Here is a 58,257-nt window from a genome sequence, read left to right as displayed (position 1 = left end):
TAAATATTAAACAAAACAAAAAGACATAGAGAAGTTTTATTAATATCACACAAAATAGAATTTTAATACAAAAAGCATTATTAGGATCACTACATAATGATTAAAGGTTCAACTGACAGGGACCGGCCCATGCAGCTGAGGTGTGAGCGCAGCCATTTCTCACTAGGCACTCTGATCTGAAGTGCCGGGTGAGAGGCCTCTAACATGAAGCACCCTGTGAACAAGTGAAACTAGACGAAGCACAATGGAAAAGGAAAAAAAAAAAAGCAAGCTGCAAACCCTCTGAAAAAAATTGCCACTATACCTCTAGTTCTTGCAGAGGTTGGTGTCTTCAGTGGAGTCTCCTATTGCAGGGGGACCTTCAAGATGTTGGAGGAGTAAGATGTAAATATCACCTTCCTCCCCACAAATACATCAAAAATACATCTACATGTGGAACAACTCCTACAGAACACTTACTGAATGATGGCAGAAGAATTCAGTCTTCCAAAAGGCAAGGAACTCCCCATGTACCTGGCCATGTGGCTGACAGAGTCCTGGTGCTCCAGCCGGGTGTCAGGCCTGAGCCTCTGAGGTGGGAGAGCTGAGTTCAGGACACCAGGTGGTGGACCACCAGAGACCTCCTGGCCCCACGTAATATCAATCGGCAAGAGCTCTCCCAGAGATCTCTGTCTCGACACTAAGACTCAGCTCCACCCAAGGGCCAGCAAGCTCCAGTGCTGGACGCCCCATGTCAAACAACTAACAAGACAGGAATACCACCCACCCATTAGCAGAGAGGCTGCCTAAAATCATACTAAGTTCCCAGACACCCAAAAAGACACCGCTGGATGCGGCCCGGCCCATCATAAGGACAAGACCCAGCCCCACCCACCAGAACACAGGCACCAGTCCCCTCCACCAGGAAACCTACACAAGCCACTGAACCAATCTCACCCACCGGGGGCAGACACCTAAAACAATGGGAACTACGAACCTGCAGCCTGCAAAATGGAGACCCCCAAAGAAAGTAAGTTAAACAAAATGAGAAGACAGAGAAATATGCAGCAGATAAAGGAGCAAGGTAAAAAAAGCCCACCAAACCAAACAATTGAACAGGAAATAGGCAGTTTACCTGAAAAAGAATTCAGAGCAATGATAGTAAAGATGATCCAAACTCTTGGAAATAGAATGGAGAAAATACAAGAAAAATTTAACAAGGGCCTAGAAGAATGAAAGAGCAAACAAACAATGATGAACAACACAATAAATGAAATTAAAAATTCTCTAGAAGGAATCAATAGCAGAATAACTGAGGCAGAAAAACAGATAAGTGACCTGGAAGATAAAATAGTGGAAATAACTACTGCAGAGCAGAATAAAGAAAAAAAGAATGAAAAGAATTGAGGACAGTCTCAGAGACCTCTGGGACAACATTAAATGCACCAACATTCGAATTATAGGGGTCCCAAAAGAAGAAGAGGAAAGAAAGGGCCTAAGAAAATATATGAAGATATTATAGTTGAAAGCTTCCCTAAAATGGGAAAGGAATTAGTCAATCAAGTTCAAGAAGTGCAGAGAGTCCCATACAGGACAAATACAAGGAGAAACACACCAAGACACATAGTAATCAAACTATCAAAAATTAAATACGAAGAAAAAATATTAAAAGCAGCAAGGGAAAGGTAACAAATAACATACAAGGGAATCCTCATAAGGTTAACAGCTGATCTTTCAGCAGAAACTCTGCAAGCCAGAAGGGACTGACAGGACATATTTAAAGTGATGAAGGAGAAAAACCTGCAACCAAGATTACTCTACCCAGCAAGGATCTCATTCAGATTCGACAGAGAAATAAAAACCTTTACACACAAGCAAAAGTTAAGAGAGTTCAGCACCACCAAACCAGCTTTTCAACAAATGCTAAAGGACCTTCTCTAGGCAGGAAACACAAGAGAAGGAAAAGACCTACAATAACAAACCCAAAACAATTAAGAAAATGCTAAAGGGACATGCATATTGATAACTACCTTAAACGTAAATGGATTAAATGCACCAACCAAAAGACACAGACTGGCTGAATGGATACAAAAACAAGACCCATATATATGCTGTCTACAAGAGACCCACTTCAGACCTACGGACACATACAGACTGCAAGTGAGGGGATGGAAAAAGATATTCCATGCAAATGGAAATCAAACGAAAGCTGGAGTAGCAGTACTAATACCAAATAAAATAATTTTAAAATAAAGAATGTTAAAAGAGACAAGGAAGGACACTACATAATGATCAAGGGATCAATCCGAGAAGAAGACATTACAATTAGAAATATATATGCACCCAACATAGGAGCACCTCCATATATAAGGCAAATGCTAACATCCATAAAAGGGGAAATCAACAGTAACACAATCATATCAGGGGACTTTAACACCCAACTTTCACCAATATAATCCAAAATGAAAATAAATAAGGAAACACAAGCTTTAAAGACAGAATAGACCAGATAGATTTAATTGATATTTACAGGACATTCCATCCCAAAACAGCAGAATATACTTCCTTCTCAAGTGCTCATGGAACGTTCCACAGGATAGATAATATCTTGGGTCACAAATCAAGCCTTGGTAAATTTAAGAAAATTGAAATCATCTCAAGTATCTTTTCCAACCACAATGCTATGAGACTAGATATCAATTACAGGAAAAAAACTGTAAAAAATACAAACACAGGGAGGCTAAACAATACGCTACTAAATAACCAAGAGATCACTGAAGAAATCAAAGAGGAAATCAAAAAATGCCTAGAAACAAATTACAATGAAAATACGACGACCCAAAACCTATGTGATGCAGCAAAAGCAGTTCTAAGAGGGAAGTTTATAGCAATACAATCCTACCTCAGGAAACAAGAAAAATCTCAAATAAACAACCTAACATTAAACTTAAAGCAATAAGAGAAAGAAGAACAACAAAAAAAAAACCCCAAAGTTAGCAAAAGGAAAGAAATAATAAAGATCAGATCAGAAATAAATGAAAAAGAAATGAAGGAAACAATAGCAAAGATCAAAAAAACTAAAAGCTGGTTCTTTGAGAAGATAAACAAAATTGATAAACCATTACCCAGAGTCATCAAGAAAAAAAGGGAGAAGATTCAAATCAACAGAATTAGAAATGAAAAAGGAGAAGTAACAACTGACACTGCAGAAATACAAAAGATCATGAGAGATTACTACAAGCAATTATGTGTCAATAAAATGGACAACCGGGAAGAAATGGACAAATTCTAGAAAAGCACAACCTTCCAAAGACTGAACCAGGAAGAAATAGAAAATATAAACAGAACAATCACAAGCACTGAAATTGAAACTGTGATTAAAAATCTTCCAACAAACTGAAGTCCAGGACCACATGGCTTCACATGAGAATTCAATCAAACATTTAGAGACGAGCTAACCCCTATCCTTTTCAAACTCTTCCAAAATATAGTAGAGGGAGGAACACTCCCAAACTCATTCTACGAGGCCACCATCACCCTGATTCCCAAACCAGACAAGGTTGTCACTAAGAAAGAAAACTATAGGCCAAAATCACGGATGAACATAGATGCAAAAATCCTCAACAAAATACTAGCAAACAGAATCCAACAGCATATTAAAAGGATCATACACCATGACCAAGTGGGGTTTAACCCAGGAATGCAAGAATTCTTCAATATACGCCAATCAATCAATGTGATACACCATATTAACAAATTGAGGGATAAAAACCATATCATCATCTCAATAGATGCAGAAAAAGCTTTTGACAAAATTCAACACCCATTTATGATAAAAACCCTCCAGAAAGTAGGCATAGAGGGAACTTATCTCAACATAATAAAGGCCATATATGACAAACCCACAGCCAACATTGTCCTCAATGGTGAAAAACTGAAACCATTTCCACTAAGATCAGGAACAAGACAATGTTGCCCACTCTCACCACTATTATTCAACATTGTTTTGGAAGTTTTAGCCACAGCAACCAGAGAAGAAAAAGAAATAAAAGGAATCCAAAGTGGAAAAGAAGAAGTAAAGCTGTCACTGTTTGCAGATGACATAATACTATACATAGAGAATCCTAAAGATGCTACCAGAAAACTACTAGGGCTAATCAATGATTTTGGTAAAGTAGCAGGATACAAAATTAATGCACAGAAATCTCTTGCATTCCTATACACTAACGATGAAAAATCTGAAAGAGAAATTAACGAAACACTCCCATTTACACTGCAACAAAAAGAATAAAATACCTAGGAATAAACCTACCTAAGGAGACAAAAGACCTGTATGCAGAAAACTGTAAGTCACTGATGAAAGAAATTAAAGATGATACAAATAGATGGAGAGATAAACCATGTTCTTGGATTGGAAGAATCAACATTGTGAAAATGACTTTACTACCTAAAGCAATCTACAGATTCAATGATATCCCTATCAAACTACCACTGGCATTTTTCACAGCACTACAACAAAAAATTTCACTATTTGTATGGAAACACAAAGACCTCAAATAGCCAAAGCAATCTTCAGAAAAAAAAACGGAGTTAGAGGAATCAGGCTCCCTGACTTCGGACTGTACTACAAAGCTACAGTAAGCAAGACAGTATGGTACTGGCACAAAAAAAGAAATATAGATCAATGGAACAGGATAGAAAGCCCAGAGATAAACCCATGCACGTATGGTCACCTTATATTTGATAAAGGAGGTAAGAATATACAATGGAGAAAAGACAGCCTCTTCAATAAGTGGTGCTGGGAATACTGGACAGCTACATGCAAAAGAATGAAATTAGAACACTCCCTCACACCATACACAAAAATAAGCTCAAAATGGATTAAAGACCTAAATCTAAGGCCAGACACTATAAAACTCTTAGAGGAAAACATAAGCAGAACACTCTACGACATAAACCACAGCAAGATCCTTTTTGACCCACCTCGTAGAGAAATGGAAATAAAAACAAAAATAAACAAATGGGACCTAATGAAACTTAAAATCTTTTGCACAGCAAAGGAAACCATAAACAAGACCAAAACACAACCCTCAGAATGGGAGAAAATATTTGCTAATGAAGCAACTGACAAAGCATTAATCTCCAAAATGTACAAGCAGCTCATGCCGCTCAATATCAAAAAAACAAACAACCCTATGCAAAAATGGGCGGAAGACCTAAATGGACATCTCTCCAAAGAAGATAAACAGATTACCAACAAACACATGAAAGGATGCTCAACATCACTAATCATTAAAGAAATGCAAAGCAAAACTACAATGAGGTATCACCTCCACCAGTCAGAATGGCCATCATCAAAAAATCTACAAACAGTAAATGCTCGAGAAGGTGTGGAGAAAAGGGAACCCTCTGGCACTGTTGTTGGGAATATAAATTGATACAGCCACTATGGAGAACAGTATGGAGGTTCCTTAAAAAACTAAAAATAGAGCTACCATATGACCCAGCAATTGCACTGCTGGGCATATATCCTGAGAAAACCATAATTCAAAAAGAGTCATGTACCACAATGTTCATTGCAGCTCTATTTACAATAGCCAGGACATGGAAGCAACCTAAGTGTCCATAGATGGATGAATGGATAAAGAAGATGTGGCACATATATACCATAGAATATTACTCAGCCATAAAAAGAAACAAAATTGAACTATTTGTAGTGAGGTGGATGGGCCTAGAGTCTGTCATATGGAGTGAAGTAAGTCAGAAACAGGAAAAAAAATACTGTATGCTAACACATATATGGAATCTAAAAAAAAAAAATTGTTCTAATGAACCTAGGGGTAGGTCAGGAATAAAGATGCAGACGTAGAGAATGTATTTCAGGACACAGGGAGGGGGAAGGGTAAGCTGGGACGAAGTGAGAGTGTAGCACTGACATATATACACTATCAAATGTAAAATAGATAGCTAGTGGGAAGCAGCTGCATAGCACAGGGAGATCAGCTTGGTGCTTTGTGACCACCTAGAAGGGTGGGATAGGGAGGGTGGGAGGGAGACGCAAGAGGGAGGGATATGGGCATATATGTATACATATAGCTGATTCACTTTGTTATACAGCAGAAAATAACACAACATTGTAAAGCAATTAAACTCCAATAAAGATGTTTTTAAAAAAAAGGTTTAACTGACAGAAGATGTATGCATTCTAAACTTGTATGCACCTAATTAAATAGGTTCAAAATACAAAAATCAAGTTGATAGAACTATAAGGAAAAATTTATAAATCCAGACTTCCCTGGTGGTGCAGTGGTTAAGAATCCGCCTGCCAATGCAGGGGACACGGGTTTGAGCCCTGGTCAGGGAAGATTACACATGCCGCAGAGCAACTAAGCCCGTGTGCCACAGCTACTGAGCCTGCGTGCCTAGAGCCCATGCTCCACAACTACTGAGCCCGCATGTCACAACTACTGAAGCCCGTGCGCCTAGAGCCCATGCTCCACAACTAAGAGAAGCCGCCGCAATAAGAATCCCACGCACTGCAACAAAGAGTAGCTCCTGCTCTCCACAACTAGAGAAAAGCCCACATGCAGCAATGAAGACCCAATGCAGCGGAAAATAAATAAATATTTTTTAAAAATTTATAATTCCACTATCAGAGTGTATTATAACACATATTCAGTCATTCCTCAATTATTCCTAGACCAAGGAGACAAAGATATCAGCAAAGACATAAAAGATCTGAATGACACAATTAAAAAGTTTGATATATCTTGGATATATCTAGAACCCAGCACCTCCAAATTAGAGCATACCCATCCTTATCAAGCGTGGATAAAATATATTTTTAAGATGGACCTTGTGTTAACACATTTCAAATCATAGGTATGATTCAGATTACAGGGGTATCCAGTTAGAATAGCCCAACAATAAATTTTAAGAACCAAATGTGTTTGAAAGCCTAAAAACACGTATTAAGCAACTCATGAATCAAGGAAGAACTTATAGTGGAAACTTAAAAATACTTAGAACTGGATGGGAATGAAAATATTGCCTATCACAACTTGTGGGGTTCAGCTAAATGATACATAGAAGGAAATTTATCATCTTAAATGAGCATCTTGGAAAAGGAGGCCGGAAATGAACAACCTAATGGTCTAACATAAAAAGTTAGAAAAAGAACAATAAAAGACAGTAGGGAGGTAACAAAGGTAAGAGCAGAAATTAATGAAATAGAAAAGTAAGACTTCACACATAACTCACGCCTTCCAGGAGACAGAGAATACAATGAACTTCTCCTAGTAGAGAAATAGAAAACAAATTCTAACAGAGCTCTTGCTGTCAGCCTGTGGGAACAGTATGAGCCTGTAGGAGGGGAAGCTTAAGAGACTATATGCAAAAGAGTGCTGGGGAGCGGAAGACCTAGATGAAGTAAAGATAAAATAACTCCTAGAACGACACAATGTAATACTACTAAGAATCAAAACAAGGAAGACAGGCCAGGGACTTGGTAGTTTACAGTACTGGCTGGGTTTTGAAAGAAAGCAGGACCAATAGTGGTGGCAGCCTTAAAGAAAGATTGCTTCTGGAGAAGAATCAGGTAAGAGGTGGCGCCTGGGACTTTCCTGGTGGTTCAGTGGGTAAGACTCCGTGCTCCCAATGCAGGGGGCCGGGGTTCGATCCCTGGTTGGAGAGCTAGATCCCACATGCATGCCGCAACTAAGATGCCCTCATGCCGCAACTAAGAAGCCTGCATGCTGCAAGGAAGATCCTTCATGCCACAACTAACACCTGGGGCAGCCAAAATAAACACATAAATATAAATAAATAATATAAATATTAGGGGAAAAAAGAAGTGGTGCCTTTTGGAGCTATGAGAAAGAAAGACGAGAGGAAAAATTAAAGATCCTGCAAAAACAAAAGTGAAACAAGACACATCAACTTATCCTCCTCACCCCAACTCCACTACTGCTCAAAAAAAACTGCACTTCATTATACTGACAGAAGAAGGTGCTCTTGAACTAGAAACCCTGTCCACAAAATGCTTAGAAATTGGGGGTCGAGGGGGAGAATCAATCCAACTCCGAGGGAAGGAAGGAAGGAAAGAAGAGACAGGCATAGGGGAAATACCTATTAATGCAGAAGAATTTAAAAAATCAAAGGAGACTACTGTATACATCTCTATGCAGGTAAGTTTATAAAACTAAATGAAATGGAGGATTCCTTAGAAAAAACAGTTTACTATAGTTGACCCCAATAGAGACAAATGCTTAAAAAGACCAATTTCTACAGAAGAAAGTTAAAAATCAAGAAAACTATCAAGAGAACTACCATACGACCCAGCAATCCCACTACTGGGCATATACCCTGAGAAAACCACAATTCAAAAAGAGTCATGTACCACAATGTTCACTGCAGCACTATTTACAATAGCCAGGACATGGAAGCAACCTACGTGTCCATCGACAGATGAATGGATAAAGAAGATGTGGTACATATATACAATGGAATATTACTCAGCCATAGAAAGAAACGAAACTGAGTTATTCGTGTTATGCTAACACATATATATGGAATATGAAAAAAAAAGGTTCTGAAGAACCTAGGGGCAGGACAGGAATAAAGACGCAGACATAGACAATGGACTTGAAGACACGGGGAGGGGGAAGGGTAAACTGGGACAAAGTGAGAGAGTGGCATGGACATATATACACTACCAAATGTAAAATAGATAGCTAGTGGGAAACAGCCACATAGCACAGGGAGATCAGCTCAGTGCTTTGTGACCACCTAGAGGGGTGGGATAGGGAGGGTGGGAGGGAGACGCAAGAGGGAGGGGATATGGGGATATAAGTATAGGTACAGCTGATTCACTTTGTTATACAGCAGAAACTAACACACCATTGTAAAGCAATTATACTCCAATAAAGATATTAAAAAAATAAAGATAAAAAAGAAACCTTTCAAAGAAGTACTCCAATGATGTCACTAGGTTCAGATAGTTTCACAAAAGAATTTCAAACATTTGGGGTTAAGTAAATGATCAAATTACATACAACAGAAAGCAGTAAGTGGTAGGAAAAAGGTAGCTGGGGAAGGAGACTAGGGAAAGAAGAGAAATAAAGGTCCAGAGTTTACAATATCTAAAAATGGAGGCACAGAAGGCCTCATTGAGATGAACAGTGACATTTGAGCAAAGACTTGAAGAGGGAGCAAGCCATGTGCACAGCCTTGATTACAAACCAGATAAGGACAGTAGGCTAAGGGAAAATTACAAGCCAATCTCAGTCATGAAAATGGACACAAAAAGCTGAACAACCCAAACACAGCAATGTGCTTAAGAAGTTAGTACATCATGATCAACTTGGGTTTGTCACAGGAATGTAGATTTGGTTTAACATTAGGAGATGATATACATTTTCTTCACTACATTAACAAATTGAAGAGAAAAGATCGTTTCAATAGATACAGAAAAGAATTTAATAAAATGCAACACTTAGTCATGATTTTAAAAAACAAAATAAAACAAACAGGGCTTCCCTGGTGGCGCAGTGGTTGAGAGTCCGCCTGCCGATGCAGGGGACGCGGGTTTGTGCCCCGGTCCGGGAGGATCCCACATGCCGCGGAGCGGCTGGGCCCGTGAGCCATGGCCGCTGAGCCTGCGTGTCCGGAGCCTGTGCTCCACAACGGGAGAGGCCACAGCAGTGAGAGGCCCGCGTACCGCAAAAACAAACAAGCAAACAAAAAACTCTTAGCAAACTAAAAATAGAAGCTAAGCTTTCAAAAAGGGCAACTACAAAAATCATACACATGGTATATGTTACCGAACCAGGTTTGTCTCGCCTGACGCCCAGCAAGATGAAACACTGAGATGCCGAGGTTTGCAGCAAAGAGGGTATTTATTCAGAAGACAGCCAAGCGAGGAGACAGGAGAACCAATCTGAGCTCTGCCTCCCAAGGCAAGGGGCTCGGGGTATTTATGGGATAAAGAATAAAGAAGCAGGGCGGTCCAAGGCATGGGGAGTGTGGGGAAAGGTGATTGGAAAAAGGTGTGGTAACTGACACCCTGAGCAGGTGTAACTAGGCTCCAGGCCTCTGCATGTTCTGAGGGTAGAGTTCTTAGCCCTTTGATGTCAAAAGGTCACCAAGCACTCTGGAATGCCCAGCTGAAGGGTGGGTGGTCCTATCTAGACTTACCCAGCTCAGCTCAAACTATAGCAGCTGACTCCAAGTTCCTGGAAAACAGCTTGGGCAAACACCTTATTGTCTAGGCTAAGTGCAGCTTGGAGGTCAGGCAAATCTTAAAACGACCTTGATTAGTGACGGCAGGTGAAATGGATTTAACCCACGGTTTCAGTATCATCACTGTTAATAGAAACTTGAGAAACATGTCCTTTAAAATTAGGAAGAATGTCTACTATCCATGCTTTTATTCATCTTCGTACTAAAAATCCTAATCAGTGCAGGCAGAAAATGAAGAAAAGCCTACGAACTACAAAGACACGAGAATGTCATTATTCACAGATGATCTTATTATAAGATCCCAGACTCTACAGACAAATTCTTGGAAGTAATAAAAGTGTTTAGCAAGTGGCTGGAGAGAAGAAGACGACCCTGTTTCCGGGTCCATCCTCACAACACACTTTACCGGGAAGGTCCTCCTCACTGCTGACCCACCGTGAGCCCCCCATCCAGCAGAGTTCTTCCACCGAGGTGGAGGCCGCCGTCACTCCCCTAATCAACCTGAACCTCGGGCCTCGTCCACTTACCTCTCTCTGAGTTTCTACTTCGAAGGCGTGGGGCGTGGGCCGCTTCTTCCGGGAGTTGGCTGTGGAGAAGCGCAAGGGCGCCCAGCTTCTCTCTTGAGGATGCGGAAGCAGTGGGGCGGCCGCGCCCCGCTCCAGGACGGGCTGGAGCTGCCCCCGGAGGAGTGAGGCGCCAGCATGGGCGCCACGGAGGCCGCCACGGCCCTGGTGAGGAGCCTGGACCTGGCGCTCTTGGACCTGTAGGCCCCGGGTTCTGTGAGCGCATGCGCCCAGCTCTGCGAGTTCCCGGAGAGACGCTTCCGGCAGGAGGAGCTCCTCAAGAAGCTCGTTAAGAAGATGGGCGTGCACCTGACAGACCTGCGCAGTCCGGCCGGGCCCTCGGGCCGAACTGGGCGAGTATCTCTTCGAAAGGCTCTCCTGTCAGCGCAACTAGGAGCCTCCAGAGCCCGGCGGCCTCTGCGAGACCCCCCTGCCTTCCCCCGCCTCGAGATCTCTGCCCGAGCCCCTTCCTGCAGCCAGGAGGCAACTTTTTAACCACCCTGAAACCTTCACCCAAGCCGTGGCACCACGTGGAAATAAAAAAGGTTCTTTTTGCAGAGGAAAAATAAGCTAGGCTGTAAGAAGAAAACATAAGTATCTGAATAGCATGAATGATTTGTAGTCTAATTCTCTAGATTGTCTAAAGAAATGGTTCCTAATTTATGTGTATCACCTGGGTACGCTGAGTACAGTGTATCTGATAAACTATGTTTTCTCTGGCAAGAAGAATAAAAGCACCTATTCAGAAAATGTTGTGTAGAATTTTAAGGGTTTCACGACTTCTCCGGAGTCATTCTGGGTACTGGATTCAACTCTGTTGTTCCAAAATGTATCTTTGGTTTTGTTGAGCAGAGCAAAGAGCTGAGCACCTTGGCCATATGGTATTGTGTTCCCCCATCAACCCCCAAACTCATGATAAAATTGCTTTTCCTGATTTTCAAGTTGATGTGATGCCATCTGCCTGTATTGAAGAAAAAGCCCTGTGAAATTCATCTTTGTGTCTCCCATTAGGTTGCTACTGAGAACACTGATTATTAATTACATCATACACTGACCTCTTTATGAAGCCTCTCAAGAGAAATTTCTTTCTGGTCTTAATATTAGGAATAACAGTGCTTCGCTTGGGTAACTGGTTTCTTTTTGCTTTATGAACACTGTAAATGATGTAACTAAGTTTCCTTTTCTGACTGCCTGCTGAAAACTTAGAGCCAAATTTGTGGTCCAGCCAGAGTAAACGAGTAGGATTATATAAGCATTTTGCATACGCTTCATTCCTGGTTCTTCTATTACTAATTCCTTGGTGTATTTTATGGAGTCTTTTAAGCCACCTTAAACCCTTTCTGGGGCAATGCTGTGTATAAGCAGATAAATAAACTTTTAAAATGTGGATTTAAAAAGAAATAAGACCCATATCAGAAATCAATTGGATATTTATATACCAAGTAGAACAAAATTATATAACAATTTGAACAAAATAGAGACAAAATATAAGTTGTTTATAAATAAATCTAATAAAAGTGCAAACTCTACTCAGAGAAAAAAAATTTAACTTTATTGAATTATGTTAAAGAAGTTCTAAATAAATGGAAAATATGCTACGTTCAAGAATCGAAAGACTCAGTTCTCTCCAAATTGATGTATAGATTTATTGCCATTCCAATTAAAATCCAGTAGGTTGTTTTGTTTTGTTTTTTTCCTGGAACTTGGAAAATTGATTCTAAAATTTACTAGAAAAGCAAAAGTTCAAGAATACAATGTAAAAGTATGAGATTAGATCATTCCCTAACACCATACACAAAAATAAGCTCAAAATGGATTAAAGACCTAAATGTAAGGCCAGAAACTATCAAACTCCTAGAGGAAAACATAGGTAGAACATTCTATGACATAAATCACAGCAAGATCCTTTTGGACCCACCTCCTAGAGAAATGGAAATAAAAACAAAGATAAACAAATGGGACCTAATGAAACTTCAAAGCTTTTGCACAGCAAAGGAAACCATAAACAAGACCAAAAGACAACCCTCAGAATGGGAGAAAATATTTGCAAATGAAGCAACTGACAAAGGATTAATCTCCAAAATTTATAAACAGCTCATGCAGCTCAATAGCAAAAAAACAAACAACCCAATCCAAAAATGGGCAGAAGACTTAAATAGGCATTTCTCCAAAGAAGATATACAGACTGCCAACAAACACATGAAAGAATGCTCAACATCATTAATCATTAGAGAAATGCAAATCAAAACTACAATGAGATATCATCTCACACCAGTCAGAATGGCCATCATCAAGAAATCTAGAAACAATAAATGCTGGAGAGGGTGTGGAGAAAAGGGAACACTCTTGCACTGCTGGTGGGAATGTGAATTGGTACAGCCACTATGGAGAACAGTATGGAGGTTCCTTAAAAAACTAAAAATAGAACTACCATATGACCCAGCAATCCCACTACTAGGCATATACCCTGAGAAAACCATAATTCAAAAAGAGACATGTACCAAAATGTTCATTGCAGCTCTATTCACAATAGCCCGGAGCTGGAAACAACCTAAGTGTCCATCATCGGATGAATGGATAAAGAAGATGTGGCACATGTATACAATGGAATATTACTCAGCCATAAAAAGAAACGAAACTGAGCTATTTGTAATGAGGTGGATAGACCTAGAGTCTGTCATACAGAGTGAAGTAAGTCAGAAAGAGAAAGACAAATACCGTATGCTAACACATATATATGGAATTTAAAAAAAAAAAATGTCATGAAGAACCTAGGGGTAAAACGGGAATAAAGACACAGACCTACTTGAGAATGGACTTGAGGATATGGGGAAGGGGAAGGGTAAGCTGTGACAAAGGGAAAGAGAGGCATGGACATATATACACTACCAAACGTAAGGTAGATAGATAGTGGGAAGCAGCCGCAGAGCACAGGGAGATCAGCTCGGTGCTTTGTGACCGCCTGGAGGGGTGGGATGGGGAGGGTGGGAGGGAGGGAGATGCATGAGGGAAGGGATGTGGGAACAGATGTATATGTATGACTGATTCACTTTGTTATAAAGCAGAAACTAATAAAAAAAAAAAAAAAAAAAAAAAAAAAAAAGAATACACAGGATACTCCTGAAGAAAAAATAAGGTGTGACTTGCCCTCTTAGATGCCAAACCTTTAATAAAGCTGGAATGATGAAAACTGACTTTGGCACAGGAATAGGCAAACTGACCAGTGGAACAGGCTAGGGAAGCAGACTCAAGAACATACAGAAACATGACAGATGACGTAGGTGTTAAAGGGAAAGCATGCACTAGTCAATAAACTGGTTTCCACAGTGAGGGGCGGGGAGGGGGGAGAAGTAATTGGACCCTACCTGTCACCAGGCACAAAAATAAATTCTAGATGAACAAAGGCTTAAAAATGAAAAATAAAACCTTAAAACTTTTGTATTTTTATGACTTCAGGATAAAAATAAATTCCTTTAAAAAGATACAGAAAGCAGTCATAAATATTAACACCACCCCCATATATAAAGAGCTACAAGTCAATAAGAAACACATAACCCAATTGAAAAATGAGCAAGAAACCCAAATAGATTTTTTTTTTTTTTTTTTTTTTTTTGCGGTACACGGGCCTCTCACTGCTGTGGCCTCTCCTGTTGCGGAGCACAGGCTCCAGACGTGCAGGCTCAGCGGCCATGGTTCATGGGCCCAGCCGCTCCGCGGCATGTGGGATCTTCCCGGACCGGGGCACGAACCCGCATCCCCTGCAAAGGCAGGAGGACTCTCAACCACGGCGCCACCAGGGAAGCCCCCAAATAGATATTTTAAGGAAAAGGAAATGCAAATGGCCAATAAGCATAACAAGAGCTTAATCTTATGAGTGATTGGAGAAATACAAAAGCAGACCCTAAAGAAATATCATTTTACACCCACTAGAATGGCAAAATTAAGAAATCTGACTATACCAAGTGATAATGAGTGCATTGAACAATGGGAACTCACTGTTGGTGGGAATATAAATTTGAAACCAATTTGGCTTTTACATCATCTAGCCTATGACTGAGAAACTTCACACCCAGATACTCTGTAAAAACTTTAGCATATATGCAGGAGATTAGAATATTCATAGTATCATTGTTTATACAGACTGTAATCTGAAAATAACCCACATGTCCACAGACAAGAAAATAAATGAATAAATGGTGGAATAGAGGCACAATAGGATATTTTGCAGCAGTGAAAATAAAAGAACTATGGCTACATGTAATCATCTAGATTCTCTTAGTGACATAATGTTAAGTTTAAAAAGCGAATGACAGAATACTACATAGAATATGGTACAACTTTCTATACTACCCGAACACAAACAGAACTAAGCAGAGTTGTTTCAGGGCACATACATGCGGTAACAAAACTTAGAAAATGGGAGGGTCCAATGATTAACACAAAATTCAAGATAATTAAAAAAAATTCTCTGAGTAGGGAATGGGGGGATGGGAGGGAAAGGACTCCCTGAGGAGATGCAACAGGCTCTGGTAAAACTGTACTTCACAAATTAAGTTGTGTGTTCTTTATATTCTTTTGCAACTTTATTATTAAAATATTGTGAAAAAAAATTTTTTTTTTTTTTGCGGTACGCGGGCCTCTCACTGTTGTGGCCTCTCCCGTTGCGGAGCACAGGCTCCGGACGCGCAGGCTCAGCGGCCATGGCTCACAGGCCCAGCCGCTCCGCGGCATGTGGGATTTACCCGGACCGCGGCACGAACACCGTGTCCCCTGCATCGGCAAGCGGACTCGCAACCACTGCGCCACCAGGGAAGCCCAAAATAGTATGAAATTTTTTTAACTTAAATTACAAAAAGAAACTGGAAAACGCCTCACTTCAGGTGTACTAGCCATAGATGCCGCCCGCAAGGTGCTCTGGGCCAGCACTCTCGTTGGTCGTGGTGTCTGAGGGAGCGGAGCCCCGGGGCCGCTGCACGCATGCGCCCTCCTGCCAGCCAATCAGAGACGCTCCCGGACGAGGCGAGGCCGGCTTTTCTTCCCTGAGAATTCTGACTTGCTTCGGAGAAGCGTCGAGGCTGTGAAGAGGTGAAGTCTGAGGCGTTGGGGTAGGGGAGGCGGAAGCGGCGGGGACGCCTGTACTGAGATGTATAACTGTGGTCGTCGGCCATTGGGGTGTTTTTCAGGTGTGAGGAGGGGGAGCGTTTGTCCCGCGCGGGGAATCTGAGCCAGGGGTTATTCTTGACCTGTGAGGTAAATCTTACCCGCTGGCTCTCCCTGAGGCCCCTGACAGGAATTTGAAGGCAGTACAGCTCCCTGCGGGCAGGGCCGTGAGTGGGCGGAAAGGCGCCGGCTGCGCTGCCTCGGGACTGGACGCGACGCCGGGCGGGTGGACAGGTTGACAGCAGGCGAGGAGGGTGGGCCCTCGTCAGCGCGCCCACACCCCGCAGAAACCATTTAGATGAAGCCAGGGCTCCCCTTCACTGGTCTTCGAGGCCTGGGTCGTGGAAATCTTACTGGACGTTATTTTCTGCGGCCCAGGACGCAGAACGTTTTATGTTGTATTTCTGTTGCTGGCAACTTCTTTGGGGCGGGCTCGTGATCGATCCTGTCAGATTTTCACATTGTGACTGAAATCAGCTGGATCTAGATTTGCCCCGATTTAGCCAGAACCTGGCCGGGCTAGGATTCACATCGCCCTCCCCGTCCTCAGAGGCGAACCACGGCCGGCGTCAGGGGCGGCGCAGTCATTATCTTCTTCTGTTAACTTTTGGTCCAACAGAATAAATGAAGAGACTCCTAAAGTGGTATTCAACTAAAATCATCTTTATTTGATATCTCTTATTTTGAAATTTGCCAGTTTATTTAAATGGTGTCTTTGGATTGAGCAGGTTTGATTTTTTTTTTTTTAATCAGAAAACATCGAAAAATGGTGCCCCCTGAAAGAAAACATACCAGGAAATCTGGGAAGACATCCATGGAGGATCAGGTTATAAGAGCCTGTGGCTTTGAGAAAGCAGATAAACATCTGAGTGGTTCAGAGGAGGATGTCATCCAAGGTACCGTATAGCTAATGTTGTTGGGCAGCGACCATGTCCTGCATTTATTTTCATGTACTTCATGTTGCTTATTCGGACTTAGTGAAGCTTCTGTAGCATCTTTCGCCTGATGTCTGATAAACAGTACCTAGATTATTATGACATTAACACAGGAAGACTTGCAAAATTGTTCCCATACAATGGTCTTGGATCCTGATTTAATTCCGTCTAACCTGCAGAGAAAGTAGTGCATTTATATGTCTGCTTTAAAAACTTGTCTTGGCACAAAGCCTCAAAAAACCTCGAAATGAAGATACTACTCCATTTAAAATTTACCAAAATAGCATACTTAATTTCAACTCTTTTTCTTTTTTTATTGTCAATTCAGGGAAGACTCCAGTACTTGATAAACATGGGAAGAAAAGGACTTCTCCAGGAATCGTTGAAGACGTGGGGTAATATGCTCAAACAATTTTCACCTCTTAGACTTTAAGAAAAGTCTGTTTGGTTGTCCAACGAGTATTGCATGTAAAATACTGGGCATGTGATATTTCTTCCAAAACAAGAATGATATTTTATGGATCCTTAATTAAAAGATTTTTGATGTATTTTTTTTCACAGGGGTGAAGTACAGAATATGCTGGAAAGATTTGGAGGTATGTTTTAGGAGATATTTGTATTCAAAATTGTTTTAAACCATACAATTTGTATAATAGTAAATAATAATCAGTGGACTATAAGACTTATTTAATGCTTTGTTCTCATATGTAAGATTTTGCACAAGTATACGTGGTTCTGCTTCATAGATTTCCTTACTAACCTTTTCCAGTTGTTGATGTGAAAAGAGATGGTGCTAACGATGGTGAGTTAAGAATGGTCCTGTTACTTCATGGGTGTGTGAGTTTAATGGACTGTGAAATTTTAGAGCAAAAATGGATGGGAAAAGTGTCTATCCCTCTTTGGTTGGACTTTCACGGACTAAGTGATACAAACACACACATCTGTATATGTGTCAGTTTTTCATTTTCTCAATTTAGTTATTTTCTATGGCATTCCTGTGTTCTTTTCTTTAGGAAGGGCAGTGTAAATTGAAGCCTTTAAAATAACTTTATTTTTATTTTTACATTATTAAACTATGTAGTTGAGAATTAAAGACCACCTTGCTAGTAAGCAAGAGATCAGATAAAAAGTTCATAAACTTTAAATTGTATGTCAAATATCAGTTACGTTAACTGTGTTAGGGGATAGTATTCTTATAAAAGAGTCAATATTTGGCTCCTCTCTAGTATTATTCATATAATCAAGTCTTTTGTGAAAGCTTTGCCCTATTTGGTAGTAACAAAATGCTTGTTTTATAATCTGTCTTATAAATTTATTATTATAGATGGATATTGGAAATACAAAATATTTATGTAATAGTGTAGGTCACCTCATCATGATTACTGAAAAATAACTATTGATGGTAGATCCATATGCACGTGCCTAGCAAAGGATTACCTGAAGTATTAAAAAGTTTATGAAACGCAGTACTTATATTATTGGTAAAAATGTCCTATAAAAAAGTATTTAAAAGGGTTCTTTTTTATTTTTTTTTTTATTATTTTTGGCTGTGTTGGGTCCTCGTTGCAGCGCGCGGGCTTTCCCTAGCTGTGGCAGTGTGCAGGCTTCTCATTGCGGTGGCCTCTCCCGCCGCGGAGCACGGGCTCCAGGCGCATGGGCTCAGCAGCTGTGGCTCGCGGGCTCCAGAGAGCAGGCTCAGGAGTTGTAGCGCACTGGCCCAGGTGCTCCACGGCATGTGGGATCCCCCCAGATCAGGGCTCGAACCCGTGTCCCCCGCACCGGCAGGCGGACTCCCAACCACTGCGCCACCAGGGAAGCCCTAAAAGGGTTCTTGAATGAATTTATTTAGATATTTACTTAAAATAAGTCTTTCCTATGCTTGGTTGGTCTTTGTCTCTTTTAGTAAAAATATATTTTAAAGTATCACTGACTATATTTTAAAAAATTATTTTCTTTAACTATTTTTATTCTTTTTAGACTCTTTTAAAATAGTTTTGCCTTTCATATATAATGAGTTCTAAATTTAGCCTTTATTAGTGTTTTCTTATGAAGAAATTAAAGTCTGTCCTTGAGACCCTTTTTTTCAGTTATTAGCTCTTTTTAATCACCTCTAAATTAAATGATCTCTAGTTAGGAAAATCAGAATTGGGATACCAATAACTAAAAGTTTTCTCAGAAAAAAAAAGCAAGGAAATGATCTTGCTTTTTGATATTATGTGTATTTTTAAAGATCTTTTCAAAACTCTTGAACCAGCTTCATCCATGTTTATTTGAATATGTGGGAACAAAGTAACTTAATTCCACATTAAATTTAATGAGTTTATTTTCAATATAGCTGATATTAACAAGGCTCTTCTTGCCAAGAAAAAAAGACTAGAAATGTATACCAAGGCTTCTCTCAAAACCAGTAACCAGAAAATTGAAAACGTTTGGAAAACCCAACAAGAGCAAAGGTAAGGATGTTGGTTTTTTCACTGCCACAACATTTGCATCATTTCTTAGTATTCATTGGTGCAAATTATGAGAAGTACTATCATCTACTTATTGGGATCTCTAGTAAAAAAGTATATTTGGCTTGATTTTCCTCTAAGTCCTTTAGTCCTATAACTTCATTCCTTCACAGACTTGAGATATATTTCCTAGAAATCAATAAAGATGTCCTTTTTCCCCTTTTAAATAATGTTTGAGGGTTTTCTTAACAATAAAGGTAATTTATATTCATTCTAAAAATACACTAGCTGAATAAAAAGTAAATGTCATATAAACCATTAGTCTTATGATAGTTAACTGTTTCACAGTGTTAGAAAAAGATCAACCTTATGTATTATAAATAATTTGTATATTTTAGCTGAATTAACTATTCTTTTGTACAAAATCATTGTACCAAAATGGGGAAAAATGAAGTGAAATATTTCTATTTGGAAATCTTATAATAACTTCAGTGAATCTATTTATCATATCACAACCTATATTCAGTAAGAGAAAATGAAAAATAAATTGCTTGGAGATAAAATGGACTTTTCTGGAAAATGCATATGTACAATAAAACTCCCTTAGTTTTCAAGAGCTTAAAGCACATGAGAGGGCTTTTCTGTTAGTTGGTTAGGAAAATAAATACTTCTGAATCATCATAAATCATAACTTTACTTTTTGGCTTCACATCTGAAAATTTGATATTATTTTCTCTTTTATTATAGTATAATTAGTCAAATCAGTTTTGTTTTGAAAGTTTTTCCATATTGATGTGAAATATGACAATATTCATTATGTTTTACAGGCAGAAGCTTAACCAAGAATATTCTCAGCAGTTTCTGACTTTGTTCCAGCAGTGGGATATAGATGTGCAGAAAGCTGATGAACAAGAAGAAAAACTAGCTGTTAGTATTATGCTTAGCTTTATAGCTTTATAATTAATCTACTATTACCAAGTATCAAGTAGGAAGGGAGAGGCCAGCCTTGCAGTACACCCATGGACCTTAGCCAGGTTCCATTGCCCATTGCTGGCTATGAGTTCGGTTCTGCTGAATGCAGAAGTACAGGCACATACCATACTCATAAAAGCTGTTGGTCTGGGCCTCCCTGGTGGCGCAGGGGTTGAGAGTCCGCCTGCCGATGCAGGGGATACGGGTTCGTGCCCCGGTCTGGGAGGATCCCATATGCCGCGGAGCAGCTGGGCCCGTGAGCCATGGCTGCTGAGCCTGCGCATCCGGAGCCTGTGCTCCGCAACGGGAGAGGCCACAACAGTGAGAGGCCCGCGTACCACAAAAAAAAAAAAAAAAAAAAAAAAAGCTGTTGGTCTTTGCTTCGTAACATTGTTAATATCAAGTTTGCTATTATTAATACTATGCAGAGGTTATAGTTTTTGGTAATGACAAAATCTAGGGTATGCTTATGTAAGTGGATGGCTAAAGTAGGGTGAAGAACAAACATTGGTGGAAAACAGGCCAAGAAACTGAAAGACCAGCAATATTGTAAGGATCATCTGTGTTGACATTGAAAGCACCAAGAATTAAGACATGTTTTGAGTACTGTTGAGATTTCCTACTCAATGACTGGTAGGGTTATTATATTATTGTTGTATATAAGTGGTGAACACAAATTATCTAAACTCAGTCATAGTAAATGTTAAAATATTAAAAATACTGATTTAAAAACTATTCCTTTTAAGTGTAATGTAAAATTAATTTTTGCTAAGTTTTACCCAAATTGTTATTACATAATTTTTTCTTTTACATTTGTAGAATATGTTTCGACAGCAACAGAAAGTTTTTCAACAGTCTAGAATTGTTCAGAACCAGAGACTGAAAACAATTAAACAATTATATGAGCAGTTCATAAAGGTTTGTTGTATTTGGTACCATAATACATTCTTATAAAATATAATTCATGTGTGGAAGTAGAAGATAATTTTTTTCTCAGTTTAAGGGAAAAACATTTCGCTTATACATTTTAAATTCTTAACAGTTTTCCATTTTGAATGCATTGTTTTCGATTTAATTTAAGTGCTAAATGCTATCACTAAGTGTTACCACTTGGTGTAGGAACTTTAGTACTATGTTTGACTCCTCCATCTCTCTTATTCTTCACATCCACTGCTACTGCCCTAGTTCAGAACCTCATCATTCTTTGCTTATACTATGAAAACTTAACTGATTTCTGTTTTCCAACCCATCCTTCGTGGGTCTGCCATATTATCTTTCTATAACATTACCTTTTCCCTCCTGAAAAACTGTCAGTAGCTTCTCATTCTAAGTTCTTAGGTATTCAAGATTCACCCCCCAATAATATGATTCTTTTTTTAATGCTCCAATTACTACATTCATCCATTACTTCCACCCCTCCACATAACGGCTTTCTCTGAACTCACTCACTTTGCACTTTCATGCTTTTGTTTATGCTCTTGCCCTAGAATACTTTTAACCCTTTTTCCTAACCTTCCTTTCAGTCTTATTCTTTTGCCAACTAAATTGGAATTAAGTCCCCATTTTCTACTATATAGCTACAGGAAGTTGTGCTTCTATTCCTTTTATAAAATGTTGTGTTATTTTTGTTTGTTTCTTCCAGTGAGAAGGTACACTACTACTGTTACCTCCTTTAATAACATTTGATTTATGTCTGACATTTTCTATTCCTTTAGTGGATATTTTGGTTTTCATGTATTAGAATATTTTTATTTGAGATAAATAACGTGCACTGTTGAATATTAAAAAGTTCCTGCTTTTGAAAATTAATTGTATAAGTTTTGAACCTGAGATGAAAAGTGGTGGTTTGTAACTGAACTAGCCTTTTGTGTTTTAGAGTATGGAGGACTTGGAGAAGAATCACGATTATCTACTTACTGGTGCACAAAATGAACTTAGAAAAGAAATGGCTATGTTGCAAAAAAAAATTATGATGGAAACAGTAAGTTATTATATTTAAAATTGAAAAAATAAGGATTATTGTAAGCATTGAGATATTTTATTTGCTGAAATATGTATAACACTTATCTAAAAATTAAACAAATGTTTAATATCTCCTTTCATTTGACAGCAGCAGCAAGAGATGGCAAATGTTCGAAAGTCTCTTCAATCCATGTTATTCTCATGACTCTTTGAAGGAAGAACTTGAACCTAAGTAATATGATACAATTATAACATTAGCTAAGAGGCATGTAAGTTTTTAGAGTGGTTGAAAATTCTGGTTTAAAATATTATATCATATTAATCATTAGCTTAAGTGCAAGACCCTTCTTCTTCACCTCCAAATAAAATAATGAAGTTATGCGAGTAGCAGCAATTCCTAAATTATATGTACCACTGTGCTTTCAGCTCTTTAATACTAATAGTGATTTTTTTCTCTCTAACGTTTGTCAATTAACTCTTAGCAATAAATACGATTTAATTTCAAGTTTTGGCTTCAGTGTATTTGTATCACTTCCAAAAGGTAGAAAGCACAGGTATAGATGGTTAATTAATTTTGTTCTTTAAGGAAAAAAAACACAAAATCTGTTTTATGCATACACCCTTTCATGCATATTCATTAAGTTACACTATCAATTCTAATGAAAATAAGATTTCAAAAGAAAATACATTCTATGACTTACAAAATTTATTAAATGCAACTTAAGTTTCCGTTCTGGAATAAATTAAACTGCTAAAAACCATTAACACAACCGAACAAGATATATAAATAATCCATTTTAAGATATGGATTTGTGAATGTCATTTCCACAACGACATCAAAATGCCATTTAATTCGCTCAGTCCACAATTAAATGACACATGCCCTTAGTAATGATTAAGAGCATATCATTAACATACCTAATTACTTATGGTTTAAGTACTTCACATATGTCTTTAACTATAAATTACACAGAATGTCTTATTTTTCAGTTTTAATATTCAGTAAATATATGGATGTTTTTACATTCATTTCCAAATTTGAACAGTTAATTCCTATATCCTGTATTTTAAAATGTGCATTTAACATAGAAAAACATATGAAACTCTTGATTTAATAAATATTAAATTGCTTCAGCATTTGTTTGAAATATTTGAGTTAAACTTACTATTTTTTGCTGAAACTACTTTCATTGAATCCTTCAAAAACAAAAAATATGCCCAACAGACGGAGAAAGGAGTGACTTTGTCCTGTTTTTCCACATTTTAAATTCTAATTTTTGCCGCATAACCCACACTTATCTTAGTTTTAGGTTTTCCGAGTTTTTAAAAATGAATCCATACTGAATCCCTTTTTCTAACTGTGCTAACTTATATAGGAAGAACTTAGTCCTCCACCGTTAACAAATATCTGACATTAAGGGGACAGTTTACTTCCTAAATTTTTGCATTTTATAAAGCCTTTTAAGCCAAAGTACATGCTGGAATGTAAATTTTAAGTATTATAAAATTTAATATAAATTTTAAGTACTATTCAAATTAAGAAGGTCCTTATTGAATTTACCAGTTGTTTCAGAGGCAAAATAAGTACTCCAGAGTATTTTCTGTGTACTTAATTCACATAAGTATATATTTTTTCCTTTTTTAAAAAAATATTTATTTATTTATTTATTTGTCTGCACCAGGTCTCAGTTGTGGCATGTGGGATCTAGTTCCCTGACCAGGGATCAAACCCAGGCCCCCCACATTGGGAGCATGTAGTTGTAACCACTAGACCACCAGGGAAGTCCCTATTTTTTCCTTTTAAGGAATATCAACTTACACTCTTTTTCAATATGCCTTTTTCTTGCATATTAAGATATAGTACATGTTCATTACTCCTTTTTAAAAACAAATTATTTCACCATGTGGCTTATGGTCTACAGAACTGTTGGATAAAATTACAAACAGGTAAGATAGGAGTCCGAGGATTTGGATCACCAAAGACCCATGTGATAGTTCTATTATTCATAATGAGCAAGGTAAACACTTTTAAGTGAGAGTGGAAAGATGAGAATCAGTACATAATGTAGTTAGTCGTTGAATAACAGATACTTATTTTATCCCCATTTTACCTCAAATGAGTAAAAGTGTACTTGAAGTAGCTTTAGCTGATATTCTAAAGGGAAGATATTTTTGCTATGTTTTCATAAATTACTGATTTTCTTACATGTCAGTTGTGCTTTAGCTACTGTTTTGTTTTTCACAAAGGGAAATGTTTAATGTCTACTTTTTTTGTGACAATGAAGTTTAAACTCAGAATATCAAGGAACAAGTTGCCCTCACTGTAAAGATTCATTTGTTTTTCTGAACTGGTAAGATAAATTCCTCTTACTAACTACAAATTACAGAAGTTGGTACACTAAAGCAAGTATTTCATTTTATACAATAATAACATACCTTTTTTGAAAATGGCTAATAAAAAATACCTATAACATCATTTGACTCAATAATTACACTATTACAATTCATGCAATTATGCAATATTATGAACGCACTTGTCAATTTTTAGTGAAGTAAGCATCACCCTCAAGATGGCTAAAATCCTTTAAGTCCTGAATTTTTATGTAATCCTTTGGCAGAGAAAACCCCAATTGTCTGATAAGGATTTCTGAGACAAAGAGACTGCTCTTTAGAACTATAGTGGTTCACTTTCTTATACACAGAAAATTGAAATTACTTTCTTTGGTTTCGTTTCTAATTAATTTACAGATTGTATTACTCTGATAATACCTTGATAAAAAATGTTGCTACACAATGATGGCTTTGCCCCTGAAACAGACATAATGGAATCTACAGGACTTAATGTTTATATTAAAATATAACCTTATTTGATAGTATACTAGCCTCCTGAAAAAGGGGATTCCCTTCACTCATAGGTTCCCCTAACTGCTTCTCCTCTTTTCCTTGGGCTATTAGTCAATATGCTTGTGAACCTGTTCAGGTGCTTGATGACATGAAGTCTTGAAGATACTTAGATGAAGGTGTCTTGAAATTTGCAGGCACAAAGCACTAAAGTACCTCATCATATCAAATGAAGAAATGACCTTTAGAAGCAAAAAAGAAAATATAAAATGGATTATGGTCTATCTTTTCTAAAGCAGCAGCTATTTTTCTGTCCCCTCACCCCCTAAACTCAAACCTTAACCAAAAATTCTTCACCGAAAATGTTACATTTTATAGTTCATATTTGGACCTCACTGTAGTCCTCTGGAATATGCAAGGTATTTCACAGTTACAGAAACTGAGGCTCAGAGTGGTAAAAGGTATAGACTAAATTACAAAAGCTAGAAAACAACAGAACTCAAGTCTTCTGACTCCATATCCTTTCAATTTTCTACTGTGCAACAAAGCCTCAAATTTTCTACTAGAAGGGGCTATCAGTCGTTATAATGAAATCACTCCATCATATACTTTTCTTATTCCTTTGAGAGTAGTTGTAAGAAAGTAAAGGCCTGGAAGAGACATCATAGTTGAGGGAAGGCACATACAAAATTGTGTTCTTTACAAAATTAAGCAGGGAGGCACACTAAGAACTTTCCCAGAGGCTGGGGGCAAATGCTTCCTTTTAGAAAAAGGAGCCTCAGAGCTCTGCCGGTAGAGAGGGAATTCTCACCAATGAGGGGAAAAACCTCCTTATCATTTACTTGAAAAACTCCGTCTGACTCTTTTCTCTCTGAAGCAAGAACCTTTTCCCTAAGGATGCCAAAAGGCACAATACGCTTATTTTGGTACACATAGTGGTTTTTTGTTTGTTTTTAATTGTGGTCCACAAAGTGTTTTAAAGAAAAATTGAATTCGACTTTCTCACCATAATCTCTGATGTAAAACCAGGCCAACTCACTCATTACAAATTAGGTGCTCAAATTTTTAACACCTGATATTTTAATTCTGTTAATTCCATTTGGTAGTACTTACATTCACTAAAAGAAACCCTACATTGAATTTTCAGATATTTTGAAAAATCACCACCTATTTCTTACATTTAGATTGTTTTGGAGCCCTAATAATATTTATAGTGGACAGCAAATTAAAGGAAATTATTCTGATTTTCAAACATTTTTTAGAATATTGCCTGAGAAACTTTCAAGGACTAAGATTTACATCTCACCACTATTTGAAGAATGGAAGACTTCTGAACGGATATTAAGTTATTAACTTACTCTAAAAAGAAGTATAATACTATAGAACCTAGTATAAAGGATGATCAGATGTACCCCAGGGGTCCATGCACAGAATAGACAGGCTTTGTTTTAATACCTCTATCTAACAAATAGTGTGAGATCGTTTAAATTATCAAAAGGTTCAGTGTTTCTTTTAGCTCACTTTAATATTAGTTTTTGTATATCACTAACAATTTGGTGAAGTCCAGTGAGGTCTGGAGGTAGCAAAATTGTCCAGAACTACCATTAATTGAAGACCAACCATAAAGATAATGTCTTAGTAAAATAAAAAATTTAGTAATGCCTCCTTTATCCACTTGTGTGATTAAAATGTTACCAACAATGATTTTCTTTTCCTCAGATGGCTAAAACTTCTCTCTTATGCACCATAATTCTATTTTATAATCATTTTGAATAGAAATTAATATATGTATTATCCAAATCACTTTTTAAGCAGGATGCAATTAATGAGAATTTAATTTGCTTGATAAGAGTCATCATTAATATAAATTTTGCACTATCCTCAAGGGCCATACAGATACGTAGTGTTGCTTACTTCTAGCATAAAATGGTCCCAGAACCCTGTACTGGGTAGTACTGTCTGTTCTGTTTTGTTTTGTTTCCTCAGTATTAGCTGACAGTTCTTGATACAATAGTGCCCACCTCTGCTAACACCAACTACATTTAATTTACCTGTTATCTGCTATAAGCTCATAATAATTCTAACAAGCTGGATTAAATAAGTCAGACACTAATACATGTTTGTAGTCCTTTGCCAGAGAGTGAAGTGATTTTTGACATCTTAGTACTGTTTTTTTGGTACTATTTTTTTAAGGTACACAGTTGTGTTTTTAAGGATTTAGGTTGTTGGAACCCTGATCTCCAGATATGTGGGACGTTTTCAAACACGATATAAAGCAAGCTTTAAAGAAGTAATTTTAAATGTTCAGAAACAGTTACTGTATAGATTAGAAAGTAAGGCTACCTGATATCTCACTGAAATGACTCTTAAGCATAGTATTATCTGATATTTGTTAAAAATAAATAAAAATCTTACCAAAAAGGCACTTACCATTGCTATCCATAGAACAACATATTCGTCTACAAAATTATTAAAGTACTGGTCTAAAAATAAAAGACCTGGGCCAAGAAAGACAGTGTCTTGAAGATACAGTTCACTTTTGGTCATTTGAGCTATCTATAAAAAAGTAAACAAAATAATTTCACCATTAAATTTTAAATGTTTTAGCTTTTTGTTTCATTTGAGTTAATTCTATCCTAAGGATAGAATTAACTAGAACTTTAATTTACTATTAAGACAAATAAGGATAAAGAGACCATTTATTTAATCTCACATTTGATATGGGAATACTGAATCTAAAATTTCTCAAATTCATGACTGGGTAGCTTATTAAAGTTTCTAAAATTTAAATTCCTTGATATCAGAAGGTTATAATTGATAATCTTTGCTAAACAAATAATTAAAAGAACTTACTATACACTAAGGAGTCTGTCTCCGAATCTAACATTCATTTACAGTATTACTTGGAGCACAAAGAGCTAACTATTTATTGTGATGATAACACCATAAAAAACCTACCCATTGTATGAAATAGTTTCCAGCTTTGTGTTTGAGGAACAAGTACATATTTATACCATGAATCATAAATTAAAAGAATTTCTTACCACCAATTTCTGTGAGATTTTAGCAAAGACACATCCAAACATTAGGGTGTAAAGACAAGGATGCTTTTCAAACAAATTAGTTGCTGACTTTTTATAGATCATTATTGCCAGTATAATAATTATTCCTATGTGGAGTCCAGGTGACAAGACACTGGTACCCTAATGGATAAAGCAGAAAATCAGCACCAAATTTTAAAAATGCATTTATTACAATGCAAGCATTTTCTAAGCATCTATTTTGTGTTAGGAACTAGAGACCTAGAGAAGAGTATGATAATGTATGGCCTAAAGGAGTATACAGACCTTAGCCATGCTTTTCAAACTTCCACAGAAACCTAGGGTTACACAGAGGTAATACAGTGCTTAGATGTTTGGTTCCAATTTTACATGAACACACATTTTAAACTAATAACCACTAAAAAAATGATGTGATTTATTCCATACCAAATTTTACCATGCTGAAGGCCATCAACACTCCAATTGCCAAGTTAACATATTTTTGTGCAGATATTGAAATAAAGCTTAACCTGCCACTTTTACACAATATCTTAATCACTGATTAGGAGGAGTTTAATTCTGCCCTGGTCTCTCTCTATACCAATAGCCCACCCCTGCCCCTGACTTTTGCATTTAGACTACAAATGCCCTCTTATGTAACATTGTACAACCCAACCCATTACATTTTTATCTATGTGAATCAGGATGCTCTCAGCACTGCTTATCCTAAACAAAATATTGAAATAAATTTGATTTTAAGGCTTACTAAATATATAGCCACCAATTTAAATGTATCCATTAAAGCAGGCTTATTCTTGTTTATTAAGTTTATATGTTATAAATTAGAACTTACTATAAAATTACACAAATATTATAAATATTACAAAATCATATCTTAATAAAACACTATACTATATAGTAATGTTATAAATATTTAGATTATTAAAATAGTGCTTTTACCTGTACTTTGGTCCTGTAAATTTTATTCAAGGAAATCTGCTGCTAAAAAAGTTGGAAAACCACCAGTTTAAGAGTTTGAAATCAACTACTCCTTAGACATAGTGTTTGATTTCTTGTCTTCCTTCAAACATTTAATAAATTATGTCTTAGTAAAATATTCTAAAGTGGACACTGATCATCAGTAAATCTCATCGTCTTTAGTGGAACTCATGTTCCTGCAAGTATTCTATTTTATCATCCATGGTCAAGCAAAAAGTATTCTTAAGCATTTTATGCAGAACACTTTAACATTTCTAAAACAATTCTGAGGTTAACTGACAAAACACCTCAAAACACAACAAATTAAAATTTCCAAATATATCAGAACTTATGTATCTAAGTGAGTTTTATACTTTGCCTTTGAATTATGTATATAAAATATATTCATAAAGATTGATAATTTATGAATTATGTGGATTCCTTTGAAATAGCCTTAAGAGCCAATTTATAAGTCATTTAAGAGAATGAGTCTTTTTTTAAACTAAAAATGCTATATTTCATGTTTTTACTCCTCTTATTTATTAGACCTGGCTTCAAATGACTTTGATTTTTCTCAAAATCAAACCCACCCTTAAAAGATAGAAATTTTGAACTACAGCACTGAAGAAATTAAAGGGAATGAACTATAGCTTAAAGGCATTCCAAGAATGTTTTGACAGAAGATGGCATCACTGGAATAAGTACTTATCTTCTTGTGATCAACTACCTTGAAGATGACATGTTTTTTTAAACACATGGATATTATGTTATATTTGTTAAAAACCGGGCAGAATTCCTTTCTGCCTCTTTCCTGTGTAAAAGTATTGAAGTTTTAAAAATCAAATATGAATAAATACAAAAGAATTATAGATGAGCAAAGTGTAAAGAACACAAATACAAGGTGTACCGACTCCAGAACTGAGGTTAAAATTTTTACCTTTTAAAATATTAGGATAGTTTTAAAAATACATTTCAGTGAAATTTCAATAAAATTTACTTCATGACTAATAAATTGCCCCATATGTGAAACCATGACCTTTGGCAGCTTTCCTGACATTCCATCAGGAACTCATTCCCTACTCCTCCTCCTCTCCTGTATCAGGGCCAGGCACAACGAGCAAGAAGATAAATGGCAACTCTTAATTATGTACAGTAATGAAACAGCAGATGATTAAATCAAATGTCACAAAAGTCTACTCTGAGAAAGGCTGTAGAAAGAGGAAAAATTCTTTAACATCAGTCTAAACTGTTTTAAAAATGCTTTTGTATTATGTGCCTAAAAAGAATTCTTTTAAGATATTTAGTTTCCTTCCCTATTCTTGAACTTTAGTATCTCTGTAGCTGGGTGAAAAGAAAATTTATCATAAAATTAATACTGAATGATGATGAAATTAGCGTCTTACTGCTATAGTGGATCCATTCTTGCCAACACCACCATGGAGGATAACATGGAAATAATTTGAACAGGAAAATATTGCTCCACCTACTACTCCGAGAACTGGTAAGATCTTCAATTTTATTTCTAGGACGGGTATCTTTAGGGGTAGAGGAAAGAAACACATCATTAAGAAAATAGAATTTCTTTTCCTATTAAAAAGTAAAGAAACATTACGATACAGCCCTGTACAATAAGCTATTCTTTTTCTTATAATCAAACCTTAATTTCTGGAATGTAACCTGAAGTGGTAACTTTTCTTTTAATGGTTTTATCTCTTAAAGTGAAAAATCCAGCTAAGTCTATTTAAATAAGTGGGATGAAGTATTTCATCTCACAAGCCTTCATCTGACTTAAAGAAACATGACAAAGGATAGTTCACTTGAATTTAGTACGTCTAAAAGGCAGCATCACAGGACAGTCAGACACCATGGTCTGCATCATGAATGTGACAAACGTGTATGCATGCAAAAGTTTTGTGTAGTTAATATCCAGGATTAAATCTCTAGCAATATATATTTACCTGTTGGTCAATTGCTGTTCAAGAAAACTTCCAAAGGCAGCAAAGGATTTAAAAGACAGTAACAATGAATTGCCAAAAGCTGTAGGCTATTTTGTATTGAAAATATACTTTGAAATACTGTATCAAATTTTGTGGAAACTACAGATCAACAATTTAATTTAGAAGATCTATATCTAAATTAAGTATTCTTATTGATGAGAATAAGTAGGTATGCTTTCTTCCTATGGTATTGCCAAAACACTGAATGAAATGATTTTAAGATTAAATTCCTCCCCAGTATAACCAAATCAGAATTCCAAATTTAAAACACCACATCTGACAATGACCAGAGTTGCCCAACTGCCTCTAAGTCCATGTTCACCTTCTAATGGGTACTGGCTGAACGGGTACCATGAAAGACACATCGCATCCCTCTAGCATATTTTAGAGGCCTATGTATCCTTGATTCTATTATTTATTCTTACATGATAAGAAGGAATACGAATATCTCAGGGAATGTTCCTCCACTTAAAAATATGCTCAAAGTCTATTTCTGAGCCTAGTGATATGAACCATGATTGGCAATTCTGAAACTAAATGCCACAGGGAAATCTCTTACAATTTTTAAAAAAGACTTAATTTTTAAAGCAATTTTAGGTTCACAGCAAAACTGTATGGAAAGTACACAGAGTTCCCATGTACTCCCTGCACTCATACACACATGCTTCCCCACTATCAACATCCTCCACCAGAGTGATACAGTCCATGTGTTACAATCCATGAACACATCAATATCACCTAACGTCCATAGTATATGTTAGGGTTCACTCTTGGTGTTGTACGTTCTATGATAATGCATAATGCATGAATGACAAATGCATAATGACAGGTGGACAGGTATCCACCATTATAGTATCACACAGAATAGTTTCACTGCCCTAAAAATCCCCTGGACTTTGTCCATTTATCCCTCCTTAACCCCATAACTTCTGGCAATAGCAGGTCTTTTCACTGTCTCCAGCATTTTGCCTTCTCCAGAAATTCATATGATTGGAATCATACAATATGGAGCCTTTGCAGAGTGGCTTCTTTCACTAAATAACATGCATTTACGTTTCCTCCATGTCTTTTCATGGCTTGATAGCTCTTTCTTTTTAACACTGAATACAATTCCATTGCCTGGATGTACCATAGTTTATCCATTCACCCACTGGAGGACATCTACTGAAGGACTTGCTTCCAAGTTCTGGCAATTATGAATAAAGCTGCTATAAATACCTGTATTCAGGTTTTTGCAAAGATATAATTTTTTTTCTTTGACTGTGCCATGCAGCTTGTGGGATTTTAGTTCCCTGGCCAGGGACTGAACCTGGGCCCACGGCAGTGAAAGCACAGAGTCCTAACCACTGGACTGCCAGGGAATTCCCTGCATAGACATAATTTTTAACTTATTTGGGTAAATACCAAGAAGCGTAATCGCTGGATCCTATGGTAAGAGTATGTTTAGTTTTGTATCTCTTACTATTTTTACCAGGGTTATATAGCTTAGTGATTAAAAACAGAGTCTGGAATCAGCTCCAGTTCTTACTTACTAGCTATGTGTCATTGGACAAATTACTTAATCATTCTAAGACTTATTTATAAAACACAAAAATGACAGTATCTATTTCAGAGGGTTGTTCTGAGGGTCAGATGAAAACAGTGATAGTAAAATATTTAGGAACATAGTAAATGTTGAGTAAGTATTAGTTGTTGACTATTGATATTATCCTTATTACTCTTCTTAACTCGCTGGGCATGAAGTTTTAGTCAGCCAATACTGTAAACTTAGGTTGTAGAGACAGAATAGTTTCTTCATAAATTTTCTGCCTATACAAAGCATGAATTTATAACAGTGGCCTCCTGAGAGTCAGCTTTTATCAGAATACTGAGGTCTCCAACCACGCAGAAAATAAAAACACTCCTCAACATGGGAAACTTCACTATAGTAGGTTATAAAAAATGCAAATTAGCAACTTTTCTTTCCTAATATTGAGGGACAAGTTTCAAGCATAAAATATTTTACTGAATTTACTTTTTATGTATCTATTTATGAGATAAATTTTGGCCTGAAAAGGTAGTTCAACTAGTCTGTTTAATTTTATATCAGGGAAATGGGGTCGTTTTCTTTTATGTGGTAGTATATTCATGCATAGGGTAGTATATTCATGCTGTAATAAGGTATACAGAATAGTAAAATTATAAAATGAAGAAAAAAGGTTAAGAAATGGAATGACTATTAAATACAACTCCAAGGATTTCTGAAGAAAATTAACAATGCAATATTTTTCCTAAATATTTTTAAAGTACTTAAATATAAATTTAAATCCTCAGATTTACCGTATAGTCCCACATTGTTGCTCCTCCAAATGTAGACAACACAAAGACGATCACTAAAGCTACCTGAATTTCAGTTACATCCACTCTAAAGAAGAAAGATAAAGAACAGATGTTTGTAAATGAAATTCCTAAATATGAAGGTTAATTAACCTTATATTAAAATCAAAAGATGTAAAAATCTCTATAGGCTTAGTTTATTTTTACCTTTAGTTTCATCACTGAATTACCAATTAACTACACTGTTAAGTGAAAAAGCCTACAGAACAACAATGCACTTACATATAGGTAAAAAACTTGTATATCATATATAAAATTGCTAGTAACAGTTATCACTGAGATTACAGAAGGCTTTTATCGTCTACTTTACATACTTCTGCAAAGTTTGAATTTTTTAATAACAATCATGTATTACTCTTGTAATCAGGAAAAATTATGATAATATAAAAACAACCAGATGATTTAAGGCAAATTCTTAAACACTCCCAAGTCAATTTCATTTAAAAAGTAGGGGAAATTCCAACAGTTTTTCTCATTATGTTACTAACAGTCATTATAGTTTTTTGGTTTCCACAGACATTTTCCCCCTATATATAAACATACATAAACTTCTTTCAAAAACCCACTAAACCAACATCAGTCTCTAATCTGCATCCCCTGAAGCTATCAATTCCTCTCTCCTTTGCTCCAAAAACAGGCTGAGAAGTAGTCCACATTTGTAATTTCCTCCTTTCTTCATATTTGCTGCTTAATCCATTATAGTCCAGTTTTTGGCCCCATTCTACTAAAACTGTTTAAGGTAAACAGTGACTTTCAATTTGTTGAATGCAAGGGATACATTTCAGTTACTATCTCGCATAACTCCTCTCAATATTTAAAATGCTGATCACTCCCTTTTTCTTGAAATGCTTTGCTATATTTTTATTGCCATGTTTTCTCGTGATTCTCCTACCTTGCTGGAAGCTCTTCCCAGGCTCCTTCCTCCACATCTTAAATGCTACTGTTTCCAGAATTCCTCTTTTCTCTTTTTAGATTCTCTGAGTATTACATCTATACCTAAGACTACCATCTATATGCTAATGACCTCTAAATCCGTTTCTCCTAATCCACATCTTTTTTTTCCAAGCTCCAAATTTTTATATCTGTCTACCTACTTTGCATCTCCATTCGGATGCCCTGGAGTTTTTAGATGCTAGAGGAATACTTATTGTTCTGCCAATATAAGAAATGTAGGGAACATCCAGATATAGAAGAAAAGACTTCTCAACTGAGTTATTTTGGGGGCATTTAGAAGGAGAAGGTGAATGGAACATTAATGCACAAATAAAAGGAAAATAATAACACCCAGTATTTGTAAGATCAGTGATGGGCAAACCAAGGCCTCCAGGCTGCATGGAGAAATAGTCAAGTTAGCTGAAAAAGGTAAATGTAATCATATAATGTATGGTATTTTGTGGAGAAAAAGGAGGAAAAGTAATAACATTTACTAAGATCTGTTATGAGTCTTATGAACTATAAATTATGCCTGTTTTTTGGGAAGGGGAAATTGAAATGATTTTTTCATGCCTGTATTGAAACAGGGGATATTACTATAGGAAAAAGATTCCAGAGCCAACATTCTTGCTACTACACCTATGATTTATTATTAGAATTGTGCACTCTTTTTCCAGTAACAGTGGTAGAATTACATTAAGTTAATCCATAATTTTTCCAGGATATGATTAGTGACCAGAAGCAACTAGAAAAGCTGACAGAAATTATAGAACAAACTTTCTCTGAACTAAATGACACATACAGGGATTGAGCTAGGAACCTTGGTTTCACATATGCATCATTCACACCACAGATTTTAAATTAAACTGAAAGCTTCATTCTTCCTCTCTGCCTTTTAAGGATAAACTAAATAAATGACAATTCTTTTTTTTTTGGAAATTTTTATTGTTTATTTTTTCTCAGTAATTTTTTTCTTTACAATGAAGAATGTTGGTGTTCATGCATGTATGCTAAATGACAATTCTTGAGTCTGGAAAAAAGAAAGCTGAAAGGATATGGTAAAAAGGGTGTAATCACTAACAAAATCCTTAAATATCTGAAATATGAAGAGCCAGTTGAAGCTTGAAAGATATATTAGACAAATAAAAGAATAATCTGTATAACAATTTACAAACTTAGAGAACTCATTAGGGGGTCCAAGATTTTAAAAAGTAAGTCCAAAGACATAAAAAATCCAAGAAAGATGGATACTGGGGATATGGTACAGGTACATTCTCAAACTATTATAGAGAACAGTCTACAACAGTGCTCTTCAAAGTGTGGTCTAGGGTTTGTTACAGTCCGCAATAAGTATAGAGATTGAGAGTAAGCATTTAGAAACTTTCATCATAGTTTGATAGAGTAATTTTGTATCTCTTGAATTGAATGAAATATTGGGGACTGCATTTTGTAAGTCTGTTTTTTTTTTATTTTTTAATTGCATGTTATCTCTCCATGATGGATTTGGGGGGCGGGTGGGGTAGAAATTAGTTATTTACCACATATATGTGGGAAAATGGACATAATACCATATGGAAATTCTAAGGATTTTGAAAGAAGAGAAAATTAACACCGAGCCTAAATATTCACAGGTAAATAACAAAATACCACATAATACAAGTCAACATTGGACTTGGTTTAGATTTTTTACTTAAACTTTAAGGATTGTTTGCTGTATTGAATTGTATGGGAGCAGACCCTTGATACATGGGAGCAAACATGCTATAAATAAGATATGCCTTATCTCACATGGCAAGCATTAATATAGGGACAGATTTTAACTGTAATCCTATAAATTATTTCACTAAGTATACTAAGGAAAATACTAATATATCACTGATTAACTTTAAAAAATCCTTAATTAAAAGTTGAAAATTATAGTTTGAGATAGTTATTAATGTTTTGTCATTTAAATTATCTTATTCAAGATAACAAATTCATATTTGTACTAAAATCTACATATTTTCAGGAGATAAAACATATAACAAAATAACTACAATTAAAATAGTATTTCTTTTTCTGTTCTATGAAACAGTATAAAACAGTATTTATATGTTCATAAGATAAACAGAATAATATTTAGTAACTCTCTTCCTTCTCTGTTTAATTTTTCTTCATACAATTAGGAGAGGCAATCTGCCATGGACTCCGAGCATCCCTGCAGGTTCTTGTGGGGTGTGCTTAGAATCCAAGATCCTGAGCACCCTTTACCCAGGCCATTTCTCAGGGCTGTGTATGCAGTGAGCAACCTTGAAGGATGAGGTTACACCTCCCCGCAAAGAGCAGGCTTGCTTCCACTTACTATAAAAGCAACAGATCCCTCAGTGTTCCTCTCCCATAATGCCACCCACCACATGTGCAGGCATTCATCCAGTCCCACCACATGACCCCATGGGGCTCGGGAGTGGAGCAAGGGAACCCGGCATGAACCTGAACCTCAGGCTACTGCTTTTGCCCTGAGTTATAAAGCTGTCCTCTGCCTCTGACCCAGGAGTTTTGTGTCTTCTCTCGGCATCCATGAAACATTAACCGGCTCGCTTGGTAGCTTGTAAGGGTAAAATCCCAGACTCCTTACAGTTCATGACACAGAGCACTTACCACTCACTAGCTAATGTGTTATGTGCAGTATTTACTTGTTTAGCTTGCTTTATTGTCTGTCTCCCATATTAGAACATAAACTCCAAGGGGGGCAGGGATTTTTGTCTGTTTTGTTTACTCATATTTTGTTTACTCATGTTACCCTAGAACCTAGAACAAGGCCTGGCATATACCAGATGCTTAATAAATATTTGTATGAATACTGCAAAAATATTTATTAAAATTCATTGTAAAAATATTACATCAGTATTCAATAAAATCACTCAAATTATATTGACCTTCCATCCTCAAATTTATTTTAACTCAGTTTCTTCTGTATGCTTATTTCCTTATGAAATTAGTTCCTTATCAGTAACTTACTGATTAATACATGACATCTGATTTTCTTTTAGTAAGAGTTACTTTTTAATGTCACTCAATGTAAACATACAAAAGAAATTGAATTAAATTAAAGGATACGTCATGATAATGCTAACCTTATTACTGAGTACTTCTGTCCTCCAGATTCTGTACTAAGGCCTTTATATACATTATTATTTAATCTTTACAATAACCTTTTAACACAATTATGATTATTCTCATTTTACAGATGAAGAAACTGAAGAAAATGAGGTTAAATAATTTATTTGTGGTCAAACAACTGGTATCTTGGAGACAGAATTTGATTCTACCCAATCTGATTCTAGAGCCTATGCTTTTCACTAGTAAACTTAAAACAGGAGCAATAGTAATAAATAACTTAAAGGGCTTTGAAAATTGAAAAAAAATTAAACAGCAAAATGTAGTAAGTTTTTTTAGTCCAATTAAGCTCTCGTTTGGCATATTTTTCTTCAGTCTTTCAGAACAAAGGAAACCACGTTAAGTAGGCTTAAACCAAGAACACATTCATAAAACAAATTTCCACAGTAGACTCTGAGATTGTTTGGGCTGGTTTCATATATCTGTATCATTTATCTGTATTCTAATAACATAAACACCATAAAAATTAAACCTCTCAAAAATTGACAGATTTTCAGGAAATCCGTCCTAGTCAACAATTGATACTGACTGAGTTTGTAAGCATTTCCAGAGGCTTGGTTGATGTCCTACATACAGATCCTTCTTATAGTGTTAAGCTGGACCCAATGTATCTTACTCAATGCTCAATGGCATCTTTACTTTGGTAAAGTGAAAAAATACACAGATTAGCATCTGTGCCATACAGAGTAAGTATTTTACGTGGTTGACCCCTGGGCACTGCAGGATTGCCTCCAGTCCCTGACATGCATGGTGCTCAACCATAACAGCCATTTCCCTAATGTTCTGAGTACTTCCTTTACTCATGCTCCTGCCTAGAATGCTTTTACCCCAATCTGTCTGGCATATTCCATCGGCAAGTGACTCATCTTTGTATGTGCAGTTCTAGACACACATTAGGCTCTCAGTCAATAGCAAATGAGTATAAAATATACAACTGGGCCAGGAAGGTGAACTAATTCATTTCAGAAAGATTTTTAATAAAGTTATAAGCCCGAAAGGTAAAGTCTAAGTAATTAAATAACAACAACAATTAACCAGAACATTGCATTTTATATTACTCCAGTTTACCATAGCAAGTTCACCATATTAACTAAAATGCGTTAGACTTTGCAAAGCTATGTTTCTGTTTTAGCCTATTTTAATCTATACATAGGTACAGATTCTTAATTTTACATTCTTGCCTTGAATTTTTAGCCTGGCTTCTTTGTCTTTTGGCTGCTCGGCTTGCAGGATATTAGGTCCCTGACTAGGGATTGAACACAGGCCCCAGTAGTGAAAGTGCCAAGTCCTAACCACTGGACCGCCAGGGAACTCCCTAGCCTGGAAATTTGATCCTTGGGCTCTTGACCAGTAGGTAAAGAATCAGCTAAGACTCACATTTTCCATAAAAGCTTTCCTGAACTAATTCAGCCTACAGCCAGCTTCTCCTTACTTAGGATTTCTTCAGTGCTATGGAAACCTAAAGCAGGTCATTTTTCACATGGTTATGGACTGTATTAGCAGTGTCACAGAAGTATTATCCTATCCCTTTAATACAGTATACTATATAGTTCCTAAAACGGATTTTTAAAAATGCATTTTGTATCCTTCCACAGTACCTAATACGTTGATAATCCCACAGTACTGAGCAGCAGTCGTTAAGAGTGTGGGGTTTGGAGACTTGAGTTTTAACCCTGGCTCTACACTTTTTAGCAGTATAAGGAAGTTACAGAACCTCTCTGCCTCATTGGTACAGTGGCGGTAATACCCTTACAGGATTAATGTGAGGAATAAATGAGATAAGGCATGTAAAGCGCTGAGTACAATGCCAGAACCATGCAAGTGCTCAAGAGGTGATAGCTGTGACTATTCCCTAATTTAAAGTCAATGTGGAAAATTGCCAAAGGCCTTCACTCTGCTAAACGATCCATAGTTTTGAGCTTCTCCTTTCATTTATCATTATCAGAGATTTTTTTTCAGAGCTACTGTTTTTCCCGTGCAGCAATAAAGTATGGCTAAAAAGAATCAGTAGACAGGGAGGCCAAAGCTGAGAATGAGCCAATGGCAGACAGCTACTAAAGGATCAGGCAGAAAGGGAGCTGATGGAAAGAGGGATAGAGAACAGAGTTCCTGCCTTGTGCACTATTTCCTGGTGTCTAAGAATGAGGCACTGGGGCAAATATTACAATGTTATTACATTATATCATCAACTGTCTACCACAGCTGAGAGTCTCATGATTACTGTTGTTGGTGACTGCTGTAAAGGGGTTACCCTTTTTGGACACACAAAAATTTGACCAAAAAGGACCTTTAGATTCCATATCTCATTATTTTATCACATAAGCCAAATGATACTTTTTTTTCTTTTTAACATCTTTATTGGAGTATAATTGCTTTACAATGTTGTGTTAGTTTCTGCTGTATAACAAAGTGAATCAGGTGTACGTATACTTATATTCCCATATCCCCTCCCTCTTGCATCTCCCTCCCACCCTCCCTATCCCACCCCTCTAGGTGGTCACAAAGCACAGAGCTGATCTCCCTGTGCTATGCAGCTGCTTCCCACTAGCTATCTATTTTACGTTTGGTAGTGTATATATGTCAATGCCGTTCTCTCACTTCATCCCAGCTTACCCTTCCCCCTCCCCGTGTCCTTAAGTCCATTCCCTACATCTGTGTCTTTATTCCTGTCCTGCCCCTAGGTTCGCCAGTACCATTTTTTCTTTTTTTAGATTCCATATATATGTGTTAGCATACGGTATTTATTTTTCTCTTTCTGACTTACTTCACTCTGTACAGCAGATTCTAGGTCCATCCACCTCACTACAAGTAACTCAATTTTGTTTCTTTTTATGGCTGAGTAATATTCCATTGTATATATGTGCCACATCTTCTTTATCCATTCATCTATTGATGGACACTTAGGTTGCTTCCATGTCTTGGCTATTGTAAGTAGTGCTGCAATGAACATTGTGGTACATGACTCTTTTTGAATTATGGTTTTCTCAGGGTGTGTGCCCAGCAGTGGGATTGCTGAGTCATATGGTAGTTCTATTTTTAGTTTTTTAAGCAACCTCCACACTGTTCTCCATAGTGGCTGCATCAATTTACATTCCCACCAACAGTGCAAGAGGGTTCCCTTTTCTCCACACCCTCTCCAGCATTTATTGTTTCTAGATTTTTTTTTTTTTTTTTTTTTTTGCGGTACGCGGGCTTCTCACTGCTGTGGCCTCTCCCGTTGCGGAGCACAGGCTCCGGATGCGCAGGCTCAGCGGCCATGGCTCACGGGCCCAGCCGCTCCGCGGCATGTGGGATCTTCCCAGACCGGGGCAGGAACCCACATCCCCTGCATCGGCAGGCGGACTCGCAACCACTGCGCCACCAGGGAAGCCCTGTTTCTAGATTTTTTGATGAAGGCCATTCTGACTGGTGTGAGGTGATGCCTCATTGTAGTTTTGATTTGCATTTCTCTAATGATTAGTGACGTTGAGCATCCTTTCATGTGTTGGTTGGCAATCTGTATATCTTCTTTGGAGAAATGTCTATTTAGGTCTTCTGCCCATTTTTGGATTGGGTTGTTTGTTTTTTTGATATTGAGCTGCATGAGCTGCTTGTATATTTTGGAGATTAATCCTTTGTCAGTTGCTTTGTTTGCAAATATTTCCTTCCATTCTGAGGGTTGTCTTTTCGTCTTGTTTATGCTTTCCTTTGCTGTAAATGCTACTTTTTTTAAGTACTGCATATCCTTTTTCTATATTATTCAGGTCCCTTACTTTTCTCTTTCTCCTGTCTAATGTAAACTTGGATTAGTAAGTTGGGAGAAGGGGGAAAAATACAATTATCATCAAATATGTAACTATAACATGAAGAATACCTGAAAGATTAAAATTAAGGTGTAGCATTTATGGATGCTTCAATAAGTTAAAAGGTAACTTGAATTCCTGATTGACACTTTGTCCCCCTTACTATGGATAAATGAAGTATGACAGATAGTGAAAATGCATTTGATTATATTTTTAAATGTACAACTTAAAATACATACTTACTTTCCAAACCTCAACACGCCTGAAACATAAGTCTGCCAGTGAGCACAATAAAACATGAACATCCCAATAAAAGAGCAGAAAAACAACCAGTCAGGATAAGTTCCTAAGCGAACAGCAATTGAAGCTCCAACTGCCATAAAAACTGAAAGAAACAAGAACCATTAAGAATTTAAAATAATTAATTAAATAATTGCCATTGACTGTTTAGAAATACAGAATTTTAAGGTGTATAATCTTGGCATGAAAATAAGGCACACTAAACAAAATAAATTCCTGAATATACTTTTAAAATACACTGTGCAAAATTGCTTCCAACTGTAAACCAAAACAAACCAAACAGCTCAGTTTTTAAGCCATCATTAAAAGACAAACAAACAAAAAAAACTATAGGAAAAAAATCTCCACTAAAAACTTACCTGTGGAAAGAGAGTCACAACCATGGTCAAAAAGTTCCCCTAAAGGAGAACAAGAATTTGTTCTTCTGGCTTGTTTCCCATCAATAGCATCCAGTGACTGGTAGATGAAGAGTCCTAATGCACATAAAAGGTATGTCCAGTACGGTGCCTAAAAAGAAATGTAAACAATGAAGACTGGTGAGTGACAATAAGCTAGCTTCTGTTTGAAAATAGCTCAACCCAAGCCAAGTGACACATTTTCTTATGTTTGCACTTTATATCACCTCATTGTGTTACAAGGAACATTTATAACCTTCCTTCTACAGATGAGAATTAAATTGAGAAGTGAATTGCTCTAGGTCATCTGGGTAGAGTGTCACAAAAGTCCGTACTGTGAGAAGCCGAAAGTTAAATGACCAAGCAAGGATTAGGACCCTGATTTTGATTCTTAGTCCACAGCTCTTTTAATATAATACTATTCATATATGGCACGGATTTGAAATTATTCAGTAAGTCTCTGCTATGAAAGAAGATCTTAAAGACAAACCACAGACCCCAGCTTCCTTTCATGATGGAGTATCAGGGGCTGGATTTACTCCCCCATCTTGTATAACTAGAAAAGCAATAAAATAAATAAAACAACCATTTTCAGACACTGCAGGCAGTGCAGCACTGTGATCCCTGACAGAAGGGAAACAAATGACCTGAGCCCTGTGACTGCTCCAGCTTCGTGCCTATAGGCAGTCTCCAGGCCACAGTACAGGAGTGGGGAACCGGAACAGAGGCCAGCAATCCTGCTGTGCTGAGAAGAAACGCAGCAGAGTTCAGGAAGGTCAAGGCAGCTAGAATCTGTGTGGCAGAGCGCTGGAGAGGAGAGGGGCACGAGCTGTGGAGATCTAGAGTCTTTGGCTGAGAAGTGACCTGTGCCTAATGAGACAAAACTACTAACCAAGGCCAGGGAAAGAACCACTGGACAGCGCAAGGGCACTCAATTCTTGAAGCCCACACAAAGCTGGGAATGGTTTATGTTCCCACCAGGCACAGCATGTAAGACCATGTAATACTTAGGGCACTGGGTAGAGTTCTCAGAAGTGTATTGCCTTAGCAGTGGGCATTAATTAGCCCTAGACCAAAGGCGCTAACAGATGTAAAATCTAGCCTCAAAAGGATCTGACTGATTCTAGGTAACTTAACTAAAGCCAACACAAAGTACAACATCTTAAAGGAATACCCCACCAAACCTAGTACCCCAAAATGTAAAATTCACAATGTTTGGCACCCAATAAAAACTACTAGTCATTCAAAGAAGCAGGAAAATATGCTCTACAACTAGGAGTAAAATCAATCAATAGAATCAGACCCAGGAATGACAGAGATAATGAAATCTGCAGATGAGGACATTAAACGTTCTTATAAATATGCCTCATAAGTTCAAGAAGGTGGAGGAAAACATGAAAGACTACAGTGAAACCTCTAGAAATGGAGAGTACAATATTTCAATGTAAAATATACTAGATGAGATTAACAGCGTATTAGACAGTGCAGAAGAAAAGATCAGTGAACTTGCAGAGTACCGATAGAAACTACCCAAAATCATGCACAGAAATAAAAAGACTAAAAATAATTGAACTGGGCATCAGTGGCCTGTGAGACAACAGTAGTCTAACATATATGTAACTGAAATCTCAGAAGGAGAGAAGAAAGAGGGTTGGACATGAAACATATAAGAAAAAATGATGGCTGGAAATTTCCAAATTTGATAAAAATCTATAAACTTACATATCCAAGAAGCTCAACAAACCCCAAGCAGAATAAGTTTTGTTTTTTTTTTTTAAAAACCCACCAAGGCACATCATAATCAAATCACTGAAGACCAGTGATAAAGAGAAAGTCATTAAAGAAGCCAGAGGAAAAAGACACATTACATACAGAAGCATAGATAATAATGGCAGAGGAAAGAGTAAACTTGAAGGTAGATCAATAGAAGTGATGCAATTTAAACAAGAAAGAGAAAAAAGATTTAAAAATCACCATTCTTTTCTTTCAGCAGTTTATAAATGTACTCTACTTCCTCAGGGACCTGTGTGATGATAGCAATGGTCAACCCAGAATTCTGTGTCTCAGAGAGGAAGTACAGCAAAATTGTTGACTAGGGTTTTAAAGTTAGATCTGTGTTTGAGTTCTTGGCTCTGTTATTTAATAGCCAAGTGACCCTGGGAAAGTCATTTAAACTCTCTAAACTTTGATTACCTCATTTGTAAGATGTGAATAATACTTGCCGTTGTATCTGATGAAAAAAATTCTTAGATGGCTCTTTATGCAGAGCCTGGCACCTAGTAAGTGCTCAATAAGGTTAGCTATTGTAGGGGGTTCCCTGGTGGCCTAGTGGTTAGGATTTTGGGCTTTCACTGCCGTGGCCTGGGTTCAATCCCTAGTTGGGGAATTGAGATCCTGTAAGCTGCACAGAGTGGCCAAAAAAAAAAAAAAAAAAAAAAAGGTTAGCTATTGTCATTAAATTGTGTTTTGCATATTTTTAGTGGCAAATATAGTTTTTAAAATATCAATGTATGTATGGTCTATGTGTTAATTCTGCAAATACCAATCAACCTGCTACCTCATTCTTCAATCTAAGTAAGTAGAAGTTTACTTTGAACTTCCATAAACATTTCATCATTTGTTAATATTACATGCCCAGTATTAATGACTACACTATTAATTGCTTTAAAAGACTTATGAAAGGCTTCCCTGGTGGCACAGTAGTTAAGCATCTGCCTGCCAATGCAGGGGACATGGGTTCAAGCCCTGGTCCGGGAAGATCCCACATGCCGCAGAGCCACTAAGCCCGTGTGCCACAGCTACTGAGCTTGTGCTCTACAGCCCACGAACCACAACTACTGAGCCCATGCACCACAACTACTGAAGCCCGTGTGCCTAGAGCCCGTGCTCCACAACAAGAGAAGCCACCGCAATGAGAGGCCCATGCACCGCAACGACGCCCGCCACAACTAGAGAAAGCCTGCGCAAAGCAATGAAGACCCAACGCAGCCAAACATAAATAAATAAATAATATATTTTAAAAATGCATTATTGTATTTGATACAGCAATCCACAGAGACAAGGCGGACGAGGCGTTATCATGTTCTTTGCATTACAGATAAAAGAGAAACTTAGGGAGGGGTGATAAAGTTCCATTGAGAAGAGCAGCTAGACTGGGTCTAGGAATTAAACCCAGGTTTTCTGACCTGCCCTATGGTAGATCTATCAGATCGGTTGTGCTGCAGGCTACACAGACTGGATGCAGCTTCCCACCTGGATTCTTACCTATTTTTTCAAACCTGCTGAGAAGCACTTTCTTGCCCCCACAATACAATTCCAGGGGCAGTGAACCAGACAGGTGGGAAAGCGCTGCAGCTGAGAGAGACTTCTTTCCTCTTAAGCCCAGAAAGGCATACCAGTCTGCCAGCTGCTCATTCGCTACTTTTCCAGTCTTCCCAAGGCCACAGGAGCTGGACCTATCTTCTCTTTACTCTGTTGTCATCACATCCATTCCCACCTGGGAGCTATGAAACAGTCTGCAAATTTTCAACTTCTTTTCTCACCTGTTATCTCTGCAAAACAGGCCCCAGCCGGGAGATCCACTTGCCAGGAGCAGCATGCCCTTTCCTTCCAGGAGTCTGCTTAACGTGGGTGTCACTACAGAAGACACTCTGGGTGGAAGCAGGATCTACAGAGCCACCCCAACTCAATTCTAGTTTTCATGTTAACTTATTTTTTTTTTTTTTTTTTTTTTGCGGTACGCGGGCCTCTCACTGTTGTGGCCTCTCCCATTGCGGAGCACAGGCTCCGGACGCGCAGGCTCAGCGGCCATGGCTCACGGGCCCAGCCGCTCCACGGCATGTGGGATCCTCCCGGACCGGGGCACGAACCCGTGTCCCCTGCATCGGCAGGCAGACTCCCAACCACTGCGCCACCAGGGAAGCCCTATTTTTAAAAATTTTAAATGTAAGCGTGAGAAAATCAGGTGTGGATTACAAAGTCTTAAGCAATATATCAGAATACTTCTGCAGAAGGAGACTATATAAAAAGTGGAACTCCTCCAGATCATGTTAGATTCTTAATATTTCAAGTTCTTAATTATATAATTTTTATAATATCTACTGTATCCTTTAAGATCAGAATTTTATACTACATCATAGAAACCTTTCCAGGTCAAGCATAAAGATCTACATCATTCTTTTACATGACTGCATGGTATTCAATTATATGGCTATATCACAATTTAAGTAATAACTCACTAATGATGAATCTTACATGACTGTGTGAAAGATTATTATACAAGTTTATTCTAGAAAACAAAATAATTACTAAGAATCAATCATAAGCCCTAGTCATTAAAAAAAAACACTAATACATTTACATTGCTTTTCAGTTACATCACTGAAAAAGAACTGTATACAACTAAGTACTTGGGATATTTTACTTTTTCCAGTTACTTGAAATAAAGGATTAGAGAAACCAGAGATTTGAACCAGACCGTATGGCAATTGTTCTTGTTCAAAATAACTCTGGATCAGAGAGAACACTCATATATAGATCAATTATTTATCCTGGGTATTATACCCCTTTTTATACATGTTTGAATGAGTTCACACATCAGGAAAAGGACGAAAAGATTTAGAAAGTGATCAATGAACACATTTCTTTTCTTTTTTTATTAATGAATTTATTTATATTCTTTTGGCTGTGTTGGGTCTTTGTTGCTGCGCGCGGGCTTTCTCTAGTTGCAGCAAGCGGGGGCTACTCTTTGTTGCGGTGTGCGGGCTTCTCATTGCGGTGGCTTCTCGTTGCGGAGCACGGGCTCTAGGCACCCAGGCTTCAGTAGTTGTGGCTTGCGGGCTCTAGAGCACAGCCTCAGTAGTTGTGGCGCATGGGCTTAGCTGCACCGTGGCATGTGGGATCTTCCTGGACCAGGGCTCGAACCTGTGTCCCCTGCATTGGCAGGTGGGTACTTAACCACTGTGCCACCAGGGAAGTCCCAGTGAACACATTTCTGCTCACTGGACAAATTTTACTTACAGCTCAGAACTTAGAATACTGTATTTTGGGGAATACATTCTTAGGTTTTCTGTAAATGAAGATGCTAGACTAGGTAGTCTCTAAGGCCCCATCTTTAATATGGAACTAGAATCCTCTCAAGAGTAGGAGGTATGTTCTCTGTTTTTAAAATCTGCTGTTTATACCATGAGAGCTAAATAACTAGATGATTAAAATCAACTGATCAGGTTAATAGGTTACCTGGTAACCTATCAGGTAAAATGGTTTCCAAAAGGAAGAATACATGTCCTGGGTTTTTCTTGCAGAGTGGTTAGGAGTATAGACTCTGCATTCCACCTGCACCTGATCCTTGAGTGAGCTGGATGAGCTACTTAACCTCTCAGTGCCTTAGTTTCCCTTTATAAAAAATGGGAATAATCACCGTTCCTATCTCACTGTGAGAATTAAATGAATTATTACATGTCAAGGGCTTAGAAAATGCCTGGCATATGGGAAGAGCTCAGTATATTTTAGTTATTATTTCTGATACTATATAAGATAATTTTAGGTGATTCATAGATAAACTTTTCATTTTAATACCTATGTCTTTATTTAATGTATTTTGGAAAATATTAATTTAAAAGTTATCTAGCATAGCTATCAAATCTATGATTGTAGATATTAAGGCTTCGAGTGTAAGTTTTTTTTGTTTTGTTTTTTGCGGTACGCGGGCCTCTCACTGCTGCGGCCTCTCACGCCGTGGAGCACAGGCTCCGGACGCGCAGGCCCAGCGGCCATGGCTCACGGGCCCCCACCGCTCCGCGGCATGTGGGATCCTCCCGGACCGGGGCACAAACCCGTGTCCCCCGCACCGGCAGGCGGACTCCCAACCACTGTGCCACCACGGAGGCCTGAGTGTAAGTCTTTAAAAAGGAGTGGATTTAAAGTTGATGTAAAGAAAAACAGTAAATAAAAAATAGCATAGGTAATACACAAAAGCAAAAATCTTCCTCAACTAAAATTTAGGAAATACTGAAATTATACAATGCCTATTTATATGAATTTTCATACTTAAAAAGTGTCTCTTTGCTTTAAATAGCTTTGGATATAAGTTGATACAGATGCAAAAGGTATTACATAATCAGTAACGACTGGGTCAGCTTGTAACAGAGAGATTTCAATTATCCAAACATCAACTGACTTCTCTCTCCATAAAAAATAGAAACTGCATTTATAAGAGGTAGGAAGAAAGAAAATCAGAAGACAGGTCAGGCATATGTGAAAAAATGTAATGCTGGTATGGCATTAGAAGGTGGACTTTGTACCCAGTCGAGTGATTCTAGTGATTTTTAAGCTAAACTCGTGGAATTTTAATAGGCTGCTAATCTGACATGGCTCTAACTTGTATTATGTGCCTGTGACACAGCTGAACCTGTGGTCAGGGGCACTTCCTTGCTTACAGAAGGAGGGTTTCCATTGGAACCGAGGCTGGGGAGGCTCCAGAGGCTTGGTGGTCACAAAGGGTGGGGTCATTCTCAGTCCTGCCCAGCAGGAAGACCCTAGCCGCTTACTGCTTCACCACGAGCTTTGGCTTCAGCTCGGATGCAGGCCAGCATTTGAGAGGAGCTCACCCATCTTCAGTAAATGAGGCGGGTGACAAGCTGGGGGAGGAAACCAGGCAGGGCACGAACACCAGGCAACCAGCATCTCAGGGCCGGAGGGGCTTTCTCAGGACATTAGAAATCTTTACTTTGAAAGGCATTCTTCTTTCTTTGTAAATTTCCTGTGAATAGTTGTATTCTTTTTAAAAACCTCTTTTAGTACTTACTAGAATCCTTGTTGAAAATGCCAGCCTCTCACTGGGGCAAGGGAAACAGGCAGGGAGAGAGGAATGAAGAGAATCCCCTGGGCAGATCTATCATCATCACCTGTGCTGGGTGCTTTCACATCTGTTCTGCTCTTTAACTTCACAGAAACCAAGTGGTCAGACCCTCGCCCAGGTCAAACCGACCAGGAGTGGAATTTAAAGCTCCTTCTATACACCACAATGCCATGTTTTATCCACACTTGAACCAGAATTCTAAAGGAGAAACAGCTTGTTTCTTGGGAATCAAGTATAGGAAAGCCACAGGAATCAAAGGGACGACCCCCAAAGCAAAGCTACGTCTACATTACCTGCAGAAGCTCCTTCTAGACAGGGCTGGATTTAGGGTGAGGCAAGCAAGGCACCGTGGCTGCAGAATTTAAGGCGGCATTTACTACTCTCGGGGTCGTGCACATGCCTGCTTGCCTCACTCTACTATGTGCCCTGCTTCTAGAACGTTCACCTCCTGCAAGTTATTTTGCTTTAGTAAGAGAGGCCACTCTCTAACAAGAGTCCTGCCTTAATAAGCGATGCTTGTTAAGTTATTGAACTGGTTAAAAAAAAATAGAGGGAGATAGGTGATTTTTAAAAAAGAGGAAATATTCTAGATTTCAAAGAAACCAAACCTATAAAAGAATTTGACTAGGTTGGTTATTGCCTGTTCTTATTATTCCCCCAACAAATAATTCTTTACTTTATAGTCCAAAATCCAATCGAATCTGAATTATTTAGACAGGGAATAAACCATTTCTTAAGGTCATTCTGATTTCCACAGATACACTTACTTTTCGATTCAACTTTCTATCATCATGAAGGAAAGAAATTATTCAATGACCTCTGACCCACCCTAGGCTGGGCACCTATCTGCTACAAACACTCTCCTAACAGACACTGACATGGATTTATAAACATAGATCAAGAGGGCAGAGCAACAATTAGAGAAAGAAGAACAAAAACACCCCAAAGTTAGCAGAAGGAAAGAAATCATAAAGATCAGAGCAGAAATAAATGAAAAAGAAATGAAGGAAACAATAGCAAAGATCAATAAAACTAAAAGCTGGTTCTTTGAGAAGATAAACAAAATTGATAAACCATTAGCCAGACTCATCAAGAAAAAAGGGAGAAGACTCAAATCAACAGAATTAGAAATGAAAAAGAAGTAACAGATGATACTGCAGAAATACAAAGCATCATGAGAGATGACTACAAGCAACTATATGCCAATAAAATAGACAACCTGGAAGAAATGGACAAATTCTTAGGAAAGCACAACCTTCCAAGAATGAACCAAGAAGAAATAGAAAATATAAAGAGACCAGGGCTTCCCTGGTGGCGCAGTGGTTAAGAGTCTGCCTGCCGATGCAGGGGACACGGGTTCGTGCCCCGGTCCGGGATGATCCCACATGCCACAGAGAACTGGGCCTGTGAGCCATGGCTGCTAAGCCTGTGCAGCCGGAGCCGGTGCTCCGCAATGGGAGAGGTGGCAGCAGTTAAAGTCCCGCGTACCGCAATCAATCAATCAATAAACAGACAAATCACAAGCACTGAAATTAAAACTGTGATTAAAAATCTTCCAACAAACTAAAGCCCAGGACCACATGGCTTCACAGGCAAATTCTATCAAACATTTAGAGAAGAGCTAACACCTGTCCTTCTCAAACTCTTCCAAAATATAGCAAAGGGAGAAACACTCCCAAACTCATTCTACGAGGCCACCATCACCCTGATACCAAAACCAGACAAAGATGTCACAAAAAAAGAAAACTACAGGCCAATATCACTGAAGAACATAGATGCAAAAATCCTCAACAAAATACTAGCAAACAGAATCCAACAGCACATTAAAAGGGTCATACACCATGATCAAGTGGGGTTTATCCCAGGAATGCAAGGATTCTTCAATACATGCAAATCAATCAATGTGATACACCATATTAACCAACTGAAGGATAAAAACCAGATGATGACCTCAATAGATGCAGAAAAAGCTTTTGACAAAATTCAACACCCATTTATGATAAAAATTCTCCAGAAAGTAGGCATAGAGGGAACTTACCTCAACATAATAAAGGCCATATATGACAAACCCACAGCCAACATCATTCTCAATGGTGAAAAACTGAAACCATTTCCACTAAGATCAGGAACAAGACAAGGTTGCCCACTCTCACCACTCTTATTCAACATAGTTTTGGAAGTTTTAGCCACAGCAATCAGAGAAGAAAAAGGAATAAAAGGAATCCAAACTGGAAATGAAGAAGTAAAACGGTCACTGTTTGCAGATGACATACTATACACAGAGAATCCTAAAGATACTACCAAAACAGTACTAGAGCTAATCGATGATTTTGGTAAAGTAGCAGGATACAAAATTAATGCACAGATACCTCTTGCATTCCTATACACTAACAATGAAAAATCTGAAAGAGAAATTAAGGAAACACTCCCATTTACCACTGCAACAAAAAGAATAAAATACCTAGGAATAAACCTACGTAAGGAGACAAAAGACCTGTATGCAGAAAACTATAAGACACTGATGAAAGAAATTAAAGATGATACAAACAGATGGAGAGATATAGCATGTTCTTGGATTGGAAGAATCAACATTGTGAAAATGACTATAGTACCGAAAGCAATCTACAGAGTCAATTCAACTACCACAGGCATTTTTCACAGAACTAGAACAAAAAATTTCACAATTTGTATGGAAACACAAAAGACCCCGAATAGCCAAAGCAATCTTGAGAAAGAAAAATGGAGTTGGAGGAATCAGGCTCCCTGACTTCAGACTATACTACAAATCTACAGTAATCAGACAGTATGCTACTGGCACAAAAACAGAAATATAGATCTATGGAACAGGATAGAAAGCCCAGAGATAAACCCACACACATATGGTCACCCTTTCTTTGATAAAGGAGGCAAGAATATACAATGGAGAAAAGAAGCCTCTTCAGTAAGTGGTCCTGGGAAAACTGGAGAGCTACATGTAAAAGAATGAAATCAGAACACTCCCTAACACCATACACAAAAATAAACTCAAAATGGATTAAAGACCTAAATGTAAGACCAGACACTATAAAACTCTTAGAGGAAAACATAAGCAGAACACTCTATGACATAAATCACAGCCAGATCCTTTTTGACCCACCTCCTAGAGTAATGGAAATAAAAACAAACAAATGGGACCTAATGAAACTTCAAAGCTTTTGCACAGCAAAGGAAACCATAAACAAGACCAAAACACAACCCTCAGAATGGGAGAAAATATTTGCAAACGAAGCAACTGACAAAGGATTAATTTCCAAAATGTACAAGCAGCTCAATATCAAAAAAAACAAACAACCCAATCCAAAAATGGGCAGAAGACATAAATAGACATTTCTCCAAGGAAGATATACAGATTGCCAACAAACACATGAAAGGATGCTCAACATCACTAATCATTAGAGAGATGCAAATCAAAACTACAATGAGGTATCACCTCAACACCAGTCAGAATGGCCATCATCAAAAAGTCTAGGAACAATAAATGCTGGAGAGGGTGTGGAGAAAAGGGAACCCTCTTGCACTGTTGGTGGGAATGTAAATTGATACAGCCACTATGGAGAACAGTATGGAGGTTCCTTAAAAAACTAAAAACAGAACTACTATATGACCCAGCAATCCCACTACTGGGCATGTACCCTGAGAAAACCATAATTCAAAAAGAGTCATGTACCACAATGTTCACTGCAGCTCTATTTACAATAGCCAGGACATGGAAGCAACCTACGTGTCCATCGACAGATGAATGGATAAAGAAGATGTGGCACATATATACAATGAAGTATTATTCAGCCAAAAAAGAAACGAAGTTGAGTTATTTGTAGTGAGGTGGATGGACCTAGAATCTGTCATACAGAGTGAAGTAAGTCAGAAAGAGAAAAACAAATACCATATGCTAACACATATATATGGAATCTAAAAAAAAAAAAAATCTTTCCGAAGAACCTAGGGGCAGGACAGGAATAAAGATGCAGACGTGGAGGGGCTTCCCTGGTGGTGCAGTGGTTGAGAGTCCGCCTGCAGATGCAGGGGACACGGGTTCATGCCCTGGTCTGGGAAGATCCCACATGCCGCGGAGCGGCTGGGCCCGTGAGCCATGGCCGCTGAGCCTGCGTGTCCGGAGCCTGTGCTCCGCAACGGGAGAGGCCACAGCAGTGAGAGGCCCGCGTACCGCAAAAAAAAAAAAAAAAAGATGTAGACGTAGAGAATGGACTTAAGGACATGGGGAGGGGCAAGGGTAAGCTGGGATGAAGTGAGAGTGGCATGGACATATATACACTACCAAATGTAAAACAGATAGCTAGTGGGAAACAGCCACATAGCACAGGGACATCAGCTCAGTGCTTTGTGACCACCTAGAGGGGTGGGATAGGGAGGGTGGGAGGGAGACACAAGAGGGAGGGACTATGGGGATATAAGTATACATACAGCTCATTCACTTTGTTATACAGAAGAAACTAACACAACAATGTAAAGCAATTATACTCCAATAAAGATGTTAAAAGAAAAAAAAAGAGGGCAGAGCAAAAATATTTACTCAAATAAGCTGAAAAGGGAATGGAGCCACAGTTTATTCCAGTCAGAAACAAGCATATGAGTGTTTTGTGGTAGAGAATGCTACTAAGCTGAAGCCGGAAGGACCAGATTCGAATCACCAAGTTTTCTCATCTACAAATGTAGGAATTGTATTAAAGAGGCTCTCAGGTCCTTCAAGCAGTCAGAGTCTGTGATTCTATTTTAGGATTAAGGAGCCAAGGAATGGGAGCCAAGGACTATATACAGAGCAGCATTCAGACAGAACTGCTTCATCAAGGTGAGGGGGATGCAATTCAGTTCTTGTTTTCTGTTGGCCCCAACGTTTGGTTACTCGTGTTAAAATCCCCCAGGCCAAAGTGATTAAGTATTTAATCTAAGACCAGCTAAAACTGAATAACGGTGGAAAAACATCATCTCCCAAGATTACAATTTGTTATTTCACGCATGCAGGCAATAATTTAGCAAATATTTACCAAGCACCTGCTTTACGCAAGGCACTATGCTGTGGAGAATGTGCAAATGGGTAATTGCTGTCTGAACTTAAAATATGGTAGACTGTCTTGCTCAGTAAGGACATACATAACCAAAATCACATCACACACATAACCAAAATAAAATGGAGACGTTCCACAAGAGAGCTACAAAGACCTGTGGTGGAAGTATAGCTTTCTGGCTTGGAATCCTGGTATCAGCTTAAAAAGGTAAATTTATTTCCCTTCAGTTTCCTCATCTATGATATGGGGATAATAATAATACCTTTTCGTAAAGTTGTTTAGAGGATTAAATGAGATAATAGACAAAAGCAGCTTAAATTAATGCCTAGTACATAAGTAAACCCTGGTAAATGTTAGTAATCATTGTCATTATTATGGGAGTTTATAGGATTAAGTGGTTGATTTGACTCCAGAGAAGAAAAAAAAATTTCCTAAGGATGTAGCATTAGGACTGGACACTGAGAGATGAAGTTGGACAGGAAAAAGGAAGAGGAAGGAGAAAAGAGAGGGACAAGAAGGAGAGAAATCTTTGCCATAAGAAGTAGTTCAGGGCTTCCCTGGTAGCGCAGTGGTTAAGAATTCGCCTGCCAATGCAGGGAACACGGGTTCGAGCCCTGGTCGGGGAAGATCCCACATGTCGTGGAGCAACTAAGCCTGCGCACCACAACTACTGAGCCTGCACTCTAGAGCCCGCGAGCCACAACTACTGAATCCTGAGCACCTGGAGCCTGTGCTCTGCAACAAGAGAAGCCACCGCAATGAGAAGCCTGCGCATTGCAACGAAGAGTAGCCCCGGCTCACCACAACTAGAGAAAGCCCGCACACAGCAAGGAAGACCCAACACAGCCAAAAAAAAAAAAAAAAAAAAAGAAGTAGTTCAATTTGGCTGGCGTGGAAAGTTCCTTAACGAAATGGTGGTGTGAAATTCAGTTCAGAACACCAGTGTAGAAGTTTAATATAAATCATTTAACATTTTTTCTATTAATTTCCCTTCACCCCCAGTCATGTCCTAGAAATATCAACACAGTTAAAAAATAGATCAAATATTATTATTAATATAGATATGTAGTCAGCAGTACGTCCTCAATGGGTAGATAAACCCAAGCATCAGAGTCCAAAAACCATATGGGTTTTCCCTGACCCTTTCTGGAATCAATTTGTCAAGTCTGAAAAAGCACTAAGAATTCTTAAGTCTAAGAATCAGAAAACAAGTTTCAAGCCAAGTTAAAGTCACTTAACCCTCCAGGCCTCAATTTCCTCTTAATAAAAATGTATGCTACTATTACTTCAGGATGGATGGATAGAAGAAATACTAAAACGGTGGGATGGCCATTCTAGGAAGGGAAAAAACTTGCCAGCCTCCTTGAGTTGATGTAAGACACAAACGCAATAATGGATGTGAACGTACGTTACATACCTAATAAGCATTACATAGAACACAAGGTATTTTTCCTACACATCACACAGAAAGGCAAGAACTGCAGATGAGATGGTGGTGGTATGTGGTAAAAAGAATCCGGCTTTGTAGTCAGACCGACTTGGGTCTGAACCCTACCAGGTCCTGTCATTTACTAGCTCTGTGGCCTGAAAACAAAATAGCCTGAACTGCTATGCTTCTTTTGTGCTATTGCTGGGATTTTATCAGACAGGCAATATGAATCCTGTAATGGTGTTTCCCCTCACTGCTTCAGCCACTTGGAAGCAGTGCAGGATCTAATTACATTTCAGAAACTCTTCTCAGTTTCATTTTATTATTTCAACCCTTACTTCCCGTTTTTGGATCATTGCGATATCTTTTGTTTTTTTTTTGAAAAGTGCCTCAGATTCTTCCCACCTGCCACCTTTTTTTAAAAAAATGAAGCATAGCCTAAAAATTAATTTAATCATAATTTTACCTTTTCCATCAGCCCCCCACCCTCACCCCGACATCCCTAAACAGATTCTCTTGGACTTCTTGGTATGCCCTGCTTTTTGGAAGTGCTCAACAAATGGTTCTTAAATTAATAATAACATTGAAAAGTTCACAATTTAACTGGCAAATATCAGAAATATCCAAATGCTGTTAGCCAAATCTAGGCCCAGTAAAAGCTAAATTTTATTATAGGTTTTCAGGGAATTTTTAATAACAGTAATATTTTTAACATGCTGAACAAATTCTAATTTTCTACATTTATCTGCATGTAATATATCATTTAGTCCTCACTGCATTCTTGTGAAATCGGTTTGGCAGGTATTATTTCTATTTTACACAGGGAAAGCAAGACCCACGTGTCACTCCATGCTGTGGCAGAGCCACATTAGAACCAAGCCTTCACTTCTAACCCAGTGCACTTTTCATTCTGGCGCACTGCCTCTGGGGAATTCTGCAAACAGGCTGCAACTTACTTTTTTAAAAACAATATGTTTTTAATATGAATTAATATGAATTAACAACGGGAACGTCTGCTGAAAATCATATATAATAACATATCCATCAATCAGCAAGATATTCAATACGTTTAAAATGTAGGTTTCATCAAATACTTTAAAAAATGGATCCATGTATGGAGGGCATGAAATATTTCCACTGTATTCCTGCTATCCAACCTCATCTCGAATTAGTTCTCCACAGGACCTATACTGAAATTTGATTATAAACGGAGTTCTCTATTTGAGGGAAAAGAAAGCAATGTCACAAAACGTGCAATGTAATATTTATCCCATGTACTCTAAAAAGCTACATATGGGAGTAGCTCCCTCTACCTCCTGTCCCCCATCACACTCAGCCCAAGGGATGTTCCTGATTACCAAGTATAGAAAGCCCACATTATTTACTCGTCTTATTTTGGACATAGGTCAAATATTCATTGTTAATAAAATCCAATGGCTTTTACGATCCCTGGGTCGTGAAGATAAGGATTAACACCTTGCTAATACTTTTGTTTTCCACAAGAAAGTCAACGAAGCAACGAGAAAGTAACCTCTTAAAAGTAACTTATCTCTGATCAGTGCTACCAGTAATTACAGGATCACTAGCGCAACCGTTTGAGAAACGGACGGCTGAGTATAAAAGTGTCCAAAGGGCATCTCGGGCTTGGCCAACCCAACCACAATCCCCGGAGCCAGGCGGGACGGAGCTGGGCGTGTTCAGTGCCCAGTGCGCAAAGGAACCGAATGCTTGTCCACCCCCCAGCTTGGCGCGGGATGGGGCGGCGGCCAGGCAGGCAGGCGCCCCCCGCTCCCAGTGGCCGAGACCGCCCGTCCGCCGTCCGAAGGAGAGTGGGGGTGGACACAGGACTGGGCAGTGACCTTGACAGCCCCTCCACCGTCCGGGGGGGGAGGCTCGGGGTGGACATGGGACGGGGTAGCGGCGTGACAGCCTCCGGGCGGGCCGGGGAAGGCTCGGGGCGACTGCGGCGCTGGGGCAGAGGCCGGGTTAGCCCCTCCGCGGCTCCGAGAGGCTCGGCCGCGCGGGGGACCCTCCGGGCACCTCCAGAGGCGCACCCGGGGCGGGGCGAGCTCGGCTCGGGCCGGGGACGCGGGGCTCCGGGGGAGAGCAGTTGGGGGTCCGCGGGCGGGCGGCTGGCCCTACCTCCTCGGTGACCGTGGGGCAGTAAGAGATGAGCAGGAGCGTGGTGAGCAGGTTGATGGCGAGGCCCAGGAGGGTGATGGAGTTGGGGGCCATCCACAGCGGGATCCACTGGAGCAGCCAGGTCCAGTAGAGCTGCAGCGGCGGCTCAAGCAACGAGACGCCCGCGGCGCTGTAGCGGTGTTCCTCCAGCCGCCGCAGCTGCGCCGCGCTCAGCGGCTCGGCCAGCGCCTTCAGCCAGCGCGGCGCCGGCCTGGCCCCGGCGCCCGCCGCCATGGCCGCCTGAGGGCCCCGCCGCTGCGAGCGAGCGCAGCCAGAGCCTGGCGCCCGGGCGGGGGCAGGTGGAGGGAGGGGCTCGCGGGCCCGGGCCTGCGCCGGCCCGGTGGGACTCGCCGGCCGGGCCCGCCCGGCCGCGGCGGAAGTCGAGGTCAGGCCGGGCCGCCCCTGGTCCCGGGGCCCCCGCCCTCAGAGCTGCCGGCCGCGGGGGGCGGGGCCTCGGGGAGGGCTCCGGGAGAGGAGAGAGGGGGAGGGGGAGGGGGAGGGGGAGGGGGAGGGGGGAGGGGGTAGCCTCCGCCCCGCGAGGTGTCGGGGCAGGTGGGACAGGCTCGCACTGGCCACCGGGTCACCGTGGTGGCTCCGCCGATCGTCACTTTCTAATTGGCGCGCAAAGGGCCCAGACTTCCCCAAGAGCCTCATGCACCTGCTTCT

At 38.6% G+C, this 58,257-nt stretch overlaps 2 protein-coding genes across 3 annotated transcripts; one reads left to right on the top strand and one right to left on the bottom strand.

Moving 5' to 3' along the window:
* Nucleotides 1-16,707: 16,707 nt before the first annotated feature.
* SYCP3 (synaptonemal complex protein 3) lies at nucleotides 16,708-22,473 on the top strand (the record flags this gene model as incomplete). The annotated part of the gene is made up of 8 exons (XM_079715027.1): nucleotides 16,708-16,837; nucleotides 17,205-17,271; nucleotides 17,438-17,472; nucleotides 19,212-19,329; nucleotides 20,154-20,253; nucleotides 21,118-21,216; nucleotides 22,175-22,283; nucleotides 22,412-22,473. The coding sequence occupies 8 exons, from the start codon at nucleotides 16,708-16,710 to the stop codon at nucleotides 22,471-22,473; spliced, it is 720 nt and encodes a 239-aa protein (XP_079571153.1).
* Nucleotides 22,315-57,835, bottom strand: CHPT1 (choline phosphotransferase 1). 2 transcript variants are annotated; one of them, XR_013811151.1, is made up of 9 exons: nucleotides 57,553-57,835; nucleotides 42,024-42,171; nucleotides 41,608-41,749; nucleotides 33,437-33,521; nucleotides 30,524-30,655; nucleotides 28,146-28,304; nucleotides 27,532-27,657; nucleotides 25,144-25,343; nucleotides 22,315-22,488 (listed from the first exon to the last, which is right to left on the bottom strand). XR_013811151.1 is itself a non-coding variant. In XM_079715026.1 (9 exons), exons 1-9 carry the CDS (start codon nucleotides 57,823-57,825, stop codon nucleotides 22,444-22,446), a joined length of 1,221 nt encoding a protein of 406 aa, XP_079571152.1. In that variant the 5' UTR covers nucleotides 57,826-57,835; the 3' UTR covers nucleotides 22,315-22,443. The 2 variants fall into 2 exon arrangements, 1 of the variants encoding a protein (XP_079571152.1); XM_079715026.1 differs by having other exon boundaries at nucleotides 25,233-25,343.
* Between the last annotated feature and the right edge of the window lie 422 nt (nucleotides 57,836-58,257).

Source organism: Hyperoodon ampullatus (assembly GCF_949752795.1).
Source record: "Hyperoodon ampullatus genome assembly, chromosome: 11".
NCBI lineage: Eukaryota > Metazoa > Chordata > Mammalia > Artiodactyla > Ziphiidae > Hyperoodon > Hyperoodon ampullatus.
The sequence above is the reverse complement of the archived record's forward strand: the minus strand, read 5'-3'. Positions and strand labels throughout refer to the sequence as shown.

Coding starts and splice junctions, on each gene's coding strand:
- CHPT1 (XM_079715026.1), bottom strand. CDS start 57,825: ATGGCGGCGGGCGCCGGGGCCAGGCCGGCGCCGCGCTGGCTGAAGGCG. Junction 41,750..42,023: donor TTGTGACTCTCTTTCCACAG/GTAAGTTTTTAG, acceptor TGTTTCTTTCAG/TTTTTATGGCAGTTGGAGCT. Junction 28,305..30,523: donor AGAATGGATCCACTATAGCA/GTAAGACGCTAA, acceptor TTTATCCATTAG/GGTACCAGTGTCTTGTCACC.